A 58,916-nucleotide genomic window follows, 5' to 3' on the forward strand; every position below is an offset into this window, starting at 1 on the left:
AAACAATCCAAGATCAGACATGAATGGAACAAACGCAAGGGAAACGCTCGGAGATATCAGACTGGGCTTAACAAGACTTCGCAATAACTGAGAGTCCAAAAACAGTATATATAGGGGAGTGGTAATGGGAAACACCTGGTGGTGATTAGCCCTAGGTACGGGATTGTGGGAAATGGAGTTCATACCCCAAATCCAACAGTCCTGAGTGGTGTTCCCTCTACTGAAGTTCATGGGCACTCCAGCTAACGATCATGACAGTCACACAAAAATAAAGTGTTATACACACCCTGCTTATTCAGTTGAGTCTATTTCCGTTATAGTCACAGTAGCCCATATACATTTAGAAACAATTATATTTCTATAAAAGCTCCCGAACAAAAACATTAATATATTTTATGACATGGCTATGTGGAGCTAAACTCTCGAGATGAGACTTATGACAGATAAAATATGTTACTAAATAAATACACGATTGTGATAGAGAATAAGAAGCTGACATCTGATTTCTTCAAGTCATCGCATTTACCATGTTTACTATGGTAACGTTAATGCCTAGTGTGCATTCTTTTGCATCGGTTATCAAATATTTCTACATTGTATGGTGATTATAATCCACATCGGATCAAGTTATTTCAAACACTTGCTGCTGACTGAAAGTTTTTTAGCTCAACTTATTTGTGAACGTTTTTAATGCTTGTGTTATAGCTGTAAGCTTTATGAAATGATCCGCGTGCTGACGCTCTCTAGACGTGGAGAAACTCCGCCTTTGTTCATAACCACTCCTCTAGCCCCAGCTGGCCCGCTTTGGCCCAAGGTTTTCACCAGGCCAAAAAACCCAGCCATTGGCTATGGTATAAATGCAACTGACTTACCTCTTTTCTTTGAAGGATTTATCAGCATACCCCTCCACCCCATCTCCTCATTTGGAGTTAATATTACACTTATACAGGGGGGTACTCTAGGTTCGGATCTCATAGGGGAATCTCATAGCTTGTCCCCGGAAAGCACGTCAAATATGCATTACATACTTCAGCTAATTATATGTAAGTGTGAACTCGTGAACGGCTTATTGCACTTCTGGTTCTTGTTTTGTACCTTACATGTACAGTGACAATAAAGTTGAATCAAATCTAATCTAATCTATCTACATATATATATATATATATATATATATATATATATATATATATATATATATATATATATATATATACTGTATATCTGTCTCTCTCTCTCTCTCTCTCTCTCTCTCTCTGGTTTATTTCAGAGAAAAATTTTGATTAACTTTTTAAAGGTTTTTTTTTTTTTTTCAACTTTCTCTTGTCCTAGAGTATCCACTGCAATAAATTCATCAAACTGAGATTTCCTTCTAAATATAACAGACACTTCATGGTGCAAAAGCCACTTTAGAGATAAACACACACTGTAGAGAGGAATAAAAGAATGGAGGAGGGCCCGGAGACAGCGAATGAAATGAGAAAATGATGGCATCCATGTCTGAAGAAGATAATCCATGTGGCAGGCGACATGGGAGAAAAAATCCACCAGGCTGGTGACTGATAAGACTCAGAGACATCATAGAGCACTTCCAGGTCTTTAGATAGGAAATGGCAAAACATTATGCTCCTGGCACACTAGTTGAAACTTCTCCAGTTTTGAGGATGACTTTACTTAGTGCAAACATTTGCAGAAAAGACCACATTTTTCTCTGTGGGTTTAAAACCCTTGGGGTAGTCTTAATTTTCCCCAGTTTCATTGATAAATACCCTGTCAGTCAGAGAGCTGATCTACATACTGAATGATCAGTCATTTAATACAAAAATTACGTGTGCGAATACAAGGTGATCATGTTGAGGAGTGTTCATAACATGCTCCGTTAACACAGTAGTTAGCAGTTGTTTCGGACCACTCCAAATAGCATCTAATTCTACACCCCATAAATATTCAGATTAACCTGATTTATTCATACTGTACATCTATATTATTAATCGAAATCTTCAACGTGCCAGAGAGAGCAGCTAAACAACTAGATGTAAATGAGTGCAACCTTTTTTGAACATCAAGTTGTGCTTCATCTCCCACTGCTTTCCCTAAATATGATTATCATAATGTATTCCGTGTCGGCATATTCTTACGGTCAACCCATCGCATATTCACCTGTAAAAAGAGCCCTGCCACAGTCAATCTTCTCTTGCCTACAGCCATATCACACAAGTACCTTTGCTAATAGCGTCTCTGTCGGTGTCATTAAAAGCAATGGGCATCACTCAAACCAGGTCACGACCTTTTTGTTCTAGAACACTCAAACTGCTTCCTTTCTTTGAATGTTTAATGAGAATTTTTGTCTTCGCAGAAGCGCACAAACCAGCTAATGAGCTTGATTTAGCTCACAAAGGCGCTTGCACACCAACATCCACAACGAAAATTGTGAAGTTGTCACAAATGTGACTGTTATGAGATGCAAGTTAATTGAAAGTGAATTGATGCGTTTCGTAGCATCCTGTGTTCTAACAGTAACCTGCTAACTTTGAGGTAACAGAGGTTGTCTTGTCTTGACATAAACGCATCAAACTACAGCACTGATGGAAGAATTCTATTTATTTATTTCCTCTCTGTGAAGAGTACATGTAAAAAAAAAAAAAAAAAAAGGACCACTTTTTGTGTTTCATTACTTGGCTGAATTAGTTTAATGGATTTAGAGGCTATTAAGAAAGTATTTGGCATGTGTGCTCAAATCAAGCCTTCACAAATGTTTTGCTGTTTGCTGCTAGTTCAGAGAAACATCCTTGGTCAATAACAGCAAATGACTATTGGCATGTTTACAGTGACTCTGAACGTCAACATGCTAGGTACTAAGTAGTAATGACAGTGCACCCACAAGATCTTTATTGCAAACAACAGCAGTCATAATGGCTTATTGACTTTTTTAAAGGGTCATAAGTATTTGTGTGCTTTGTCTATCAGTATTCTGTGACAGATTTTTGCAGATGTTTGGTTAACCTCATTTAGTAAGAAAGCGATTGGCAACCACCTTTTAATTGCGCATTTTATTAAGGTGTTTTGAGTTTTTAGATTAAATTGTTTGACATTTGCTCATTGTCAAAGCTGTCTGGCTTAAATCCTAAAGGAATGGTCTGGTTCTAAAGAGACGTCTTTGGTTTTATGAAGAAAGATGGCTTTAAGTCACTGGTTCCTATTTAATAAGCCGCAAGTTATCTTGAGCGGAAATCCTTGCTTCTGTTTGCCTTGTCAGTTGAAATTAAATTGAATTTGTAGTAGAGAACAAGAACAAGAAGTAAAGCTGTCAGTCACTGCAGAAAATGAGGACTGTATGTTACTCTCTCTCTCTCTATCCATTAAGAGTAATCTCTGCTAGCACTTAGCTCAGGCATGAAGGATGAGACTGAATATTCATGTCGATTTTGTGGGCTGTGGTCTGGCAGCTGCAGGCTATGGTAATTTATCTTGAATGTCCATATGTGTGTGTGTGTGTGTATGTGTGTATATATATACAGACATTCTGTAAGGAGAAACCTTCTCAATCACTCATCCATCCATCAAGCTCCTACACTAGCTAGAAGTAGCTATTTCAGAGATTTTCCCACACCAATCCTTGGAAAGAAACATTTTCAAAGCGGCTTTCCAAATACAGTTTCATGCTTATCTTCGAGCGAAGACCGAAATCTTTCAACATGTTTGCTGTTCAGTCAGTGGATTGCACCTCTGGTAGAGAAATATAGTTCACCTCTCTATGCTTAAAGGTTAGTTCACCTAAACAAAAAAAACAAAAAAAAAAAACAAAAAAAATGATTTCATCATTTACTCACTCTCATGTTGTTTTAAACCTGAATTATCTTATTTTCTTCAGTGGGAGAATTATTCAACTGTTTTTGCTTGTACAATTAAAGTGAATGGGGTACAAAACAACATTAACTGTATTGAACAAAAATAAATAAATATGGTGTTTTAAAGAAGAAAAAAAGTCATGTAGGTTTGAAATGATGTGATTCCAATTTCCAATTCCAATTCCTTGATTCTTAGACACTGAGGGGGTTGAACCATGCATAATCTTAATTATCATCATTATGTACTGTATAACAAGGGATCCAGATTTGTCCATTTATGTCTTTTCTTGTACATTATCATCAAAACAAACTGAGAATTGCTTTATCTCGCTCTCTTAATTGCATATCATCTCACTATCGAATTAATTCCCAAATTAGAGCTAAAAGCAGAACGAAAGGGATAAAGGACTTGGGCTTTGTAAAAGGTGGTGGTCCCTTTCTTCTGCGGAACACAAAAGGATAATCTACTGGCTGCTCTTTTCTGGGCAGCTATAATGCATGGGACTAGAGCTTTCAAGCTTCCAAAAGGACTAAAAAGCAGCATGAAAGCAGTATGAAAGTCCACATGACTTGTGCTTTCCCAGTCTTCTGAAGCCATGCGAATGCTTTGTGTGAGTGATAGACTTCAAATCGATCAATTTAGAATAAATAAAAAAAATCACTTCCAACTTCACCCTAGTTCTCCTTTTAAATATTCACGAAAGCCATGAGAGAAGTAATGGTGCCCAATTTGTGAAATTTTCAATTTGAATTTGATCTTTCCAGTAAATCAAAAACAGTCTGCATGGTTTGTTATTTGTGGTGACTCAAGAGGGGAAGAAGATCAGTCAATAATGACTTAAATTCCTCCCACAAAACTATCATCACAGAAGAATAGAGTTGCCTGGACCATTTTTATAATACTTTTATGGTGCTTTTGTATTCTTTTGAAGTGTGACGTCAGCTCTTCAATCATTTTACTTGCATGAAAAAAAGGCGTTTTTTGCCTTTCACAGAGGAAAGAAATACAACATGAGAGCGAGTGCATGGCATATGTGACAGAATTTTCATTTTCTGATAGAAATCCAAAATAATATTTCAAACTAATTTCTGTATACTGTGTATGTAGCGTACAGCCAATTATCACAGTTATTCTGATTTGTGTGTAAAAATTTACATACAGAAATAATAGCGGCCTATAATGAAAAATTGAAGCCTATAATTTACAGTACTGCAAATAAATGCTTCCATATGCAACTGTCAAACTTTTCAAAAGTAAACACACAGTCTTGGCTACAAAAAACACGTTATAATTACCGACCCTTGTGACAACCGCCTCCAATATATATAGTTATGTATAATATTTCAACTCTTGTTATGACCATTTAAAAAAGTAAGGTCACTTGGTTATTTTTACTTTTTTTTTTATATCGGTGCATTGAAAAACCAGGAAGGCACATGAGGGACAGGACATAAATATTGCAGGTGATATGTAAACCACTGTTTATTCTGAGCCACATGCGTTCTGTATTCTCCGCTCGCCAGAATTACATCAATATCTTATAACCAGAAGTTCATCGACCTTGAGAGAATTGCCATCTCAGGAGGACGATTCAGGCAACTTTACAGCTCAATAAATATACATATTTTGATACTAAATTATTCACGAAATGTAAAAAAATATACAAGCTTCACATAACTACTTCTAAACAGTTCAGGCCAATTTGCCTGCTGAGCTTTCATTAACAATTTATTTAAATGTAATTCATGGCATTTATACACATGCAGAGTAAGTCAAAATTATTGTTTGTGGGAATCAACAGCATGTTGCGAATAAATGAATAAAAAAGTCTAATAAACGTTCTCTCTCTCTCTTTCCAGGTGTTTACACGTTATGGGAAGTGTTACATGTTTAACGCTGCGGAAGAGGGGAAAACTTTGAGGACTACGATGAAAGGAGGCACAGGCAACGGCCTGGAGATCATGCTGGACATCCAGCAAGATGAATACCTGCCTGTTTGGGGAGAAACAGGTACACACACACACACACACACACACATGCAGTCACCCCTAATCACACTATTGTACACTTGAGCTCTCCCAGAGGTTTTCCTTGTTAAACACCTCTCCTCATTTGCAGGAGAAACTCTGATTGTCTTACAGGTGTCTGATTAGGGCAAGGTTTTGTCAGCGCTTTCACTGTGTCGCCCGTCCCCAGGGACGCAGCGAATATTTGTGAGAGACACACACCTTGAAGAACAGCTGTGATGCTGTAATGGTGTTGACAAACCCAGTGGGATTCATTATCAAATAGAAGTTCTTGCAAGCTGTTGAACTGATCTGATGCAGCTACACTTCTCTGAACAGTGGTACACAAACACGTCACTTTTTTGATTACCATTGTGACACCCGTGCAAAGCATAGCTTCCCTTGTAGTGTGCACGATATTTCAAAGGAGGATGAAAGCATTTAAGATTAAGAGAGCGGCATCGAGTATTCCCAGCAAAATATTCATTAGCATTTGAAAGGTTACAAGTTTAGCTGAGGCTGAATTCAAATTTATTCCAAGAAACATCGACATACTTTTTCTGACAATGAACTATGAAAAGGAATCAGAGCATGATGACTTTACATTTCATCAGCTGTTTTGAAGAGTGGCCTTTAAAGCAATGGCACGTATTGTACCTCAAGCTTTATTGCTGCTTGCAGGGCTGATGCGTAAATCCTTTAGATGTACTTTTTCCTCACCGTCACATAACTGTGAATGATATGGACAATTCTTCTAAAAATTCCTATGTACCATAGATCCAGTATATGGCCTGTTTTATGGCCCAAAGTCCATCTGTTTTCGGATGAGCCAATAGGGCAGTGCTGTGGGGCAAGTGCCTTTGGGGAGATTTTGTAAAGGTGAATGCTGAGGTCTCAATCACTTCTTTGCATTCAAAGTTAATGCTATGATGACACAAGCGATGAAGTTTGTGCACAATTTTTTTCTGCTCCTCTTTTCTCTTTCTATGGTGTCCAGCATTCTCGCTGCAATGCTCTTATGTAAACACATTCTCGCGTGTATCATTAAAGCACCAGATTTGAATTATATGAAGATGTTCAGTGAATAATGACTCACACAAAGCTATCGTACGGTTTCAGAGGACTCTGAATATTCCTCATTTGGAATCAAATTTGTATGATTCTTTTATGCAGTTTTTGGAGTTTGAGAGCCACTATCCTCTCATCCCACATCCATCTCCTGTTGTGAAATTAATTTTCATTTTTTGGATGAACTTATCCTTTGATATTGCTCCAGCAAAGATTTTTTCATTTATTATGTATTCATTTATTTGAGGACATTTGGATAAAATGATCAAAAATGGTCTTTGCATAGAAAATAATAGAACACTATAGTTGACAAAATAAATGAACTTTTCAATATTCAACAGAATTCAACAAATTTAAAGTTTCATTATTTATTTTTTTAAAACATAATGCTGTGTTATTCCTCAGCAGAAAAAGGCACACAATGCTGAAAGACAAAATGTTTTTCACAGCAGTTTTTTAGTGAACGTTCACAACTAATAGCTGCAGAAGATGATGTTATAGTGGTGGGGGAGTTTTTCAAGCTTGAAAGGGAGGTTTTACAATGAAAAATTTAAATAAAAAAATCTAGCACCGGTTGGATAGACGCAAAGTCAGCAGATCACCGGCTGTATTGTTTACTTTCTTTGGAGTCTAAATTATGAAGACCAGAAAGTCATCTGTCTGCATCCACCGCTCTACCTCTGACACTCAAACATTTTTGGAGGGCCATGGGGACAGAAATGGAGAAATTGGAAATGGAAGAGGTGAAGAGGAAGTGTGCGCATGCATATGTAATATAATAAATGTGCTACGTCGTGCTGAAAAATCTTGGCATGATGCACAAGGAAGATGACACGTCTGGAGCAGAGGAAGAGCCCATGATAAACTTGCTATCATCTTTTTCAAATTTAAGACATTGAGAGAGATCTCTGAGCCTCACTGAATAAATGTGCAGCCAATCCGTCATTCTGTTTGCTGGTTTCAAACTCTGATGAATGCAGAGTGATGAAGAACTTATTCACTTTGAAAGAAGAAATGGGCAGATAAACCATATATTATGTATAGCAAGATTCGGTGTGCTTGAATGGGAATATTTATGTGTTTATTGTTTTTTGGATGCGGTGGTAAAGCTCAGCAGTACTGTAAATTCAGTTGAAAGATCACTACATTTCTTTCTTGTTTCAATGCATTTTGCATTCCCCTTTCTTGTTTCACTTTTCTTTCCTTTTCCTGTTTTTGTGTTATTCTTCTAAATAAGTTCCTTCATTCTAAATAAACGTACTTTCACTATCTCTGCTTGCAAAAGATAAAAATGTAATTCGATGTAAGTTGGCTAACTTTCATTAGTTATCTTATCTGTGGGTTCTAGATATTTTTAAGTATAATAAAGTATCACTGCAAGATTAAATTTTTCTAAATAAATGTAGAGAAAGAGAGAGAGAGATGCATAAATTAATTACTTGGATCTGTGTTATTTACTATTTAGACTGACCAAGGATTTTTAAATATTTACCAGCACATCGTTGTTGTTTTTTTTCTTCTTTTTTGAGGTGATGTTTTTGATTCACTAAGAACAATGCATTAAAGAAATTTCAGCTTTATCAAAGTGCCTTTTCACTTTTGTCTCCATGTTGCTTTCTTTCTTTTATGTGAATTCTTATGGGGTTTTTTTAGCCATGTGTGCAAGCGAATCTGAATAAGTAAAGTTACAATTGAATGAAATTATATATATAGTCATATAGTCATATATATGCAGGTTTTAAATAAAAATAAAATAATTATTTCTTTATATTTTATACAACTGTATGATTTACCCATAAACAAGCAATACGCAACATATGGGTTTTTCCATGAAATGATGATAATAATCAATACTTATAAGGCAAGATTTACTAAACGGCAAATGAGTATTAGAGCGCAATTTATTGAAAGTGCTGATGGGAGGAGATCATGTGACCCTTCGACAGAAATGAATGCATTTTTTTTTTTTGAACACAGAACAAATAACTTACATAGTACAGAGCATAGGACGGTCAGTGTAATATAAAATTACATTAATTAGTTACAGGGGATCTAAAGAAAATTTCATAATATTTTAGACATGTTAATGACTTTTTGTTTTTTATCCATTTCAATGAAGATATAAAACAATCAAATTCAATTAAAAATACTTTAAATATAGGGGATGAGTTTAAACATTTTTGTTTATGTATGTAGAATTTCGCCAGCAATATGAATAAATTAACAATGTATTCAAGACCTTTGTTTACAGTAATTTCATAGTACATAATAATATCCTTTAAAGAAAAATAGTATTTATCCTTTACAAGAGAAAAAATGAAATGTATGCATAGTGCTCTGCTCACTTTGTCAGAAACTGCATATATCCTGTCAGGTCATTTTTGAAGCGCTCTTTACCTAGCCCTCTATGACTATCCCAGCAGTCAAGGACGTTCAAGAAAAGAGAGAATGAACAATCACCAAAAAAAGGAAAAAAATTCAAACATTCGGTACACTTGATTCTGTTGTGGCTTCGACTGTAAGAGAAGCAATAGACTCTACTGACCCTAGCACTCAGTGATCTACATTTGGATATAAAAAACCACCAATAATTCTATGGAATTACATTCAGTTCAATAAAAATTAACATAACTTTATAAAACTCAACGTAACTTTTTCAGAAACTATCAAAAATATGCCATTACAAAAGAAGAAAAACACAATGAAAATGAAAAAAATTAACTCAGTTGCAGAAATTAAACAGGCTCTTCAAATATGCTTCATTCTTTGTTAGTGTTTTTCAAAGATTCATTTTGCTAATCGTGGATTCTGGATGCATTGCCACAGATTTCACTTATGGTTCGCAGTTTTTCATTTGGTGTTTTGACACAAACCTCTCGTGGGGTCGAGCTTAACATTGATCTACTCTGATTGGATAGTGAGATTTTGATGGACAGGTGCTCTCTGGCTGGGAAGTACAAACGTCACTCAGTGGCGCACATATTGGAAAAGCTCCCATGTTGGAAAGCCCCCATGACTGGGAGAGGATGTGGTCTAATCTAACTTTAACTTCTAAAAACTTGGCTCATCGTCTTGTACATTTCAAAGTCATCAGTTGAGTATGCATAACTCCTTACAAGAGGTTTAAAATTAAACTGGTTTTAAAGCTGCGAAGAAGACAAAAAAGTAAAATTGGTTTACTCCACACATGTACAAAAAAAATTCTGGATTCATAGCCTCCTTAAAAGAGTGACTTGTGAATGTACAACAGCACAACTGAATAAGGCTACACCTTGTACCATCAATGCATGGCAATTTTTCTTCAAAACATTTTAGAATATGGAATGGCCATAACAGTTTTTTTTTTCATATTGTAAAATTATTGATGTGTCTGTTGCTTCCCCTTACCTGTTTTGTTAACATTGTTTTGTTGAATAAACATAAAATTTTTGTTAAAAAGTTGATCACAAAAAAAAAAAAAAATGGCAATGGGAGGGTAAAATTCTGTGTGATTTACTGACGCAGATCATAAATGCAGCCAGATTTTTTCTATAATGACCAGCGCAATCTACCAAGAGCAGCACAGATTACCTCATGCTTTAAGACATTATTTTTTGTTGCATGTTTAATGATGCCGCAAATACAAGCATAGATGTTAGTAAATCGCGTTGCATGATTCATTTTAATACTCTCACCCCATTAATTTTTGCACCTGAAAGAGAAACTCCTACAAATGCAAATTTAAAAAGTCATGAACAAAAATCCACGCCTTTTCAGCGCTAATTCTTTTCTGTGCATCTTTAGTAATTCCTTTAATAATTCCTGACAGTGCTGTTTTAACACCAAAAGACACAAGATGCAAGCTGTTAGTAAATCTGGCCCTTAAAATGCCACCTATATTTATTTAATGTGTTTTATTTAATTTATACATTTCATCATATTTAATATGGACAATGGTGGAAAAGCACTTCATGTCCCATGAATGCTGTGTTTACATAATGACAAAATGTTTTACTTATTGTAAATGTAAAATAAAGTCAAATGTGGTAAACAATTTTTGGTGCTGCATAGAAACATTTGTGTGGGGAAAATTGCTTTGATGGCTGTGTTAATTTTACATTATTGGGCTTAGTTCAGAGAAATTTGAGAAAGCATGTTGAGAAAACATATGCATAATTAGTAATTATTGATCCAGCTATGGTTTGATGTAAACTGTGTTGGGGTAGTGAAATTCCTCTGTTGCTGTAACTTTAAATTCAGAACATTCCTCTTCAAACTCCAAATTCAACAGCCTGTGAGGCTCAAATCAATTCAAATTCAAACCCATGAACTGAAAAGGAACCCATTCGAAATTCCAACTTTGCTCAACCCTGATGCATGTGTGTGTGTGTTTAAAGGTGAATGCCTCTGTGCTACAATATAGTAAGTCTAGTTTAGGGAGGAGACCACTAAACCTCTCTTCACTCTCTTTCTGTCCTTCAGGCCTGCTCTCTTGTTTCTATTTCTGATCAAAGCCAGATATTTGTGCGTTCTGCTCAGCAGTATGTTGCTTTTCCACTTTAGCTGTGGAAATGCCGGCAGGTTTCGGTTGGTGATCATTAAGTCTGGAATCAACAGCCTCAATCTTTAAAGATATAAAATTTCACATGGCAAATATTTGATTGATTTATTTCCATTTCTGAACCTTAATTAAACCAACCAACTTATTGAGGTGAGGACCCCGAATTAGAGTCAAGAGTAATTTTTTACCAACATATGTTTGGTTGTGTGCAAATATGTCAATCACAGCAAAATAGAAGCATGATGATTATCAGCTATTTTTTTTTCCTTTGCCTCTTCTAATAAAACACAAAAAGTGTTATTACGTGTCTTGTTAAAACAGGAAAAGGACAAATCAGCAGTCTATACAAATGAAAAATAGAAGCCCGGTGTGTCATAGATTGCTCAAGAGAGGATGAAAAGAGACTTTCCGAATAGGTGTTGTTGACTTTCCTTCACACGCATCACTCTGTACCTCATTTCCCATCATCCCCTCATAATGACCTCTCTTTCATCTGTAATATCTAAAGTGTCAGGTGGAAGAGAAAAGATGCAAAGAGACTGCCTTCAAAAGCACTGGCATGGTTTTGAGTTGAAGAGAGTCCTTCTCATCTGTCTGCTAAGAGCATCAGTCTGAAGACTGATTGAATCTTACCGATTCATCTTAACACGCACACGTACAAAAATAAATAATTCTTGCAATGTGAATACATCATGCTAGGTTTTTTAATTAAAGGATTATCCCACACTGTAAAAAAAAAAAAAAAAAACTGATATTGTACTGGCAGAAAATTACCAGGACATTTTCTGTTAAATTTACAGACACTTCCTTCAACATTGAAATGGAAAATTCTGTAGATTTACATTTTCTTCTGTACCATAAACAGAAAATCCGTTATGCAGATATTAAAAAAAATTATAGCATAGGCCTATCTTTTGTAGCAAATAAATCCAGCACAATATATACAAATTGAACATGGTTTATTTTTACGTGATGGAAACATTCTTAAAAGTGCGTTCAGCAGCTTTTATTTGCCTTAAAGTCAAAAACATTATGACATCAATTAATTTAACAATGTGTATAGCATCACTGAAAATGCTTAAATTATGGAACACTTTTTAGTTTTAAACAACATGCAAAAAAAAAAAAAAAAAAAACCTTGAGCAGGTACTTGTACAATATTGGTGTTGCGCTAAATAGTGGTCATGAAGATAAACATTTTCAAATACATGGGGACATATTTTTTATACAAAGACAGGAATGTCATTAATAACAATTGCTACAGACTTGTAGTCAATAGTCAAGTGAAATGATTGTTGACTAAACTTCGTTCGCACAATGCAAAGTGTAAAAAAAAAAAAAAAAAGGTACATTCCTTTAAATTATTACGGTATAGTGTACTATATTTTTACAGTCTTTTTTTACAGTGCATTTAGTAGGCTGTTAACTACTGTGACCAAATTATTGAGCCAAGTACGAGAACTTACTTCTCCTTAAATTAAATTATATATTTTTTTAAGTTGTGTAAACTCCTTAAACTGAAAATGTACCGTTTTTAATAAAATGAAAATAAATGTATTTTATGAGCTGAACTTGAGAACTGGTCAAGAATAATTCATAAATTATTCATGCTGTTTTGTTGAAAAATATCAAAAGATTAATTGAAAAGATTACACTCAAAAGTGGAACGGGGTATGGTTCACATGAAAAAACGCTAGTGTGAACGCTGTCATCAGACCCTGGTGCGCACTGGGGTACCGAACCCGAGACCACATGGAGAAGGTGGTCCCAGTTCGGTTGCTCCCGAGCTGTGGCACGGTTCGCGTGAATGTGCAAGCAACACGGACTCGGGTGCACACTTGTTCAAGAAGTAAAGTATCCTGCGCATGCGTAACACTGTCAATATAATTGTTTCCTCAACACACGAGAGAGGCGAGGTTGAGTCCACACACTCCTAAAAGTCAAAATTAAATCAATTAAAATTAAATCATTAAAATAATAAAAATGAATTATTGTACTGTGCATAAGAGCACCCAAATAACAAAAAAAAAATTACAACTATGCTCAGTCATGTTGTGTTTTCCATGCGTTTGCGATGACGTAAGGTGACTGCAAACGTATCTGGGTTTGATAAAACTATTGAGTGTGAAAGCAGACCAACATTGTGGGTAGTGCCAGGAACAATCATGCCCAGACCGCAACAAACGAACCCAGTGTAAAAGCTCTCTTAAATTTTGGTCAGAATACTGTAGGCAGGAGACACACATAGGGACATAATAGGCCAGACGACAAAAAGTGAACTGAACACAACTTATTGTGTTCCTGTAGCTCAGTTGGTAGAGCATTGTTCTATCAAGCGCAAGTTTGGGGGTTCGATTCCCCGGGAACACATGATAGGTAAAATTTGATAGCATAAATGCACTGTAAGTTGCTTTGGATAAAAGTGTCTGATAAATTCATTAAAAAAAGTAGTAGGGCTTAAGTAGGAGGGCTGATGAGGGTAATTAATGACACGCACCTGAACCAAATGACAATAATCGGACATGAGGGAAAACGAGGTCACACAGAACACGTGAGTAATGAAAACACAGCAAAAGTCCAATAGGATGTGACAAGGGTATTCATTAATTATAGGGTAGTCTCGAGTAGCCAGATCTTCAGACTGATGGCTGAAAGTCTGGAGTCTATGGCAACTTTCATTGGCCAAGGCCTGTCCACCCGTCCACGAACATATCAAACAACCAATCACAGTTTGTTTCGTTCAGCGTCACATTTCAGGGCGTGGAAATGTCACCACAATAACAGACCGGAGTGTAAAACTCACAGAAGCATTTTAAAGATTATATGTCTCGAACTTAAAATTTTTGACATACTTTTGAATATTCCGTGTTTAGTTGATCCTGATAAGCGTTCATCGTCACAGATGTAAACTCAACGGCTTTCTTCTTTTGAGAGGGGGTATAACACTGCAGCATTTTTGTTTTCAGGCAGAATGTGGGATGTGGGGAATGGAGGGTTGTGAGTGAAATGTTTTTTGGCTGCTTTTCCTTTATAGCCATTAGAAAATGTAAGAAATCAGGATATATATTTTGTGATTTGACTGGAACGGAGATTCTGTGACACCTGAGCTATGCTCCAATAACTGGTGACCTCTGACTTACATATCCCAGGACTCTGTACTTCTCTGTCAAGTTATATAACAAGACTTATATATTTGCCTTTGGCATTCTTTACTAAGACAGTGAAAGAGGTTTATTGTAAATCCACACCGATCTAAGCTAAACCACTGTTCAAGAGTTTGTGGTCAGTAAGATATGTATTGGAAAGAAATTAATGAATTAATTCAGCAAGGACAAACTAAATGGGCATATATAATGTTACAAATATTCTGTTTTGAAATAAATAATAAATATGAATCAGGTATTAAGTGGCTATTGTGAAGAAATGATTGCAAACATTTTTTAGTAGGTAGTTAGCAGATTTATATAGGGGTTATGATATTATCCTATTAATTTATTAATATTAACATGACACTTTAAATAATGCAAAGTACACATTTGTGTTTACTGCTTGCATTAAATGCATTTGTATGCTACTGGCATGTTTTGAATTTACTAGAATTCGACATCTACAACAGCAGCAAGTGTCTGAGCCTCCTGTCTTTATTCCTGTTTGTGTTTCTCTCTTCATTCTGTTTCTTTATTCTCTGAGGTTTAATTTGGAGTGACAGATTTTTATCTGGAGCAAACAATGAATTAGCATGACAATTCAAATACGAAATGATTCACCAACCCAACAGCAAACATTCACATCTCATCATTAACCTGCAGACACACACAACAACATATTCACACACACACACACACCATAAATCATGAAGGAAAGACTTAAGCAAATAGACTACATTGCATTAGTCTTGCATTTAGTGAGGACAATACAGTAGTGGGGTCTATTTATTAAATTATGTAGTATTTCATAGCACTCTTTCTTTCTGTGCTGGACATGTCTTTTTTTGTAACATTTAAAGACACAAGAAAACAACTGACCTAAAAATAATTTCTTATGTCATGGCACAGAACATGCACTAGCAGCACCAGAAACCCATCTCAGTATTTTAATAAAGCCTTTCTTCCACAAATGGAACATTATTATTTATTTATTTATTTTTTATTTATTTATTTATTTATTTATTATTATTATTATTGTTATTATTATTATTATTATTTTAGTGAGCTGGTCCACAGTGCTAGTCATTGTTGACTGTATATTTTTATTTGACTTTTTTGCCTGTTGAATAAATACAGTTGTTGGACAGTAAATGATTAGAGTTTTCTTTCTTTCTTTGCAACATAGTTTATATATACTCTGGTCTGAAAACTTGAGTCCACTTGACTCTTTGAAAGCTTTTGAGCTTTAAACTGTCTTTTGGAAAGTAATACCCATCTTATTTGACAAGCTGCACTTTGGTGCATTTGATATGGGACACGTGAACACACACACACACTTACAGAACAGAAAGTATTGACTGGTCCCAGTGTGTGTGAGTCGGATTGCAGCTGCTGTCATTGTGTGTCCATCACTGCTTTGGTCTTTGGAGTGTGAGTAGAAGGTGGGGGGTCTTTGTGGCTGTGCTCTCCTGTTATAGAGGGCTGTTAAGATGCCTGCTAGCCTGCGGGGGTCCTGATGACTGAATGAGGCCTCTCTCCTTGCCAAGCCTTTGAGAATGGTTGAGGCGGGAGGGGGGGAAATGAACACATCTCTCGCAACCAATATCACAGGCTAGTGAGGCACGGCTAATCAAACAAAATGACAGATATTAAATGTGTGAGTGAGTCATGGCAATACATTTGAGAGAGAAAAAAAGGTCTCATTTCCTGACCCACTTTGCTTTATGTGATGTGTGTGTGTGTGTGTTTGTAATTGTTAAGATATTGAATTTAGCTTAATGGTACTAAAGCTGTTACTTTTTCACAGATAGTTTGAACCTAATGTGTAAAATTGCTAAATGTATTCTGGTTGTGGTTTGGTAAAATTCACAGGTGAAAAACTTTTTGTAACACTTTTCTAAATGTGTGTTTGGACAATGTATAAAAGGTTCCCCAGTAGAAAAGAAGGGTGGGTCACACCGTGTCCCCCCCACTCTGACAGAAGCAACCAATCACAGTCTGGAAATGGAGAAGCGCCAAATTGCAATCTCCTCCTCATCAGAAAGAGATAAAGGTACCTTCCAAAAGACGCTCCTGACGAATCTGAGTCCAATGAGGGAGGAGGCTATAACAGCTACATTGTTCTAAGTCTGAATCTGCAAGAGGAAGGGTAACTAACGGATCAATTCTGAGTCTCGGTCCTCTAAAGAGACAAACTAAATAGAACAACCCATTCTGAGTCTCCGGCCTGTTCCAAGAAAGGCAGCAACAGACACAACCGTTCTGAGTCTGAGTCCTGTCCAAGAAAGTACTGCAACAGATCACCAACATTCTGAACCTCTAGCCCGTGAGGGAAGAGACAATAACAGATATAAAGTCCTGGGTCTCCAGCTTTGAGGCAGTAACAGACACAACCAGGTTCTGAGCCTTCAGCCTGTGAGAAGAGAAATATTACGTTTAGAGTCTTCGTTCAGTGAGACAGCAAACCTTGAACATGAAACCAAGAACAAGAACCTTGGCATTGTTGTGTATTATACAGTATATGATTTTCCTAATTTACATTAGATGTTATGTAGCTTATTGCAGTTGATAAAAAATAACCTTTCACATATTTGGTGTTTCACACCTTCACAACCTTTCACACATTGGGTGGTGTTAGCGCAGTGGATAAGACACACGTCTGTGGTGTGGGAGACCTGGGTTTGAATCCACTGTGAGACACAAATGTGTCCCTATGCAAGACACTTAACCCCTAGTTGCTCCAGAGGTGTGCGACCTCTGACATGTATAGCAATTGTAAGTCGCTTTGGACAAAAGCGTCAGCTAAATGTAAATAAATATTTGTTTGATGCATAATAAGGTTCTTCACCTTATTTGTTTCAGAGTAGCAGCAGTTTAGCTTTCCAGATAACTTAGCTCTGACTTAGCAACATCCAACTCACCTTTTTCATTCATGGTATTCATTTAGTAGTTGAGCTGAGATTACACTTGTCTTTTGTTAATAAAATCTTTTTGTTTTTATGACACTTGTGTCTTCCTTGTGTTGATGATACAGAAAGAGGTTCTACAAGGTGCCACCAATATTTTTTATGTGATGTTTTTATAACCACACCTTAAGTGACACTTGATCCAAAAATCATAGCGTCATTGGTGACATGGGTACCAATCATTACACTATTTTGCCTCCCTAGGTTGGTGAAAGCTCCCTAAATCTAGAATCAAATTTAGAACCCACTCAAACCATACACACGCACACACAAATGACAGACTCCAAATTATCTTAACAACAATACAGTTTAAACTTTGCCGGGGCGGCAGTGGCTCAGTGGTTCATGTAGATTGTCTACAAACCGGAAGGTTGGTGGTTCAATCCCCGGCTCCACCTGACTAAGTGTCGAGGTGTCCTTGAGCAAGACACCTAACCCCAGCTGCTCCCGACGAGCTGGATGGCGCCTTGTATGGCAGACACCGCTGTCGGTGTGTGAATGTGTGTGTGAATGGGTGAATGTGAGGCAAATTGTAAAGCGCTTTGGATGGCCATGTGGTCTGTTGAAAGCGCTATATAAATGCAGTCCATTTACCATTTGGGATTACAATTATATATATATATTTTTTTTTTGTCTGAAATAAATTAATACTTTTTATTCAGCAAGAACACAAATTGAATTAAAATTGAAAGACAAAACAATAATAATGTTAAAAAAGATTTCTGAATAAATGCTGTTCTTTTGGTTTTATTTGGTTCTTTTGGTTTTATTAAACAGAGAATGCTGAAAAAACATCAGTTTCCACAAAAATATTAAGCAGTACAGGTGTTTTCATCATTAATGATAACAAGAGATGGTTTTTAAGCAGCTAAACGGCATAGAAAGATTTCTGGAGAATTTTGTGACACTGAAGATTAGAGTTATGACTTTTCTAAAAATTCAGCCTTGCCACACAGTAGGAAATTACATTTTATAATATATTCTTTAGTCTTAAAATTATGGTTTATTATTTTTTGTCACATTGTTAAAATAATTAAATATAATTGAGCAATTTAGTGATCTTAAAATGATACTGTATTCCATCAAATTAAGAAAGTTTTTGGAAAAAGTTTTTGGAAAAAAGTGCAAAAAAGATTCTTGAAGTTCTTGAAATTGGTAACTAAATTTTTTTTTGCGTTCATCAGCATTACAACAAGGTCAAAAACAAATGTTTGTTGTTGTGAATCTGGTGGGAAAAAAAAAGCTGGTCAACAGCTGAATCAGCTTTTATTTCTCTTTTCCTCTCTCTCCTTCTCTCCTTTAGAAGAAACAGCATTTGAGGCAGGAGTAAGGGTGCAGATCCACAGTCAGGCGGAGCCTCCCTTTGTACATGAGCTGGGCTTTGGAGTCGCCCCAGGCTTTCAGACCTTCGTGGCTACCCAGGAGCAAAGAGTGAGTGAGCCTTGACTTAAAATATTTGTCCTCAGCCTAAATATTTTGGTCTCTCAAGCCCTATTAACATCTTGTATTAACACACATCTAAGGTGATCCTACCACAATAGTGGTGCTTAAATCACAGGAGTTTAGTAATAGAAGTTGGTAATGTAAACAGTAAGTCATTCTGACTCATCCCACACATCAGCTCCGAACATCCTGCCAAAACCAGATCACGCGGGTTAGTAAATAGGGCCTTTTAAATCCATACCCATGTGATCATGCTCTTCATTGCTCCACATTTCTATTCTGTTTCATGTGTAATGTTTACATTTCGTCAACCTCCTCATGGGTGTTCGATCTTAAAAGACCATCATGTGGTTTGTTTGTCCGTGTGTGTGAGACGGGTGAGATTGTGAGCATACAATTTTTTTCACTTGTTTTTTCATTCACTTAAATATTGACTGCTCTTAATTATACCTATTCCACAAATCTTTATTTTTTCTATTGGTATTTTGTTTTCCACTTTTCCACTTGGTATTTGTTATACTTTGTCTTTGTTGTCCTGATGCTGCGAGGCTTTAATATCTCCAGCTGTGACCTTGCTGGCAATCTGACTGCCATTTGTTTGCAATCAGTCTCACTGAGTCAGAGTCTCGCCAAAGTGAGCAGAAAACAAGCGTAGCATTGTGTTTTTCTGAGAAAAGAGTGATTTCCATGTTAAATAATTTGTTTGGTGCTAATTCAAACAGTGTCACATATGGCATTATGTGTTTTTGTGAAGAGTCATCTGAATGGCATACACTTATATGAGACTGTAGACTGTCCTCCATAATAGTTTTCTATAAGCAGTTATTTAATTACAGTATGTATGATGTTGGTCCTTAAATCACAGGATTTTAGTAATAGAAGTGCTCAAATCACATTCAATAGTCAGAAATGGATGCACTGTACTTTATTTTGCCATGTACCATGTAGTTTGGTGATTCAAATCTAGACAATTAACTATATAGACTTTACCAGCCGAGACAACAGAATAAACAGTCCTTATACAGCTGAAGAAGCAGAAAAGGTCTGAAGTCAGAAGACGGAAATACTGACAAAGACAAAACATGAGCTTAACATTGGTATACCTCACACGTTTGATGAAGGAGAAAATCCTGAGTCATGATGCCCAAGTTGTTTCTTTTTTGTTAGACAAGTAAGTGACTACAAGTTTATTTGTCGTTTCCTTGTTAATTGCATTCATGGATGATTACAGGTTTTGTTTGATTATGCTAATTGTCATGTTTAGGTGGCTGTTAAACTGAAATACAGGCTAATGACAGTGTGCTAGTAACCTCAGCCCTCTATAGTTGTGCTGTGTAATTATGATTATGAGCATTAGGACTGTTTGGCAAGCCTTTAGTGGTATGCGTTTTATTCCTTGTCATACCGGCCCAATAATATACTAAAATCACTGGCAAGAATCAGCATTAATAATGGTAATAAAAGTTTGTTTTGTTTTTTGTTTTCTTGTCAAAGGCATCTGTCTGGTCACAGCAACCTTTATAAACTCTTATGGATGATACATATGCAGCGTTGGTGTTTCTGTCAGGGTGTCTGCAGCCTTCGCCCTCCCTGCTGTTATCTGAGAGTGTAAGGCTGGTGTTCACTTATCTGCTGTTGTGTCCAGGTTAGGGAGGGTATCAACATCTCTCCCTGGGCTACTTTTATCTGTCAGGGTCTCCTGCTCTCTTACCTTGTGTTATCTTCTCTCTCTCTCTCTCTCTCTCTCTCTCTCTTCACTCTCTCATTTTTTAACAATTTCTTTCTACAGCATGTTTTAGATTGCTTTTAATTTAGTAAAATAGTTTAACTGTGCAATACATTTTGTAATAATAGTTTTATATTTTTTAAGGCAATACACTTTATGGAAAACAATATTTTTTTTCTGTGTCTGCAATGGTAGAAAAATTCTGCACAAACCTCCCGTAATATGCGGCTAACCCTAAAGAATTTGTGAACTGATGTGAAGTTGTAGGAGTGGGCCACTCACCCACTGCTTCTTGCTCTGTGCCTGTCCCCTGCCTCCTAAGCTTGTGCCACAAGAATGTCACCTCCCTCCTAAAAAAATGACATTTCTCTTGGTGCAGCTTCAAGCCAGACTCGCTCACGTGACCAAGGACATGCCTGAGAGCCTCTAGAGAGGCCTGAAAAGATCTACCATGGACCAGGATGTCATCCAGGTACACCGGACACTCTGACCGTGGAATACCTGATAACATCCTTTCCATAAACCTAACAAAGGTAGTTGGCACATTGCAGAGGACGAAGCAGAGCACTCTGAACTTCCATAACCCCCTACTTGAACAAAAAACAGTTTCTGGTCTGGCATTGGGAACAAGTGGCACCTTCTAATAGCCAGTGCACAGGTCCAGGGAAGTGATCCATGATGACCCAGCTACGAGGTCCAGTAACACATCCACCCGAGGGATGGGATATGAGGCCATCCTGGTGACCTCATTAAGGTGCCTATAGTCAACACAAAATCTCCACTGACCCCCCTTTTTAGGTACCATGACCACCAGTGCAGCCCACACACTCTCAGATGGCTCAGTAATAAATGTCCAGCAAGAGCTTATCATCAGCATCCTAGCGGGTAATGGGGAGCCTCCGAGGCTGCAACCTAAAGGGCATGGCATCTCCTATCTCAGTTTCGTGCAGCACCAGATGTGTTCGCCCCACATCAAAGGCGAAACAATGTTGGAAATCAACCAACAAATCCCAAAACTCCTCTTGCTGACTCTCATCAAAACCCTCCCAATTCTTCAGACACATCTCCCTCAAAGCAACCAACCCTTCCAAATCTCCAAAAGGTGGAAACAAAGCACAATTCTCCTGTCCATAGTTGAAAATCCATAGTTGGGTTTTCCTTAGTTGTCATTATAAACATTAAAATTAAAAGAAATAAACATTTGAAATATATGAGTCTGTGTGTAATGAATAAATATAATATACAAGTTTCACTTTTTGAATGGAATTAGTGAAATAAATCAGCTTTTTGATGCTATTATAATTATATGAACAGCACCTGTATATTAGACCTGTGTTTTTGATCACTCTCTGCTCCTCGTGGTCATTTGCCATTAATCAAAATGGAATTAATGTGCAAAAAACAGAAATAGGATCAACTCATCACCAGCAACTCGCTGTAATAACACTGACTCTGATTAAGTTTTTCAAACATTACATTGATTACATTTATTTATTTATTTATTTATTTTGACAGGAGATGATGATTTTGATTGTTTTATTGATTATCTAAACAGCTTTATTCCAATGATCAAATTTAATATAGAAGCAAGTTTCAAAAACATATTTTTTTCCCCATGCAAAAAGCTTCCATTACATTCCTCTGAAGAAAGTTGTCCCTTACAGATAATTTCTCAGAATCAAGAGGTTTCTTTTTAGAGGATATCCTGATAAATTGCTTAAGCAAGCAATTGAAATGGTAAATTCTACACCAGTTAATTTACAATCCAAGACATCTTAAAGACCTCCTTATACTGTATGTGTTGTACCACATTAACTGTTCATAGTCAGGCAAGCAATTCTATCATCAATAAACATTTGCATGTTCAGAGAGCCGATGACAAGGAGCCGTCCCTTTTCTCATATTATAGAGGATGTAACCAGAGACAGTTTATAAGAAACATGCCACTTCCTCAATCCTCAATACAACTATATTAGGAAAACCCATAATGGCAAAGATGGCGGTTGTGTGCACATGTCCCGCTCATTTCACTGGTTTCTTTCCATGTAAGATTTGTTTAGCTTGTGAAAATGCAATTAAAATGGACTCTCTCACTAGCACCACCAGTCAGAAAACATTCAAAATCAGAGAAACCATCACTTGTCTGTCATCTTTTGTCTGGATTTACAGTGTCAAATTTTAGCCCTAGTCCAGATCTGCATTTAAAGGCACAAATTTGTAATTTTTGCCGCTGGAGGGCACATATTCAAAATGGGAGTTGTCATCTTCATCCAAATAGCCAATGTAATCCGACGGGACTTGGGCAGAAATCATGTTCATGGATGAGCAAATGATTTATTAACGTAGTAGAATGAAGCAGGGTGAGGCTGAAACCCATCGAAGCGAAACTAGAGCGCTGAAAGAGTGTGACACGCAGCTCAAAAGCAGTGGAGCTTTTATTATGCCACAGTCGACCACTTCCACTCCTTCCAGTCATGCATATATGAGGGGCAGTGCTGTTTTCTCATACTAGATACATTTGAAAGTTATAATGCTACTCTGTTTGGTCGTCACTGGTCTTTTAAAACGCACAACATATTAAAGTGTCTTTGGTGTTTCCATGTTTTCTACAAAACAGAACTGTAAATCGAGGGGTTAAAATGTCATTGGCAGGTGACACAATGACACTATGGAGACAGTCCATGTCACTAGTTAAAATTGCTTATGTCTCTGGATTTAAACATTCCAATATCTATCTATCTATCTATCTACAATAGATATCTATAGAAAACTCAAAATGATTTTTTTTTTCTTCATGCAGAAATCACCTCTTCATTAGCACATATACTAAACTTTAAAGTTTTATACCTATCCTACTTTTGAGTAGTTCGTTCATATATCATTCAGCTGATTTATATGACATTTTATTCTTAAAAACATGGTTTCTTATTTTCTGGCTGTTGACAGTATTTTTGATTTATGGAGTGATAAAAGAGATATCCAAAGTCCCCAATGTAAACAACTTCAACTCTAATTCGTCAACAAAATGAAAGAAGAATTTTGAACCTGACTTTATCCAGTGTTCAGATTTTTCTTCTAGAAATGTAGGCAAATTAGTACATATTTAATTAGACAATGCATCATTTATACATAACATTTCAGAAAATTGTAAAACAAAACAATTGCCCTACTGTATGTACTGTGATTAATGTATTTATTTTTTTAACTGTGGTACCATGCCTACTCTTTGCAGTTAGCAAGTCTGTCTTCTGCACACTATTATGGTTGACATCTTTGCATAGGAAAAGTATAATTGGCCCTGTCATGTGTAGAAGAGTTTTGAACAATCCAGGTGATGAATAATGGTCATATACAGTACAGTATTGGTGCTTTTCCACTGCGTGGTATGACTCGGCTCAGTACGGTACGGCACTACTCGACTCAGCACAATTTGCATTTCCACTGCAGTATAGTATTGCTTTAGAGTGGGCAGCATTATTCACGGTTCACTTGGAACCTCAACCGTGGTGGTACTAAAATAAGTACCAGGTACTGTACCCAGGTAAGTGGTTGTAATCAATTTATTTTATCTACATTTAAACAAATTTAGTTGACTAATATCCAACGAAATGAGTTTATTTAAATGTAGCTAAAATAAATTTATGGCAGCCGCTTACCTTAAAAAAATTAATAAATACTTTACTTTTAGACGTTACTGTTTTGATTAGTAATTAATTGGTTATTATTTATTGATTGTTCATAGTTAGCAAATAGTTCTTAATACAGATATTTTTATTTAGCATTACTGAATACCTTATGAGGACCTACTTTTGTCCTAAATTTGCTATTATTTACTGCTTAGTTAATATTGCTTCCAAGTTCAGTGCTAATGTAGTACTTACTTTCTGCATAGTTACTTGTTAACTATAGACCATTATTCTCAGTATATAGTAATCTCAAGTATATAATATTATTATTATTATTATTATTATTATTAAAGCAACTTTAATTCTTGTTCAAATGTAGAGTTGAGCCAGAGTAACCATTGCTACTAGCTTTGTGTCTCGTAATTAATATTTATTAATAATAATTTAAATTCAAATACATTTTTCGTGATCATGTAGAACAGACATTATTACACATATATTTAATGGATTACAAACAATTCACGCTGACATGCATTGAACCAAACATATAATCCTGTAACTGACACAATCAGCCACTAAAATAGGAAAATGCATTGGGTGTCAGTGGGCCGGCAAGGGAGGCAATGATGTGAAAGTAGGCATTGACTTATTACTGTGGAGGCGTTAGTGTGTTGATGCGTTCATCCATGTTAAGTCACAGTTCAGAACAAGTCCTTTTTGCAGTTTGGTTTCAATAATTTTTTTCCCAGCATGTTTTTAAACATTAGCCATTAAATATATCAATGTGCTATCATAATTATCTCAACTTATTGCTTGTGAGAGGCACTAGTGTAGGGCTAATGCAGTAGACTCACTTTTCAGTGTCCTTAGAGCTGCCTCCAATTTTATGTTCAATATCGTTTAAACATTTGGGGATGGCAAGAGGGTGTTTTTTTTTCTCTTATACTCACCATGGCTAAATTTATTTGACCAAATTTACAGTAAAACGTTAATATTGTAAATGTAAAATGTATTTATTTTTTATCCATTTAAGTCTGTAAAGTATAATTATAAATTGAAAATGTAAAGAAAAGTTATTTTATAGATCAATTTAATGCACCCTTGCATAATAAAACATTATTATACTATACTATATTCATTATATTGTATCATTATTATAAAAAATAAAAATAAAAAATAATAAAAAAGGAAGAAAAATAAAAAGTTTACATTAATAGAAAAAAAAAGCTGTGAAATTAGTATAAATCAAAATAAATAGAAGAACAGAACATTCCTTTAGATTTTGAGATAATTATTTGGTTTTAAAAACCTCTGAAAAACGAATTATCATTAACCCTGATGTCCGAGCCAGGGGCTGTAATGTCTCGCTGATGTAATGTAGCAAGAAACCCATTACAAACGAGACCCAAAGAGAAGGAGAAAAGAGCAAACAAGGTGAATGTGGCCAATTTCTAAAGCCATGTAATATGAATGCAGCTAGTAGGGTGAGCTGCAATGGCTTTTCATTTGATTGAAGAGTCTTGAGTTCACAGATTGAGTCTGAATGACATTTTATTCTCAGAAATGCCTTTTCATTCCTCGGTTGTGCTTTAGCTCAGCTGGGGGCTCTGTAATCTTAGCACTGGTTAATTAACTTTATTTAATACAACTTTATTAATTTAACTTTACTTTAGGCTTATAGGACCCTAGCCCCATCCACCCCCCCATCCACCCCCCCCCCCCAAAAAAAAGTTTAGCCTGTTGCAATGAGCTGCTACTTTAACATGGTAAATAGAATATATCATGATTTTCACTGTACATTGTTTCTGTAAATAGCATCTAGAGCTGCTTGCACTTAGCCTATTGTAAATAAATTATTTCGCTAAAAAAAGTGTGTTAATTCCACTTAGTGTAAATAGCCACTGCCGTATTTTTCGTTGCCATGGTGAATCGTAATATCGGCGCTCCATTGATAATGGCTTTTTGGTCACACTTTATTTTAGGGTCCAATTCACACTATTAACTAACCATTAACTATAACTTTTGCCTCAATTAACTCCTTATTTGATGCTTACTTATAGTTTATAAGGTAGTTGTTAAATTTAGGGAATTGGGTAGGATTATGGATGTCATGCATTATATGCATGCATTATATATCCTTCATATTCATGTTCATCTTCACAAAATCGATAACCGTTTTTGTTTTTGTTATTAAGATAAAAACAGAGAAAGTAGAAGCTTTAGTTGCTCCTAAAAATATTATGGTTGGAACTGCTGTTCTTAGAGAACAAATAAATTATTTTTTTCTTTTTCTTTTTTCACAAAAAATAAAATAAAATAAAATAATAATAATAATAATTCATGTAGTGAACGTACATGTAGCAGAAACAAGATATTACCACCTGCAAAGCTCTTTGAGATATAAATTCAAACTTGAGTGCTTAACTCCCTGTCCCTGAAGGTGAAATTTCTAAATATATATATATATATATATATATGTATATTGAATGTTCACCTGCATTCATGTGATCACAAAATACAGTAAAAACTTTAATAATGTGAAAGATTTTTACAATTTAAAAATTCCAGGCTTTAGTGTCACATGATCTTTCAGAAATTAAAAAAATATTATCAATATTAAATGTGGAGATTGTGATACTTTTCTTTAAGTGGCAAAGTAAAAGTGTTTACTTTTTCTTTTGAAAAATGCAATGCATTTTGCAAAATTTATTTGAAATGAACAGTGATCAGAAAGCTTGTGTGTGCATGGGAGCTGTGTAATGACAGAAGGTGGTATATAAAGTATCTACCCTCAGAGTTAGTTGAGTGTAATCACAGAGCAGAGCAATTACAAGCTTCATACACACTGATGCTGGAAGGGAAGGTCATTATGAAGGGCAGAACCCTGATTTACACTCTCACTGTCTTAATCATTAATTAATAATTAATGTAAATGGAACATCAGCATTTTCTACAACTCAGCTGAATGATTGAATTAAAAATTAAAGCTCACACAAACCTGTACTGATTTGTAATGTTAATAGTAGAACTGATTGTTAAGTCCGATGTGTAATAATTAGAGCTATCAATTTAACATATAACAGCTAGTGTGGTTAGTTTAAAAAATCAATAAAAGTAATTCAATAAAAAAGTAAAGTTATTAGTTATATTCATATTTGAATTTTAATCACAAGAGGGGTTCAGTGATTTATATATATATATATATATATATATATATATATATATATATATATATATATATATATATATATATATATATATATATATAGTGCACGCCTGCTCTATTGGTAGTAGTTCGGCAGAGTTGATGATATTACTGCGACACAGCAACGCTACAGCGGTATCAACTCGTCTAAGTTGAGGGAAGAACATAGTGAATATGGAAAAACTGTGGCGTTTTCCTCTAAGGGAGATTTTGGTGCTTCTGGATCATGTTTAGATATGGCTTCTTTTTTGACCAATAGAGTTTTAGCCAGCAACTGCGAATGGCATGGTGAATTGTGTTCTCCGTCAATGTCAACGACAAAGTATTTCTGAGCCCATGTTGTGATTTCCATTCCTGTATGTGATGCAGTGCTGTCTAAGGGCCCGAAGATCACGGGCATCCAGTATGGTTTTCTGGTTTTCTGATAACTTCAAACTCTTTGCAATTTTTCTCTGAGAAACTCCTTTCTGATATTGCTCCACTATTTTAGGCCGCAGCATTGGGGGAATTGGTGATCCTCTGCCCGTCTAGACTTCTGAGAGACACTGCCAGTCTGAGAGGCTCTTTTTATACCCAGTCATGTTGCCAATTGACCTAATAAGTTGCAAATTGGACCTCCAGCTGTTCCTTATATGTACATTTAACTTTTCCGGCCTCTTATTGCTACCTGTCCCAAATTTTTTGGAATAATTTGGCATGACATTTCAAAATATCTCACTTTTAACATTTGATATGTTATCTATATTCCATTTTATATAAAATATAAGTTTATGAGATTTGTAAATTATTCTGTTCCTTTTTTAATCACAATTTGTATTGTATCCCAACTTTTTGGGAATAAGGTTTTTATTTATATTTTTGTATTATTTGATGTTGGAAATTACTGATGCATTCACACCTACTTGTAATACACAGATAAAGCATGATTTCAAACATTTTGAATAATACTTAATTAAGTTTGTTTTCCATATAGTTCAAAGGCAGTGTATAGGCTGCACTACCTCTGAAGGAACACTGCAGAAATGCAAATGAAGTTATTATAAGGCTGTTTACCAGAGAATCTGTAATTGATTTTGTTTAAAAGATATTGTTTGTTGCGGCAGGCTTTTGTCAGCATTTCAGATCTGGAAGCTGGGCTTATTTTTGATTCCCAGAGCAGAGGGTCTTTTAAAGTCTTCACATGCCAAAATAGCTTTGATTTTATCTCCACTGACAAATTTCATTTGTCTGTCAGATATCTTTTTTTCCCATCAGCAGCCGCGTGAAATCGGTTCCTCAATCTGTGCCTGATGCTCAGTGGTTTCCAGACGCAGTTGGAAAGAGATTATGTCCCTTCTTATCCCCTCCAAGTCAGCTCATTATTCACATTTGGCTCTTTTGGTCTTAAAACCGCATTACCCATGATGTCCCCCGTTGAGACTAAAAACTAAGACTAAGCTGACCTGCGTGAAAGCATGGGTAATGTGTGCTCGATGAAGTGTGGATGTGGGCAACCTATTGTTTTGGGGCAGATGGACTCCTCCTCCTCTCCACCTGCCATTTCCTGTCTCATGTCTCTTCCTCTTGTTGTTTACGATCTCTTTTGTCATTCCCTCTTAAATCTTTAATCCTGCTCCATATTTCTCTCTCCCTTGACATTCACGCCCTTCCCTCCTGCTTCGTTCCCCATCCATCTGCTGCCAGGTTCACTGATACGAGAACCAGTTCAGGGTGTCTGCTCATGGAGAACTGTGGAGTGTGATTGTGCTAGAAGTTGTCTATAAACAATCCTTCCAGCCAATGGACACATGCCAGCAGGATGCCTCTTGCTGCATCTGACAAAATGTGCTTCTTGTGTCTAAGGAAAGTCCTAAGACAAAGACCTCTGTAAAGAAAGCATCCTTTTAATTATCATTTTATGATAATTGTTTTTCACTCTTGTGCAGAACAGAACAGAGGGACTCTGTGTGCTTTGTGTGCCAAATTGGAATTAATTCACTTTTCTTTTTTTTCTCGATGATTGTGATGTGGTGTGCATTTTTTTATGTTTTTTTTTTATTTTTTATGTTTTTTTATTTATTTATTATTTTTTACGTTTTCCTGGCTGATATAAAGGTGGTCTTGGACATTATTCTGACATCTATGGATTAAGCTTTGCACCAATTTTGGTTACAAATGCCATTGCAGAAATATCCAGGTGATAGAATATTATTTATGTATTCAGCAAGCAAACATGCCCCATAATAGTGGGTTAGTCTTGCTAAGAACCTCCCACTCAGATAGGAAGAGACTGTCTGATTGATCTGATGTCAAATGAAAAGCAACCAACCACAGATTACATTTTTGAGTCACTCATCCTATCTTTACTTTTTAGCTGTGTATGTAGTTTTAAGTGAAAGCTTTTTTATATACTATTAGTTAACATTAGTTAATGCATTAACTAACAATGAGCTATATATTTGATGCATTATTTTTTAATCATTGTTAATTTTAGTTAATTAAAAATATAATTGTTTTATGTTAGCTCAGGCCCATTAGCTAATATTAACAAATACAACTTTTAATAAGTTTTAGGTAACACTTTAGCATAGGGTCCAATTCACACTGAAAACTATAGTTGCTTATTAGCATGTCTATTATTAACATATTGGCTTTTTATTAGTGCTTAGTAAGTACATATAATGCATGACATCCATAATCCATTAATTTAACAACTACCTTATAAACTATAAGTAAACATCAAATAAGGAGTTAACTGAGGCAAAAGTTATAGTTAATGGTTAGTTAATAGTGTGAATTGGACCCTAAAATAAAGTGTGACCAAGTTTGAATAAGTAATATTATTAAATGTTGAAACCAATTTAAATAAATACATGCATGCAAAATATTTTTTGTCAATTTATGATAACATAATATAAACTATAAACTAAAATTATCAAATAGAACTTTATTGCAAAGTGTTACTATTTTTTATACTGATTTATTTTTTAACTTTGGTCATTGCTTTTTAGGTAAAATTTGACTAGACAATTTATTTTGTTTTTGATTGCAATGTTGAGATATACATCCATAATTGTGCAAATACATGAAAGTTAATTATATAGCAATCTCTGCGAACTGTTACAGAAAGCAGAAAAGGTCAAAATAGGCATAATACAGTTCTGCTTGTGAATATCTAATTTATTCACTCAAACTAAACTCGAATGCCAATCCAATTAATTCAAAACAATAGTAACTGAAATAACGAATTAGTTCTGGCTCAAAAACATTCATTGTATCAGCCCACTTCTATTATCATCCAGGGTTTTGTGTGTGTGTCTGTGTGTGTGTTTGTTTGTGTGTGTGATATGACATTAGATGGTTAGGAAATGGACTGTGAATGCTCTGTGGATATGCTGCCAGAGTATGAAACGAATTGGTGTTTATTGAGATAAAATAAAATAGATTTGCATTGACCACTGGTGTTGTCAAAAGTAGTATACTTCCCACCAACCTCCAAAATTAAATAAAATAAAAAAGTTTGTAAAAAAATACCTATATTGCCAATGTTGCTGCATGAAAATGTTAATCACACGCTAATCAGACTGTCTAATGCATTATAATGTTTTCTTCTCCTTCAGCTGACTTACCTTCCTCCTCCGTGGGGCGAGTGTGTGACCAGAGCCCTGGATTCAGGCCTCTTTCAGGTGTACAGTGTGTCTGCCTGCCGTATTGAGTGTGAGACGCGCTACATCGTGGAAAACTGCAACTGCAGGATGGTCTACATGCCTGGTAGGTCCCAACATAACACTGCTTGAAACTTATCTTGTTTCTTCATACTCACCCTCTCTCACTTCTATAATACATTTCTTTTCACTGTTCAGTTTCAGAAATTATCGTGATTTTATAAACCCCTGTTTATATTAAGTGGCCATAACCACGATGTACTTACATTTAAATTTATCATGTGATACAATACACTTATATATATATATATATATATATATATATATATATATATATATATATATATATATATATATATATATATATATATATATACTTAATTTGCATACACATCAGAACAGATTTCCAAAATTAGACATCACTAATAATGTCTGTGACTATCACGAAGCCAGCAGGGACCAATGTTCCCATCTTTGTGTAAACCCATCTCAGTTCTTTAATTCTTGATGAACAGTCATTCAATGAGGTCACATCTCATATTCTGGCAGAAAACAAGTCAGTATGAGGTTGTGTGGAGTGATAACTTAATGGCTTGTGGCCTTTGTGGTTTGCATTTGGCAGCCAAGGTAAACCTGACTGAACTTGTCTAGATGAGGTCAGAATATAGAATATAGTTTTCTGTGGGTCAAAGGTGGTTTGGAACAAGCCCACGAACAGACAGCAAGGGCCTGTAAGCATAAACCATGAGTGAACTTGACATATTGTATAATTTGAGAAGTGTGGAAGATCTCTCCGCAAAATGGTCTTCAAAAGCATTCCCTTTTAATTTCATTTCACTGATAAAATAGTCATTTTGTTCCATTCATAAATACTCATCTTTAGCTGTTGCTAAATGGTCTTTTTAAAGATACAGTATTTTTCCATGATTTCACAATGTGATTTTATGAACTTTTTATTGTGACTTAGTGCCCTTTATGTCCCATTCTTAATGCCAATTTATGCTCTTCCCTAATAGCTGATCTTTAAATTTATTGCTGCAGTTGTTTTTATTTTCAACCAATCTCCTTTAATGACACTATATGGTTTCCATTTTCACCTATCTGATAAAACTCAACTTTTTTCACAAAGGTCCCTATTAATTCTAACCCATAGGTGCCAACCTCAACCTCTTGCTACTTCAGTTGATGCTGACGACAGGACAATTATCTCATGCTCTAATACTGCAATTATAGATTCATTAACTGATTGTGACTGCTCTGCGATGTACATTCAGGATATGTCTTTGGCCAAGATCAAGTGCAGACATGCACAAAACTCTCTTCCATAAGCACACACACACACACACACACATACACCCTTTCCCAGTTGTTTATTTCCTTGTCGTGCTGCTGAGTTTGGCTGGGTGAAGGTTGGGTCTGTTTTTCTCCTACTCAGAACACAATTTCAGTGTCTCATTATTAATTTAAGAAGGCTGAATAAAGAAGAAATTTTCTTTGGCACTTACCTTTTTTTCTGTTTCTGTTTTTCTCTCATTTCTAGGTGATTCTCCATACTGCACTCCTGAACAGTACAAGGACTGTGCTGAACCTGCTCTGGGTGAGTGTGCTTTTCATGCGCACGTACACACACACACACACACACACACACACACACACACTGTTTCCATGTTTTACGGGAATATTCCATAGACGTAATGGTTTTGTAGTGTGTATACTGTATTTTTATCTGCTTACCCTACACCTACCTGTAAACCTCACAGAAAATAACTTTAATTCTGTATCATTTATAAGAAAAAATGTATCTGTATCATTAATAAAAAAAAAATCTCCACAAGATCAAAAATGACTTGTATTACTATGCTTGTTTGGTACATTTGGTCTCTATAATAATAATAATAATAATAATAATAATAATAATAATAATAATAATAATAATAATAATAATAATAATAATAATAATAATAATAATAATAATAATATAGTAATAATATAATAATAATAAAAATATAATAATATAAGAAATACCCAGTACACACACTAATCTCTACACCCATTTATTATTTATGCATATTGTATACAAGTATTGGCTCAGAACAATTCAGAATAGCATTTCCCACATTTAATTTAAGACACATTGAGAGTTTGTATTCCATTTTGTTTGTAAATGCTCCAGTCAAGGTTTTGTTTGGAACAGCATACATATTTCTGGCTCCATTAAGCATACTTTCTCAAAAAAAAGTTGTAAAGTTCTATATGATCTATCTCTATAAGTCCAGTGGATCTCGGTCCTGGAGAACTCCAGCACTGCATATTTTTTATGTCTCCCTGTTGATTTAAAAGAGAGTTTATATTTAGTAATATTCTAAAATTGGACTGCATTGACACTATCAAATGCAAGCAAAGCTTAAACTCTCTTGAGCTGGATGATTACACTGTTGGCTTCTGTACACCCTTAAAAATTCTGGGTTAAATACAACCCAGTGCTGGGTGAAATATGGAAAAACCCAGCAGTTGGGTTAAAATGTTTAACCCAACCTTCTGGGTAGTAACCCAACTGCTGGGTCAAAACCAGTACTGGGTTGTATTTAACCCAGCATTTTTAGAGTATAGAGCTGCTTTTTAACTTTTAAGTCAGTTATTAAGTCAAACTTGAACTGTTTTGTGCACCATCCCTACCAGCAGAATGCAGTCTGGCCCTCATTAACTCCCTCTCTACGTACCATCTGACAGTATATACCAGCAGTCTATCCCACACATAATAACTGAGTTGGCTCCATGTTCACTAATTATCTTCCACTAATGAGGAAATTCAAATTAGAGCACAGCTATACATTTTCAAATGGCTCAGGTATTCAGCACACAAGCCATTTCCAAAGAAATCCTGTTTTGACCAAGCAGTTGGGTTTAATGTTTAACCCAATCTTCTGGGTATAACCCAAGTGCTGGGTCAAAACCAGTAGCGGGTTATATCTAACCCAGCAATATAATGTAGATCTGCTTTCTAGAGCTGCTGAATCAGATTTATTTCATCATTTATGAATTGTGCAACATTAACACAGTAATTTTCTGGTTTATTACTATGAAGATTTAGCACTATCTGTATTGGTAACATTTTAGGATGAGCAATTGTCACTATTAAGTATTAGCATGCCTATTATTAATATATTGGATGTATTAGTACTTATAAAGCACATATATTCTGCATGAATATATTCTACATCTCTGATCCTACCCAATACTTAAACGTAACAATTACCTTGCTTACTATTAATAATCAGCAAAATAGAAGTTGATTGAGATAAATGTTGTAATTGTTTGTTAATAGCAAGAAATGGACCTTAATATGAAGTGCGACTGAAAACATCCAAAATGACCAGTGCTTGTATACTTCAGTGTCAGGATTGAAAACCACTGTAATTTTCTGCAATATAAATAGGCTGTTTTGAAAAAGCATAGTCTCTCTCTCTTTTTTTTTTTTTTTTTTTTTTTTTTTTTTTAAGTGAACTCCATATTTGACCTGCATGACATAACAAAAGAAGAACGATCCTGCTGTAATCAAGAAAAAATTCTACACAGGCAGGTTTTTGTTGTGGTACTCACTTTCATGGTTTGAGTCCGGATGTTTTTGACTTTTTCTCATCAGTGAGACAAGCTGGTCGGATAAAGTGTGTTTTGAATCCTGATGTATTACTGGGCTCATTTTCATTCATCCAGCAAACTCTGTGGCACAAAATACATATGCACAAGTTTCTGTTCAGCAGACCCTCATGACTATTACTGGACTGACCCTTCACAAATCCAATTACATGGGCAAAACTCATGAAAACAGTCACCACTGTCCCTCTTCATTCTCTGCTCCACATCTTCCTCCTCTGTAGCTGTATTTTGTTTTTAAGTCACATACTTTGAAAAGGGGAAAAGGACAAATGGAAGAACAAAAAGTAAAATAAATATAAAAGAACAAATGAGTTTGTTTGTATGTGTGCTTGTGTCTCTCTTGTACAGCAGTTGAAAGCATTAGACATCAGCACATGTCATATATAATCTTCGCAAGCTTCACCAAATTAGACTTTATTACCTCTGCATGGAGAAACTTTGAAAGTATGCTTTGGTTCTCTTACAAAATAATTGTATTTTTCTTTGCAGATCTTTATTCCTCTTGACACTGAGACTCTTTTATTGAACTTCAAATCCCCTCGTGAACTCACACAAATTAAGTCATTATTTTTTAGTCAGTTATTAAGTCAAACTTGAACTGTTTTGTGCACCATCCCTACCAGCAGAATGCAGTCTGGCCCTCATTAACTCCCTCTCTACGTACCATCTGACAGTATATACCAGCAGTCTATCCCACACATAATAACCGAGTTGGCTCCATGTTCACTAATTATCTTCCACTAATGAGGAAATTCAAATTAAAGCACAGCTAGGAATATACATTTTCAAACGGTTCAGGTATTCAGCACACAAGCTTTTTCCAAAGACATCCTTAGGTTATTAATATATCCAATTTCACACATTTTTACCTTTCTATTAGAATTCCCTATGCACAATTATGCAAGATAAAGCCAACAGAGTATGAAGAGGGACAGACTTGTAAACCACTGGAAAAGTTGCAGTGGGAAGTCTCTGACCTCAGCTGACAAGTAAAGGCACTACGACACAGCACAAGAGGCTGAACAGCTTGTCCGAAACTTTCGCTGCTGGCTTCAAAATGCTTGACAGCTGGTTCTTATCTTTGGCAAAGTGGATAGGAAATTATCACCAACTCCAACTTTCTGTTCACAGCACACTGAGGATAGTAGGAATATGTATTTTCGGTTTCTACAGAACAATATGCAGATGAACACTTTGAAAAATGAATGGGAGGCTATTAGAGGTATGAAAGGGAAATTGCTGTTATAAAAAGAAAGAAAGAAAAGAAAGCTAAAGGAAAACAGAACAAGTGAGATTGACCATGATAGAACACACTCAGAGACAGAACAAGGACTATTACACACAGAATGTTAATCAAGAGATGTTCAGAACAGAATAACAATCCACTGCTTACAGCACACTGTGCACTATACTGTATACCGCCTATGCAAACAGTATTCAATGAGGAAATAGTATGCAATGTTAAGTTAAAAAAAAAAAAAAAAAATGTACTCCTAAGAACTAAGCATTGCTGTTTTGTTTTGTTAATTCAGTTATTTTAATCCAAATAACATTTTTTTTCTCTTTCTCTTTTGGTAGTCTGATCAAATACTGCAAGAGGGAAATATTACAAGTCATGATCCAAGTTAGTTAGAACAAATAACAAATACTTTATAGAAATGACATGATGACATAATGATTTAGTACTTATGTAAAATACTAAATCTATTCTGTTAGAATAGTAGTTAGTTGAATAAATTAATAACTGAAGATGGTACAATAAGATCAAATCCTTAACATGAACTAAGAATGAACAATACTTCTACAGCATTTGGTAATCTCAGTTAATATTAATTTCAGCATTTACTAATACATTATTAAAATCACACGTTTTGTTTGTTACCATTAGTAAATGTCAACTAATATTCACAAAGATTAACAAATAGTGTAAAAGATGTATTTTGTTCATGTTAGTATATTAACTACTGTTAACAAATGACACCTTATTGCAAAGTATTACCCAGGGTAATTTAAAAAAGATTAATCTGGGATTTATTCTATATACACAATACATTTTTACATAGACAGGTATAGCATATCTTAATTGAAGATATGTGATAAAAGCAACACTATGAAAGAAAATTGAATTATTTCACTCAGTCTATACATTTGAATAAAAAGCAATGATGTCTAGAATGTACATTTAATTAATGGAAATACTGAATAACAACCCCTTTACAATAACTATTACATTTTAAAATAATAAAACTATTAACAACATGCCACTCCGGGTCTAATTTTATTTTTGCTCTTAAAATATGAAAACTATGTCAGCTTTTTAAGTAGCTTTTTTTTTTTTTTTTTACATTTTTATAAATAAAACTATAATTTTATAATTTTTCACAAATAACTCATTAACAGACTGACCCTTTTTTATTAACATAATGCAATGCAAACAATTGAATCAGTCAACCTTAAAATTGTTTCAACTAACTAAACCTCACAAATGTTGATGTTTAGATGATGAAACAAAAAATAGCATAGTCATTCAAAAGAGCATAGAAAACATTAAGATGGCGGAGTCAACTTGCTCTGAGGTGCATCTTACCCTGTATTATACTATACTATGCTATAAATAAAAAGGCCAAATATGATCAAATTTATGGTTGAAATTGCTAGCCACATTGGAAATTGAAGTAGAGTGCAACATGCATCGAGAGCATCTTTGATGCAGAATGCTTTGGTTATATGCTGTACCTTTTTGACAAGTCAATTGACCGTTCACAAAGAGCTTGATTGACAAGCAAACTAACCAATCAGAACGTGGATATTATGTGCCGCCGCTGCAATCACTATCTTGCCTGACAGCTAAAAACATTTTCAACATAACTAAAAATAAAAATGTGTGGAGAAACTGTGGTGCCATATGACTTTTTAAAACCGTTTTCATATACTGTAAAATCCAATGGTTTACCTTACTTAGATTTAATTAGTAATCTTTACTGATTTGTTATCCTTACTAGGTTTTAGTTACAGCTACTTTCAAGGCAAATTAAACTATTTACTTACTGTTTTGAGTGACACTTACTTAAAGGGGGGGTGAAATGCTATTTCATGCATACTGAGTTTTTTTACACTGTTAAAGAGTTGGATTCCCATGCTAAACATGGACAAAGTTTCAAAAATTAAGTTGTATGATTGAAGGAGTATTTCTGTTCCAAAAATACTACTTCCGGTTTGTCACAAGTTTCGGAAAGTTTTTTTCGAGTATGGCACTGTGTGACGTTAGATGGAGCGGAATTTCCTTATATGGGTCCTGAGGGCGCGTCTGCCGGAAGAGCGCGCGCTCCCGTATAACAGAGCACTGAGAGCACAACAGACTTCACTGATCAGAGGCTCAGAGCGAGAGCGTCGCGAAATGTCATAAAAGGAGTGTGTTTTTGGTTGCCAGGGCAAGACAACCCTGCACAGATTACCTAAAGAGAAACAGCATTAAGGGACCAGTGGATGGAGTTTATTTTTACAGAGCATCAACGGAGTTGTGTAAGTGTTTGTGTTTGTTCCCCTGTATTTCGAAGATGCTTATTTTACAAACAAGGCCCAGTTTGACGACGGATTTGCACATCGTTTATTTCTTAAGGATGATGCAATCCCAACGAAAAAGGGTCACAATCGTGTGTTGGAACCGCATGCGGTGAGTAAAACTGCTTCAAATATCTCTGTGTTGTTAACTTAGCTGTCGGCGTGTAAGCACATCAAGTAAACAACATGCGATGTTGTCATCAAACTGCATGAGTAAAACTGCTTCAAATATCTCTTTGTTGTTAACTTAGCTATCGGCGCGTAAGCACATCAAGTAAACAACATGCGATGTTGTCATCAAACTGCACTTTCCACATGTACAGCTTAAAAAAAAAAAAAAAAAAAAACGACAAAGTGGAACTTAATCATTTTCCAAAACCGCTAAGCAAATATATATACAGTTTCAGTACATACCACATAGAGCCGCTGTTGTTGCTGCTGCTCTGGTTAAATTTCAGCCTCTGGATCATAAATATACGCTGAATCTGACTGTTAGCAATGGTTTGTTTTGGTTGGTTTTGTCCTCAGGTAATGTCACAGCTTCCAAACGCTCTCAACTCAAAAGCCTACTGGCTCTCGTGATTCTTTAGCTCCGCCCACACGTCACGCCTACAGACGCTCGTGTTTTTCCGGAAAAAATCGGTAAAGACTATCTTTCTCTTATGAATATAATAAAACTAAAGACTTTTTGGAGTTATGAAGGATGCAGTACTACTCTATAGGTACTCAAGATTAACAGGATATTGAGTGAAAACGAGCATTTCACCCCCTCTTTAAAATATTCAAGTTGTCACAAAGGAACCAATGACATTAATAAACCAGTGAGAGGCAGCAGTGAACTAATATGTTGTAATGTGCAACAACAACAGAAGACGAAGAAAAGAAATAAGACTTTTTACTCCTTTCCTCCATGTCTTCAGTTATCTTTCAATAGTTGTGCATGCACTAGTTTCCCAAAGTCATCTTTAAATACATATTTGAGAGATTATCACATAAGCTGACTTCATAAATTGATGTTGATTTTCCAAAAGTTTTTTTTTTTTTTTTTTTTTTTTTTCACCATTAAAGTGATTAGCATTCCCTTTGGTTGGGCATTTGGAACTTCTTTAAAATTATTATAATTTTCTTCCTGGTAAAGTGGCAATGCAATATGAAATCAGGGTAATTTGGTAGGGAAGAAAAGTAATAAATAGGTTGCTTATAGAAGATGACCTATCTTTTAATTAAATTTGTGCTTGTGTTCATCAATGAGCTTTTGCAAAATGTATTTTTCATAAATATCTTGACAGGTTCATAATTTGGTTAATATAATCCTTAAATAACACACAGACTTAAACATTCAGCACGGGAATCACAACAACGGTAACAAATTACTTTTCATTTATTTGTATTAATTGTAACAATAACCATTTTATTAAGAAGGGTCTGACTGCAGACTTGCACTCTCAGACACTTGCACTTCCACTAGTGACATCACTTGCAGTCTTTATTTTTTATTTTGTTGAATTTTTTATTACTATCTGTTTGAATTTCCCAACATTTTATAACAGTAGCCAGGTGGCGAAGACAAGAAAAAAGAAACTAAATTACAATGCCACTTGCAATCGCTACTTGCACTCTCCGCTACCTGTGACATTTGACACTTACTCTACTAAGTGTATAGTAAACTATACTAACTAAGCATTTTTCAGTACAACATGCTATTCCTATTTATCTTTACTTAGTTATTTCAAGGCAATTGGTTTGCATGCTTTTTTTAATTAGGCCCAATGAATTCGATTTTACAGTTATGTTGTTGGCATGCCCAGTAGCTGTATCCCTTCTAGCCTTAACCACAAGTCTACTCTGACACTACTCCGTCTTCTCTGTCGATGTGTTGTCAGCAGCATTGTTTGTCGGGCATAGCAACAGTGACTAAGGAGGGTGGGTTTTTGTGAACGGTCAATTGACCATTGAAACAAGGTAGAAAACAAGGTCTCAAGACTCGAATTGTGTCATTTTTGAAGAAATTCAAACAATAGTTGGAATAGTTATCGGTAATAGCTTCTCCGATCAAAAGTCTGTTGTTTTTGGAGCTTCCTTTCCAACACCTGCTGTCAAACCATGTGCACCTGCACGACGGCTCCGTGCAGTGAATTCTGTGACTGTTTGATTTTTCATAATGGTTCTTTTTTAATGTGAATCATGAATGCTCACCTTAAATTATTCTACTCGTGCACTCCGACAGATCTGTAGGCGCACGGAGCTCAAATGGAAGAAAGACAAGCTTCAAGTTTCCTGTGATATTTTTAGGGGTTTGCTGTCAAAATATCAGATAGCAGTCAAAAGAGCAAGGGCCAATTATTTTTCTGATATTATATAAAAAATAAAAAAAAAAACTCTTTGCAACCCCTGAGTTCTATTTAGTACTTTGAAACCTGCCATTAATCCTCCTGTATCTGACTGTCTTGATGCCTCTCTGCTTACATGTGATAACTTTCATAATCACTTTATTGAGAAGATTGCTAATACTAGATCTTCTATTCAGTTACCTGATTATAATCCATTGGTCTCAACTGTTTCATGCTCTGCTATTTTTTTATCAGTTTGAGCCTGTTTCTCTCACGTTGGTAAATAAAGAATCACTTGCAAGTGAGTGTGGTTTTATGCCTCTTTATGCTACTTTGGTGTCTTCTGACTGGCACTTCGGATGGTGTGCATAAGCATGCTCATTTTATTAAGAGCACACATTTTAACATATTATTCAACACTCCGTATTTAACTTAAGCTCAGCAAGCCATGCATACAGTACATGACAGATTTTCTAGATTTTCAACCTGATGATATTGCAGGTGGGCTGCCAATTACTATAAAAGAAATAATAATATTGTTAATATACTGTATGTAAAAATGTCAATGTCAAAAAAAGTCATAATATAATAACATAATTTCATATATATAATTAAATAACAAAACATAAATATTAAACTGTAACTACGCTTCCACTCTCTAGCTTTCAGATTGGTTTAAGAATAAACCGCCGATTTATCTTAGATATTTTTGCTGCATATGCTACAGAACAACAAATTCAAACATAAATGCATAAATGGTTGTCAACAAGGTCAACATAAATGGCTGTAAATGTGTTTCCTCCTGACTGCTTGCTCCGCTGACTGTCTACCCGCTGATCTGGTTTTCACTATTTGTTGAGCAGTGCCAGCCCGAGTTATTTTCTGTTCATTACCAGTTCTTTCAATAAAGACAGTTAACTCTCTCAGGCTCAAATTAAGTTTAAGTAACAGGTTTTTAGTAAGGTAGTTAGGTTTTAACTGTTGCAAATCAGCAATGCCTGCCTTGAGAGGGTTTTAACAATCTAGCTTCTGAGTACTAAGTTATTAACCCAACAATAATGGGGTCACCAGGTCAGTTAATTTTTTTTTGCATTTAGCCGCGCAAACATATGTGTTTGATTGTGTGGGCCGCGAGTTGAAAAAGTTTGGGAACCTCTGTTCTAGTACCAAAACAAGTACTTTAAAGGAATTCCTTAGCTTTTCGCGTTATTATGGCAGCCTACAACAGCACAGCTTAACCGTTCGCACATTTTTATATGTAGTTACATTGAAAAAATTTCAGTTTAGTCAAGTTTTTACCCCGTTTTAGCATGGATTTCTATGGAGACCAGCCGCGGCACATAATATCCACATTCTGATTGGTCAAATCACCTACCATTCAATCTTTTTTGTGAACAGTCAATTGACTTTTCCATGCATGGAGAAAATGTCCACACTGTGCACTGTTTACTGTTAAAGTAGTGTGGTAGTATGAATCTCCCAACTGTTCTATAACACAACCCTTCTGGTTTGGAGCACAGGATCTGCCATTGGCAATGCTTGGAGAAAATTTTGTGAAAGTTATGCGATGTGAATAGTGCTGTGAAGTTCATACAGAACGATGGATTTAGCACAAGATTTTAGCAGATTTAATAACCCTGTATTTGTGTGTGTGTTTTCTCTTCAAATGTATGTGAGAGAGTGTGAGTGTGTATAGAGGACATTAAATCTGACTTAATTCTCCAATTAAATGATGTGATTTTAGCTTAATCTCCAACAGCAGGGGTGAGAGAGGGGATGGATGTGAGGAGAAGAAACAGAGGTGGAGATAGAAAAGGTCAGGGAAGGAGAAATTTAAAAATGTTTCTTTGAAAGGTCAGATCCCATCTCCAGGTCATGCAAGTTATGAGCTGATTAGAAATCTGAGGAAGGCACAGCCAAGAGCAAAAGATTCCAGCCCTTGGCAACAGTCGAGAGAATGGCAAAAATTATCTTTTGTTATTTTACACATACAAAAATGGGAAATAAGAAACAGTAAGGAGTTGGTTATAAAACAAATTTTATTCTAGCAAAATATATATATATATATATATATATATATATATATATATATATATATATATATATATATATATATATATATATATGTTTTTAGAATAAATAAGGCTATTGTAATTAACAATAGCATGAAATGCACCTGTAGGATATTAAAATGAATTCAAAATTAATTGTTAAGGGTTTTTAATCTCCTGTAGCTCTCCTGTGATTTTCTTGAACTGTCCAGCAGCAAGACACTTGATGGAAATCACAGTTCCAATGCAATAAGTGGGAGTGGAATAAAGACACAGTTGGATTCTAGGAATCAGATATGAATCGAAAAGTCCTGTAGCAATTTCTTTATATCGAGTAGGGGCTTTGAGAATTCTTATTTGATCCTATTAGGATGCTTTAGGTTTGGTTCCAAACTATGATTGGCATTCCAATTGAAATTCTGCACACATTGCTTATGCTTTGACTAGCGGGGCACAGACCCTGCACTGAAGCAATAAGTCTCTTTATCATTCACCGAAAGCTAAATGTCAGCAAGTTTATTCAAGATAAATACTTTTTACATTAAATACGTTTCACCTGTCAATCAGTCAGTCTTTTGTTTTTCTCTCGAATGTTAGAAAGCACTTTGAGAATATGATCCTTGTGGTTTATCAGATTCATAGTGGTGGTTTTCATTGTGCTTGCAGTATCTCTCTAAAGGTAATCAAAAGTGCAACACATAATATTTTTCCAAGCCGTCAAGAGTTGACAGCAATGATTTGAAAGTCTTCTGATAAGGCCAAAAGTTTAATTATACTCCAGTCATTGTGTGTGTGTGTGTGTGTGTGTGTGTGTGTTTGTGTGTGTGTGTGTGTGTGTGTGTGTGTGGGCATGTTTTTGTGACATATCAGGACACACCTCTGTATAAAGACATGGGTATGACACAGGTATTACAAGGAGAGGATGACTTATGAGGGCATAACCCATGTCCCCATTTTTCAAAACGTGTATAAATCATACAGAATGAGGTTTTTTTGAGAAATTAAAAATGCACAAACTTTCCTGTGAGGGTTAGGGTTAGGGTTAGGGTTGGTATAAAACCATTACGCCTATGGGATGTCCCCACTTTTCACAAAAACAAACATGTGTGTGTGTGTGCGCGTGCGTGCGTGTGTGTGTGTGTGTGAAGACACAGAAAAGACTCTCTATGTGCAGAGAAGGATAAGACGACCTCATGTCCTGTACGTTGTCAGTTGAGGAATGTCATACATAGAACCCAGAAATGCTGCCCTGCAGAAAGAACTGACATGTATTCTCCCTTTCTTCTTGGTATCCTGTCCTGTCTCTCCTCATTTTCTTTTTCTCTTTTCTTTTTCCTCTCCTCTATACCCTTTCATGCTGTCCATAGCTGCTCTGTCAGCTGTTGAAGGCACAAACTGCATCTGCAGGAGCCCCTGTAACATGACTCGATACAACAAAGAGCTTTCCATGGTCAAGATCCCCAGTAAAACCTCTGCACGCTACCTGGAGAAGAAGTTCAACCGCTCGGAGAAGTACATAACGTGAGTACACACCTCACATCTTTCCCCTCAAATACATCAAACCGGCTTTGAATTCAGCATACAAAAAGGTTTCTGAAGTGTATTATTTAACTTTTTCACCACTTTCCAAACTTTTTAATTGTTGTCCTTGTACGAATTTTAACTTTTACCTCATTACTGCCACCAATTTGCAAAATTACCAGTTAATGTTCCACCTCATATTAAGATCACAGAGATGGCGCTTGTTAATTATCACAAGCTTGCACTTTTCTAGCAGGGATGAGCTCTGCTGTTATTAAGCTTGGATAAAATTCTGAATTTACTTCAATTTATTCACAAGCTTGAATGAAACTGGACATGAATCACAGGATGTTACAGTGAAATTAAGTCTCTAAATACAATCAGCAATATTTTTTACAATTTAAAATATTTATATATATATACTGTATATATATATATATATATACTGTATATATATATATATATATATACAAAAGCCTTGTTATGAATGGTTCAATATGAATATGTGTATCGTTACACCCCCTAATATATATATAAGCACAATTTTTTGTTTGGTAATGTTTTTTTATAACTCATAATGAAAATTGGGTTATTTTAAATTGTATTCTATCTTAATTTGAATACTAAATTCACTTGTAAAATTATTATATTTTTCAAATACAAATTGAGCAAATAAAGTATAATTTAATTGATTTTGCTGTTTTACTACAAATGATGCGCAACCCTGGTTGTGACGCGAGGAAATGGACGCTGTATTTTGAGAGATAGCTTTACTTGTGTCAAAGAAACTCCCCCTGTGTGTTGTTGTCCTACTTAATGTGTGTTTGAAATGTGGCCTCAGTTTATAGATGTGCTTCTCCACAATAAAAACAACATTAGGACGCCAGGACATTTGATGTGGCTCTCAGACATATTTATTTCTCCTCTAGACATTTAGCTGACAAGCTTTGTGTCAGGAAGATTCAGGGAGTTGTTCTTCAATATAGTGACAGATATCACATCCTCTCCATTCATTTGTTCACCGTCATAGCGATAAGCTTGTGATTGATGTGTCTGAGACGTGGAGCTTTTGGGAATACTGACTCTCTCTCTCTCTCTCTCTCTCTCTCTCTCACACACACACACACACACACACGCGCACACACACACACACACACACACACACACACACACACACACACACACAAACTGTTGAGTCAATTAAATCAGCATAAAGCAGATAGCATATCATCACTCTGGTGTCCCACTAGAGAGATAAGCTTTTCTAGACTGCTTCGTTTTATGATGATAGGAAAAATAAAAACTTGTTTACTTGGACTCTTCTACACATGCACGCAAATTATCAGTCATGCCAATATCATTAATCTCTGCAACATAATAGAGGCGTAATGAAGGGTTGAGATAATGCTAGTGTAATTGTTCTCAGGGTTTGGAGGTTAGCCCTCTTGCAGTTTACCAACTAGCATCCAATAATTGCCAATTTGCCTTTGGCCTGTTCTTGAGACTGCTGTGAGAAAGGTGTGTGTGCATGTGCATTAAACTGTATTCTAATCAGGTGACACACGGATGAAATGTTAAGGTACATGTCCACTAGTGCAGATGTAATCACTATAATAATAGAGCTAACAGATATATAGTTGGGACCATTTTTATTGACTGCACTTCCTAAGCAGCCATGATATTTTATTGGTCATCATGTGGTTTTATTTCTGTTGAATCACGCCTGCTAGCTCTGCCTACAGTAAAATATCATTGGTTTAAAGCTCTGCTTCAATCAGCTTATTATTTAACATCCAAAATCTCCTGCTTGGCGTTGCTTGTGTCAGGTTGCACAACTTGCTTCTGGTGTGAACAAACGAATCACTTTTTTTGCAGGAAGCTTGTTTTCTGGTTATGAATTTGAATATAACTTAGAAACATCACTGTTTGTGTTCTGTTGATGCAGGGACAATATCCTTGTCCTGGACGTGTTCTTTGAGGCTCTGAATTATGAGACCATAGAGCAGAAGAAAGCGTACGAGGTGGCAGGTCTGCTAGGTAAAAGCACACTGCAGCATGAATATGTGTCTTTCATCTTTTCTCTTTGTCTGTTCCTCTAAATCATAAATTTATTTATGTTGCAGGTGATATTGGTGGTCAGATGGGCTTGTTTATCGGTGCAAGTATCCTGACCATACTGGAGCTATTTGATTATGCATATGAGGTATGTTAACAACTAAGCACAGGGTTCAAAAGGAACTGCGAAGTAAATTGAGAAAGTATACAAAAAATAAATAAATTATACAATTATTTTCACAGTTATGTATCATTTTCTATTACATGATAAAATAATATTTTATTATGATATAAAAATATATTTATACATATTTATTTAATAAATTGCAGCACCTACCATTCAAAAGTTTGGCATCAATGAGATTTTATGTTGTTCTTATTTATAATTTTATTAAATGAATCTAAAGTGAGAGTAAAGGCAGTTACAATATTACAAAAGTTAGCATGATTGTTTTCAACATTGATAATAATAAAACATGTTTCTTGAGCAGCATATAAGCATATTAGAATGATTTCTGAAGAATCATGTGACACTGAAGACTTGAGTAATGATGCTGAACATTTTACTTTGGAATCACAATAATAAATTACATTTTAAAATATATTTAAATAGAAAGAAGTTATTTTAATTTTAATAAAATGTTTTGATATTATTTTTACTGTGTTTTAAGCAATAAGCAGCTTTGTTGAGCATGAGTCATGGTGAGACGTCTTTCAAAAACATTAAAAAATCTTAACTTACTCAAACTTTTGAATGGTGATGTATAAAATGAGTCTGCATCACTCTGTCAAAAATGGGATATGTGCACTTTGTGATCCTTTTTACTATTGCAAGACATTCTCCATATGTGATTATCATTCTTATAAGTTACCAGCCACTGGCAGGAAAGTTATATTATATATACGCACTGAAGCCAATTTTTACATGCATTTGGCATTTGTTGAGTGTTAATTCTGGACCCTGACTGGCACACAAACATGATGTTCAGTGTCCAGACACAGAGACACAGGAGACACTAAACACCCTGTAATAAACACACTCAGACATGATAAATGCAAATGTATTCAGAGAAACACACACATACACACAGAATCCACCAGACACAGAGATGGCTGTTGAAAACTTCAGTCTGTCTCTGGTGTAGAATGAATGACACTCTGATGGAGGGTTTCATCATAATGAGCCTTCATTAATTCTGCATTGCTGCTGGTCTCTTTGCTCTATGGACAGCAGCCAGCACAAGCCCTTACACCACTCATACCCTGGGGGGCATACACACACACACACACACCCTCATTTTGCATTCTGTACCGTCCTGTTTTAATGGATTTTTGATGCAAGATCGCTTAAAAAGGACATATCCTTTTTTTTTTTTTTATTATTCTAAAACAAGCCTCTCTGGAGTTTAAGCATTTTGGCATATGTTAACAAAGAACATAAAAATAAAAGACACACTAAAGCATTTAGCTTCATTGGAAATGCATGAGAACTATGCATGCCCAACAAGATTTTAGCTTTAAAAATATGGTCATCTTAAGAACTGACCTATTAGCGTTTTTTTATATATTCTTTTTAATTCACAAGACTCAATAATGTTTACGGGGCATGTTAACCCTACTCTGGCCCACGGTTAAGGTACCTCTCCCAAGTGTGTGATATTATATATCATACTAGAGCTCATGCATATTGATTAGGTCAGCCTCACATCTCTTGGTTGCCTCCTAGTGTAACCCAGTAATGTGACCTATAACGTTAGACTTGGCCAAAGATTTTCACATGACCAAAATTTTATACCAATAAAAGCACAGCAGACTCAACTACGATAAACAAGCTGCTCTGAGAAGAGATAGTGCTCATAGTGAATGCCACAGTTAGTGTCTGAATGGATACTTGTTATCAAAAAAGAAAATTCTGTCATCTCTAAACTATCCCTTGAATACTAATCAAATTCAAGATTGCATCTAAATCTATTGCACTCTTAAAAACCAAAATTCCAAAATGTGGTTTTCACACCAGTGTCATAGAAGAACCATGTTGGGCTCCCCAAAGAACATTTTGTGCTTTTGTGATTATAAATAGATGTCAATAAAGAAACTTTATTCAAGCAAAGATATCAAAACCACTTTCAAACAGGCATTGACATCCTTTGTTGCCAAAGGAATGGAATGGATTTCGTTTTCAATGGAATGGATTATTATTAAAAAAAATTAGACAGCGAGATGAATATTAAATAGTGACTGAAAACACGGCCAATCTAGACTACGGTACTCCCTTCCAAGCTGTTAATATGCCCTATAATCCTGATTCATAATCAAGATGTCATAAAAATCAACTACACCTAAAGACAATGGCTGTGCTGTTTTTCAGCTCCGTTTCGGCTATATTTACATGTAAAATGATCACTCAGATTAGAAGGAACAGAATATCTAGTTATTTAACTGGATGTGTTACTCCTCTCAGCCACTCACTGAACAGAGCAGATGCAGAGAGATGACCTTGCGTGACAGTACAGACGAGTTTGTTCAAGAAATCGCTAGATTTGTCGCTGGCTTCTTTTGGGAAAAAAAATAAATCTCTCAAGGACTCAGAAAAGTAAAAAAAAATCTAGCAAATAAGTCGCTAAGTTGGCCACAGTGTTGACATCACCATTAAGAAGTTCAGTTTGTTTTGATTTATGAAAGTTCTCAGACAATTTTTTTAGCTCCAACTTCAAAAAATGTCCTTTCTTGTGGCATTTGAGACGGGTGAAGCTGAGATCATTTGTTCATTGCCAACATGTGGCTCTGCAGAGCAGATGAACTGAAAGCTTGACCAAATTGCGTGATTTTCCCAATCTAAATCACCATTTTCAATTCCTATGTGATTTCCTGATCCCATGATCCCTCAGTGGTCAGTGCCCTGTGCTGCAACCCGTGTCGCTGATTTGATTAACGCAGTGCTGGCAGAGCTACAAAGCTGTTCTGAGGCCAGCAGTTTGAGACCTGATTTGGCAGTGAATGAGATGGTGGTTTGTGATGTGTGCTGGCAGGTGGTGAAGGAGAGACTGCAGGACCTGCTGAACCGAGAGGAGGAGGAAGAGAGTCATGGGGAGGATGTGGTAAAAAAAATAACTGCCTTCTAAGCTGCAAATCATTTATTTAGATATCACAAACTCAGTGTGTGGAATGACTGTGTTGAGCCTCGGGCGCTCAGTTTTAAGAATGATAACATCTGTGGTTTTTCTTTCTTTCTCAGAGTACCTGTGATCCGGTGGTAAACCATTCAGAATCGATTAGCCACACGGTCAGCGTTCCCCTCCAGACCACCCTGGGCACGCTAGAGGAGATTGCCTGCTGAGCACCGTAACCCCTCCACACCAACAGGGGGAGCCGGGCCACTCCACTCTAATGGGTTATGGACAGAGTAAGATGAGGGAACGTCTCTGTTGCTTTTTCTCGGCATGTCATCATTTGGCACAAACATGAGAACTGGAAGCCAAGGAGCTTCTCGAGAAACACGAGGACCGCAAAGCTTCTCACAAACACCATCTGTTTGTTCTGGACTCGTGAAGGAAAGCAGAAGCTTGTGGACCCATCAGGACAGTCACTTGTAGAAATAAGACGAACATGAAAACACGAGCATGTGAGGAACTGCAGATGTGCACGGCCGCGGCATGCTCTCACGTTCTCTCTCTGCCCAGCCGCCATTTCGAAGTCTACTGCCAAAACACTGTAAATTATTAACGGAGAAAATGTTGTGAAGCTGTTCTAACTGTGCATGTGTCAGTTTCATGCGTTACAATACGGTTTTCTCGAACTTTTCATCCTCTCTCACGCAGGGAGACGGTTTTGTCTTCTTGTGCTGTTCGTTTGCTATGTGTTTCTGCATCTCAGCTGGCTTCTTGATGTATCACGGATACATCATAAAACTGAGAGCTCCTTTCTTCTATCCTTTTTATTTTTCTATCCTTGATAGAAAAGCCGAATGGCCCACAGTACAATGGCAGCCATCATGAGCCCATTGTGGCAGCGTTATGGTTCTTCTACATGCTTTCTGGATCCCATTTGAAAAAAGAAGAACAACGAGAGTACAGAAAAAAGTGTTTTTGTCACTTTTCTGCTTAAGAGTATAAGATTATAAGAGTATATACTGTATAAGAGTATACTTAACGTTTTTCTTTGTGTTAATTGTGAGAAGTGTTGATTTGTCATTTAAAGCTGATAAGATCTCTCATGCTTTTAATTCAGTGCTTTTCAGAGATTTTGTTAACGGCCATCATGATTCTGCTTTCCCAAATATCGTACGTGGGATATTTTCATGCATATAAAGGATCTAGAGGCTCTAGAGGTGTTCATGGTGGTTTATTATGTGAGTTGTCGCTATACTGTTGTCTATGTCTCATAATGTCAGAGCTCTTCATCTGTGCTGCAGTTTATTAACACTGTAATTGCCATATGTTATCTGATATTTACTATGTTCCCACTGTGTTCTCTGATGACGGATGATAGACGATTCAAAGGTGTGATTGTGTTCTTTTCTGCTCTCAAACTAAATGTAAGGATCTCGGATCACTATACATCAGTATGAATGAAGCCTTTCATTCTTCAACGTATACAGTGCTTCAGCCAAAATTCATTAACTGAGGCAAAATCATTCATGCAGAATGTGCTTTGGCTGAAAATAATGAAAGCAGGACCAGTTCTGGGTGACGGGAGTGAGCTTGATTGCATTTCTCAAATTAACTTCCCTCAATATTCAATTTAACAAAATTGACCGGTGCAAAATTCAGTCACAAAATGAAAAGTAAAATAAGAGCTTGTGTACTAAAACTGTAGGGGAAGCTTCTGAATAAATTGTTTTGGGACATGAAGACCTCTGGAGGACAAGAAATGTGTTGACAAGCTCCTGAGATCGACATATAAATACATTTAAAAAAGTATTTAATCTGGTTTATTAAGCCTAGGCTTTCACACATGACCTAGGGCCCCCTTGTCCAATCAGATTTGAGCTTAGAGGCAGTATGCAAATATCTGTCATAAATATCCATGCTCAGAGATTTTTCTTGGAGGATTATTAGTAGTTATTATTTCCATGCCCCCTTTCCAGGGCAACGGTATCAAGAGCGTGATTTGCACCTATATCATAATGTGAAATGTATTAAATAATAACATTAAGAGCGGAAACATTATAATTTTGCCACAGGGAATAGAATAATGAATGTGAGCCATTGGTTGTTTGTGGCATATGAGAGAGCCATGTTATTGTGTTAATACAGACACATTGCTTAATGTGTGTTATATTTTATTCTATAAATATAGTGAGCAAAAAGTCCAGTCTGGCCACTTTCCTGATTTACAAAGTATCTGTGACCGAATGTAAATGTTTTTAGTTCTTTCATTTGCAATTCAGTTTGCGGATCAAATGTAATAGGCTGTACAGGATGAATGTTTGATCCTTATTTGCCCTAAAATGTGATGATATTTTTTTCTTAATATGTCAAAGATAGATCTGTAAACATCAGAGGGTTTCAAGCACATGCAAAAGAAAAATAAATCAATAAATAAAAATAGGCTAACCGATCAAGCACACACTACAAACGCAGAAACCCACAGCATCTGTCCATACATACACAAAAAGTGAATTAAGAAGTTACTCATAATGTTAAACAGTAATTTTAGTAGATAAACTCTTTCTTGCCATGTGGACAAACACCAAAGGGGTGTCACATCACCTTTGCTATTTTCTCATTAGGAGAAACCAGAGGGGTTGATGGTTTCTAACTCCAAGGTATACCTCAAACCTTAGAGATAAAAACAATAAAGTCTAAATGGATTACAGCAGCTGTGTCTGTCTGTCTATCTATCGTCTCGTTTCTTGTATATTGCAAATATACTATATATAATCACAAAGCTACATCAGGAGCACTGTCGCAATGATATCCACTATTTCTAATTTGATTGAAATGTTTTTCTTTTATATTTGCTGTCTCTTTACCATTTCTTGTTACTTGATTACGTGGTTGCTCTTTTATCATGTGTGTGAGCACGGGCGAAGACTACGCATGTCTGTCTAGGTTGTCAGAAACAAATGAAGAAATACAATTTTGACAGCATGTGATTATTCGTGCCTCAGCCCAGTAAAGAAGAAACAGAGAAGCAAAGATACAAGAAAAACTCAATTTTGTTTAACAAAAACAAATGCATTTTTACCGCCATTATAAACAGAGATACACATAAACAAACAGCACGAAGAACAAAAGAGCTGTCTTTGAGCTCGGAGATAATGCATGAACTCAAGTGTGGGGGCTCTGCGATGCCATTTACTTCTAAGAAAAACAAGCTACCAGTTTTAATCAGCTTAATTGTTCTGCTACATACATTGTTGAGTCACTACTCACAAGGCTTTATAAAGTCACGTTGCGAAAGATGCCACTGCTGTTCATTGTCATCATTGCAACATTAATTATTTAAGGATGAAAGGTTTGTTTACTGATTTCTGACTGCAAATGTTACGATTGTCGTGATTGTTGTTGCCGGTTTGTCGTTTTATTTATTTATTTATTTATAGGTTAACGTCAAACATGGGTAAGATAACGTATTATGACACCATTTTTTTTCCTCAGCCACATATTTTGCTAAATCTTATCTCAGCACATTTAAGAAATGGCTATGCAGTTCATTTCATCCGAATATCAGCATTTGTGAGATTTAGATAAAAAGCACTGGTCTGAGAGGTTAATGAGGATGGGTATGACAGGTATTACTATGTGAAGGTGGTTTATGAGGATATTGCCTGTGTCCCCATAATTCAAAAGGCTTGAAAAACATACTAAATACTGTTTTCTAAAATCTAAAAATGCAAACCTTTCTGTTAGGGGTATGTTTATGTTTAGGGCGATAGAAAATACAGTTTGTATGAAATAAAAACCATTACACCTTCGGAGAGTCCCGTAATAAACCACTAATACCAGGCTAATCAAATTTCATGAAAATAGTCATCTATGATATGTAGTGTGATATACTATGTTGAATATCAAAGGTTTTGTGTCTATATTTAATAATAAATGTGTTGGCCTTATTTAGATTTGTGAAGTAACTTTTCTTGGTCACACTTTAGAATAGGTAACACTTGTTAATTATTAACTACAACTTTTCTCTCAGTGAATTCTTAATTTGCTGCTTATTAATAGTTAGTAAGGTAGTTGTTAGGTTTAGGTATTGGGTAAGATTAGGGATGTACAGTAAGGTCAAGTAGAATAAGGCATTAATATGTTCTTAATTAGCACTAATACATGGCTAATATAAAAAAAAAAAAAAGTTTGACTCCTAACCCTATGGGTTGTGGATTAGAGTCTCTGGCTGGTAATACAATGACTTAGGTGCCCCATGCTCCCCGGGTGCTGCAGCATAACTGATGCCGACTGCTCCGGGTGAATGTGTGTGTGTTCACTGCTGTGTGTGTGTGTTCATGCTGTGTCTGTGTGTGTTCACTGCTGTGTGTGTGCACTTTGGATGGGTAAAATGCAGAGCACGAATTCTGAGTATGGATTATCATACTTGGCTGTATGTCACGTCACTTCCACTAAAGTGTTTTTTTTTTTTTTTTTTTTTTTTTTGAGTAACAAATGCATTTTTATTTTTAAGTGAAAATGTAAAAATAGACACTTGGGGTAAGATGGCATGTCTTCAATTTAAAAAAAAGGCAATTCAATATTGATATATTAATTTATTTTTAAGTTATGGAATATATTTTCCATGAATGTCTTTTACTGGGATTCTGCCTTGACTGTCATCAGTTATTCAGTTATTCTATTTTGTCTTAATACTGAAAACACAAATAGAATCGCTAATTTTGTACTTTATATTAATGATAGTTTAATATATAGATTAAAGCAGGATATTATAAAATTATTGACTAAATGCTTGATTAATTCACTGAAGGAGTGGAAATTGTTTGGTTTCTTTAACTGCAGTTATATTTTCATGTCACTTGTGTCAGTTATATTTCATGTAATTTTAAGATTTCAGGTGTGAAGCTGACAAGATATTCCCAGTAAAATTTAGTTGTTAACACTTTAGTACAGGGAACAATTCTTACTATTTACTAGCTGCCTATTAGCATGCAAATGAATCTGTGTTTATCAGTGCTTATAAAGCACATATTCTGCATTCTACATCACTAATCCTACACAATACCTAAACTACCTTACTAACTATATCAATAAGCAGCAAATTAGCAGTTTATTATGGCAAAAGTCATAGTTAATAGTTTTTTTAATAGTGAGAATGGACCTTAAAATAAAGTGTTGTTTCAAACTGATTTAATTGGTAGAAACTGATTTCATTGTAATGTCATATGTGAGGTTTACCCCTCTGACACAGAAATTTTGAAAGAGTGATTTTGCATGTTATTTCTCCACCCATATACCAGGACATGTTTTGTAAATCACAGGCAGTAGTTATGTTGAGGGCAAGTCAAATGTAATAACGTGGCTCTTGTTTACTACCTCTGAGAGGCTGCTGACTAATTGAATGGCATAAACCCTGATAAGGGTGCTGCACTGTAAACACCGTAAGGCCTGGGGAAATCAATGCCATTTCAAACGGTTACCCAACAGCTCTACTGAAGACGTGGTATTGGCATCAGCCATTTGGATTCGTAATGCCTCTTTTCTCCCCGCTCAAAAATAATAATCTCAGCTTGAGGCATTCACAGCAATTCTCACAGGCTTCTCTGAACCTGTCATCCCTTAGCAGCATTAGTCCCCTTAAAGAATTTCAGGTTAAATATAAAAAGCTTCAGACAATGAAAATGATCACCCTGAAGAGGTTGTGACATAGCTTATGACATACAGTAAACTACTCACCAAATAATAAATTAGGTGGATAGTGGTTTGAGTTGAAATCATTGGTTACACTTTATTTTAAGGTACAATTCTTGAATTAATCGTTAGTAATAGTGGTTAAATGTAGTTATTGTGTAGGATTAGGGATGTAGAATATGGTCATGCAGAATATGTGCTTTAATAGTACTAATAAACAGCCAGTATGTTAATAATAGGCATGCTAATAAGCAACATAATAGTAATACCCAAACTTAACAAAGACCTTACTAGCTATTTATAAGCATAAAGGTCCAAGTCTATCGCTGTGCAGCAATAAATAAAGTTTTGTATATGACATAAAGTCAAGCCCCCTGAGGCTAAACAACAGCTGTATGCAGGCAGAAGATGTTCTGCCGAGGTAATTTATCTAAATCCTTTAAAGATGACACAAAGCTTTTATTTTCCTGCTCATCTAATGTACAGAATACCAATTTCAGCTAAGAGTGATCACAAATCAACCTCTAACTATTCAGCGCACATTTCTAGTGTGATATGTGATATATAACCTATAAGTAATTTATGAGAAAACTATTTGTGCGGCAAGAAGGTGTTATTTCTGTAGGAGTAGCAACTGCAGGGACTTTTTCAGAATTTTTGAATTTTTTTTCTTTTTTTTCAGTGTGATTACTGTTCAATAAATCAAAGTCCCCAGGAAATCAAACATAATAATGATTGCATTAAGTTGCTTCTATTTTTTATTGAATGTGACTTCCAGATGTTTTGTCATGGCAGAATTAGAGACAATAAATTGTCCGTAGAACAGTAGGTCTTGTGATGGATTGGCCATGTCTCACTGTCTACAGCCAAAGATTCTGGAATGGGCTCCATCTTCCCCACAAACCTTCATGGGTTGATGTTGGTCATTTTTTATTAATAAGAACTCTAATGAAACGAATTATCCATTATGTGCCTAGCTGTGATTTGCAAAGCATTACATGTGGACATAACACACCACCATAATTAAACTAGCAAAAGTGATGCAAAACAGACATCCACTAGCAGGATCTGATGGTTTATTTATTAAAAGAATAATCATGCATGCTTTTTCATAATTTTTCGTTTTGACGAGCCAAACAGAATTCATGCCAAAGACTTAAGTTTGTTTGTGAAATCGAGCAATCCTCAGCCTCTTCATAGGTCACTTTGCATAGATTTTTGCAGATATTCTCTTGGCTTTGAGTTAGAAACTAGAAAATAAGGTAATTCTGCATCACAAGTGCAGAACAAAATTACACCTTTAGGGGTGCAGCAGCTTGTCAGCAGGGCAGTATGCTCAAAGATACATTCGTTGTGCCTGTACATGTTAAGGTACTGATGTACCCTTTAGGCTACATTGACAAGTTGTTGTGTCTAAAGGTACAAATTTTGAAAAAAAAAAATAATAATAATTCTGACAGTACAGTATTCTCATTAAGTTTTTAACAAGTTATAATGCCAGCAGTGCCTGTTTTCATGAACAGACATCACGGCATGTCTGACGTAACAGGCAGATAATCAAGCCTCAGGATACTTGTGGAACGTTTTAAATTACTGCTATATAATGAAAATCCTTACACAACCCCAGAGTTTGGGGTCTGAACACCAAAGCAGATAATCCAGAGTGCACCACTGGATAAAAATACAATAAGGTAATTGTGACTTCATTATTATTATTATTATTATTATTATGATTATGATTATGATTATTATTATTATTATTATTATTATTATTATTATTATTATTATTAATTATTATGAGTTTGTCACACAATTTAAAAAAAAAATCTTGCAATTCTGACTTTTTTTTGTTTGTTTAAATGTCTTAATTATGACTTTGTATCTCACAATTGTGACTTATTTCACAATTCAGACTTTTTAATTCTGAGTTTGTCTCACAATTATTCCTTTTTTTTCCTGGAAATTCAGACATTTTTTAAATTAGGAAATTGTCTCACAATTCAGACTTTTTTTCTGGCAATTTTGATTTTTTTTAAAATACACATTCAGACTTTTTTTTTTATTATTCTGAGTTGTTCTCACAATTTTGACATATCTCATCAATCTCAATTCAATTTTTTTTTATTTATTTTCACTCTCAGCAGTTTACATTGCAATTCTGGAATAGAAATCAAAAGGGTATAGTGACTTTGTGTCTTCAATTTGGACTTTTTCTATTATAAGTTATAAGTTATAAACTCCCATTTGTATGTTAACTGAGATATAATCTCAGAACTCTATATTAAATCTCTCCATGTGCATATTTGCAGTATCAGCTGCTGTCATGATATTCAATGGACATAACTCAGAACAGGCTAATGTTATTGATGTTGGCCTTCAGCAGTGTTATTAGCAATGCCCCTAATGATACCCAACACAATGCAGTGTAAATCACCGTGCTGTCAGATGCATGCTACACAACAGACTCAGATAAATGAATAAACCAGTTAATGAGAATATTGTTTCCTCCAAGAGATGAATCTCTATTTTATTTTTTCAGTATAGCAATATTTCGCAGAAGTTAATCACACTGTATGTGTGTTGTTGCTTCAGCTTTGTTTTCAAGCGTCTTCTAAAAATGTTGTGTTTATGATATTAAGATTCTTTGCCGGTAATAGAAATCCACGCCTCTGCCAAGACTTCCATACTAATGAGATCAAATTGCCACACATTTTCTTCTTCCCATCTGTTTATAGGGCAAGCAAAATGTTCCAGAACTTAATTGCTTGCAAGAGAGAATGAGACTGAGACGGGATTATTTCAAAGGATCTTTCTGCCACCAAACAAATACTCGTTCTTCCCACACAATCAAACAAATGTCAATTAGCAAGCATCAACATCCCCACCCTCTCAGCCCAATTAAGGATGGAGTCAATCCCACAAATATGCCACTGCTCAGAGACCTGTGAAATAAAGCTGGCGGAAGAGTAGCCGAGTCCAGACCTTCTGTCCATTTTCCAATTAAAGACCGTGATCTACTAATGAGTAAGCAAGTCTGACACTAAGAGGTCTCATCCAGTGGGTCGTTTGATTGGATCCTGACTTTCATTGATGGATTAAAGGCCGACTCCACTGAGGGAATGTGTTGTTTTGCGATTTTCTCCAGCTTTCCACGACTTCCAGATTGAATTTGGCAGAGTTAGGACCCTGTCTGATTGATGCATATTCCTTTTTGCCCGCATATTAGGAGAAATAATTCATCGGAGTGTTGTGGACACCTCAGATTTGACAAATCGAACATTGTTTATTGCGGTTCTGTTTTAGGACAGCAGCTGTCAAACTGTCATAAATGCAATCTAACATGAAACAGAAAAAAAATAGCCTCTAGAGCTTGGAAATGGGATAACAGTCTCTGGTTTGATTGCCCGCAGCAAAGAATATATTCATAATGTTAATGTGCAATAACATTAGTGGCTGACAGAATAATCTTGAAAAAAAAAAAACCTGCAGTACTGCTCACTGTCATTTCAATCTGAATGCAACACATATGTATAATAAGTAGTATAATAAGGCAGTGTTTGTCAAAAACATTCAATACAGGCAACTTTTTGATAGGATTGATATTTACTTGCAATCAGTACATGATCAGTACATGACATACAATTATGAATTTACACTGAAGAATTGAGCTTACAACAAAGGCGACAGATTTCAGTTCAAACCCAAGGTGAGGTAGGATCAAGAG

General features: G+C 35.6%; 1 protein-coding gene across 1 annotated transcript; it reads left to right on the forward strand.

Moving 5' to 3' along the window:
* The first annotated feature begins 3,413 nt into the window (after nt 1-3,413).
* On the forward strand, nt 3,414-52,287 carry LOC113075690 (acid-sensing ion channel 2). Its single transcript, XM_026248375.1, has 10 exons — nt 3,414-3,455; nt 5,706-5,856; nt 18,876-19,003; nt 31,172-31,322; nt 32,757-32,813; nt 44,183-44,336; nt 46,282-46,373; nt 46,460-46,539; nt 49,421-49,489; nt 49,627-52,287. Exons 1-10 carry the CDS (start codon nt 3,414-3,416, stop codon nt 49,726-49,728), a joined length of 1,026 nt encoding a protein of 341 aa, XP_026104160.1. The 3' UTR covers nt 49,729-52,287.
* Nucleotides 52,288-58,916: the final 6,629 nt, after the last annotated feature.

Source organism: Carassius auratus, unplaced genomic scaffold (assembly GCF_003368295.1).
Source record: "Carassius auratus strain Wakin unplaced genomic scaffold, ASM336829v1 scaf_tig00017472, whole genome shotgun sequence".
NCBI classification, from domain to species: domain Eukaryota; kingdom Metazoa; phylum Chordata; class Actinopteri; order Cypriniformes; family Cyprinidae; genus Carassius; species Carassius auratus.

Bases quoted from the DNA above. Each gene is read 5' to 3' on its own strand.
- LOC113075690 (XM_026248375.1), top strand. From the start codon at position 3,414: ATGTCGATTTTGTGGGCTGTGGTCTGGCAGCTGCAGGCTATG. The intron at 5,857-18,875 runs GTACACACACAC...TCTCTCCTTTAG, and splicing joins GCCTGTTTGGGGAGAAACAG to AAGAAACAGCATTTGAGGCA. The intron at 46,374-46,459 runs GTAAAAGCACAC...TTTATGTTGCAG, and splicing joins CGAGGTGGCAGGTCTGCTAG to GTGATATTGGTGGTCAGATG.